At 31.3% G+C, this 61,465-nt stretch overlaps 5 protein-coding genes and 2 long non-coding RNA genes across 8 annotated transcripts; 3 read left to right on the forward strand and 4 right to left on the reverse strand.

Annotated features, from left to right (window-relative positions):
• Window positions 1–2,604: 2,604 nt before the first annotated feature.
• Window positions 2,605–3,105, reverse strand: LOC107406687 (formin-like protein 14). The gene has a single exon (XM_016013858.3). The coding sequence runs from the start codon at window positions 3,103–3,105 to the stop codon at window positions 2,605–2,607; it is 501 nt and encodes a 166-aa protein (XP_015869344.3).
• Window positions 3,106–4,832: 1,727 nt separating this feature from the next.
• On the forward strand, window positions 4,833–7,729 carry LOC107407190 (phosphopantothenoylcysteine decarboxylase subunit VHS3-like). Its single transcript, XM_016014435.4, has 3 exons — window positions 4,833–5,351; window positions 7,014–7,072; window positions 7,154–7,729. Exons 1-3 carry the CDS (start codon window positions 5,232–5,234, stop codon window positions 7,503–7,505), a joined length of 531 nt encoding a protein of 176 aa, XP_015869921.1. The 5' UTR covers window positions 4,833–5,231; the 3' UTR covers window positions 7,506–7,729.
• A 15,637-nt stretch (window positions 7,730–23,366) lies between these two features.
• Window positions 23,367–23,831, reverse strand: LOC125420273 (triphosphate tunnel metalloenzyme 3). Its single transcript, XM_048466830.2, has 2 exons — window positions 23,825–23,831; window positions 23,367–23,710 (listed from the first exon to the last, which is right to left on the reverse strand). The coding sequence occupies exons 1-2, from the start codon at window positions 23,829–23,831 to the stop codon at window positions 23,367–23,369; spliced, it is 351 nt and encodes a 116-aa protein (XP_048322787.2).
• An 8,803-nt stretch (window positions 23,832–32,634) lies between these two features.
• LOC125421212 (triphosphate tunnel metalloenzyme 3) lies at window positions 32,635–33,914 on the reverse strand. Its single transcript, XM_048469380.2, has one exon. It carries the CDS (start codon window positions 33,478–33,480, stop codon window positions 32,857–32,859), a length of 624 nt encoding a protein of 207 aa, XP_048325337.2. The 5' UTR covers window positions 33,481–33,914; the 3' UTR covers window positions 32,635–32,856.
• Window positions 33,915–36,492: 2,578 nt separating this feature from the next.
• LOC107415651 (triphosphate tunnel metalloenzyme 3) lies at window positions 36,493–37,532 on the reverse strand. The gene has a single exon (XM_016024008.4). The coding sequence runs from the start codon at window positions 37,244–37,246 to the stop codon at window positions 36,623–36,625; it is 624 nt and encodes a 207-aa protein (XP_015879494.4). The 5' UTR covers window positions 37,247–37,532; the 3' UTR covers window positions 36,493–36,622.
• Window positions 37,533–38,799: 1,267 nt separating this feature from the next.
• On the forward strand, window positions 38,800–43,310 carry LOC132801184 (uncharacterized). Its single transcript, XR_009636305.1, has 2 exons — window positions 38,800–39,861; window positions 42,676–43,310. It is a non-coding gene; the product is annotated as an uncharacterized LOC132801184 (long non-coding RNA).
• A 7,543-nt stretch (window positions 43,311–50,853) lies between these two features.
• Window positions 50,854–52,091, forward strand: LOC132800266 (uncharacterized). 2 transcript variants are annotated; one of them, XR_009635227.1, is made up of 3 exons: window positions 50,854–50,972; window positions 51,150–51,724; window positions 51,904–52,091. It is a non-coding gene; the product is annotated as an uncharacterized LOC132800266 (long non-coding RNA). The 2 variants fall into 2 exon arrangements; XR_009635237.1 differs by having other exon boundaries at window positions 50,868–50,972; window positions 51,153–51,724.
• The last annotated feature ends 9,374 nt before the right edge of the window (window positions 52,092–61,465 follow it).

Below are 61,465 nucleotides of genomic sequence, written 5' to 3' on the forward strand. Positions count from 1 at the left end.
TATATGGCAAATTTTATATTAAAATCTAACTTTTGAAATCTAAGTAAAAACATATCTTATTTCATTTAATTATGATTTTTAAATTTATCTTCTTATATCTATATCTATACTTTAAATTTATAAATTTAAAAAATGTTTATAAATTTAAATATGTAAAATAAAAAGAGAGATTCCCAAATTTATTTCATTTTTCAACTAAATTAAAAGTCCTGTATTTCATTTTTCAACTACAACAGTCTGTATATAGTTTTCATTATTATTATTTTTGGACAAATGTAGAGTTTACTGTTATTATTAGTTGCTTTTTATTTGAGATTTCAAACTGAACGCTAAAAAATTTAATGCTATATAACCTCAACTAGGTTATTTAATATATTATTTCAATTTTTGTTATTCTTTTATAATTTATATACTAAATAACATTAAATTTAAAATTCAAAATATCTCTTATTAGAATATTGAATGGAAATTGCCATAGCATTCATGACTAATATATATATATATATAAAATAGGTTTCATTTACCAAGTTTTTAGTTATTATTTTTGTTAAATTATCATGGTCACTGAAATGATATAATTTAATAGTAGATAAAAGATAAAATGTACTAAAAAATTTTAAATCCATAATTGATTTTGATTGTGATTTTTTTTATCCATTATTTGTATTAGACCGTTTAAATGATTACGATTTATCAAAAATATTGCTAAAAAGCCTCAGATTCACACACTGACCATGCTTCCAGAAAGCATAGCCAGTTTTTGAGGAAGATTCGTTTTAAGCGGTAAAAGATTCGCTTTCTTAATTAAGGCTTATTAATTAGTAATGAATAAATTAAAAAAATTACAATGCTCAACGACAAAAAGCTAAACAATATAATTTTTTTTTTTTTCTTTTGACAGTACTACACACGATAACTAGTTGAATAAAAATAGTTACACAATGTTATTGAAATGCAAAATTCACAATTCAAACTGGAAGTTAATTTTTTTAAATTAAAATAAGTTTATCATATCACATATTTTAAAATTGAATATTATATAAATGAAAAGAAATATATGTAATTTTTAATGAAAGAATTCAATGTTACTTTTTTGTCTACAAAATAAATCATATTGTATTATAATATTGAATTGTTTAATTATTAATGTTACTTTTTTCTCACTATTTTTTAATTAGTTAGAACTAATTATTTGTAATGAATAATTTGAAAAGAATGAATAAATTAACAAACTAAAAGTAAAGACTAACACATCGTTAAAGGAAAAAAAAAAAAAAAAGACTAAGGTTCGTATTGTTATTATTGTTATAATAACAATACAAACCTTAGTCTTTTTTTTTTCTTTTTCTTTTTTTGTAGATATAGTTACAAAAGTTAGTTTGCTTTTACACATAGAATGTCTAGAAATTAAATCATAAATAACAAAAATAATTACAATAAAACTTCACCATATCTCATCCGAAAACCCAACAGATTATTTGCATTTAAAAAAAAATAGTTTTTTTAAGAAAAAATTTTGTTGAGATTTAAACTTGGATATCTTATTTACTTATCATATTCCTTTTTCTTTTTGGTAAATACTTGTCATATTGCTCATGCATAAAAAATCTGTAACCCAGTTACCAAAATAATTTTAAAAAAAAATTCTGTAGCTCATCGTGTACAATGGTCCCAAAAAAAAAAAAAAAAAAAATTTGAAAAATCCAAACCAAAAAACAAATCTCCACATATAAAAAATAAATAATTAATTATATATTTCCATAGTAACAAAATTGATTTGGACAAAATAATTTGGAAAAATAGTTTTTTCTATGTTAAAGATAAAAAATACCTTAATTTATTTTTTTATATGAATCTTAAGCTTAATTTTAAGATATAAAAATAATCATTAATGTCTTAATCAATTAAGTTATTTAAAATAAAAAATATACCCTAAAAATTAAACTAATTAAAGAGAGCTTTTGCCAATCCAAAACTAAACAAGCCAACTTTAGAGTTACTTTGTTTTTCTCCAACAGATTTTTCTGGGTGCCTTAAAGATTAAACAATAGTTATAGAAACTCAAACGATGCTCTTTTTGGTTGATTGAAAATATCGAGACAGGTATCATAAGAATTTTTGATGAATTCCCTAGAAAGTAATTTTATTAATGACAGAGAAAAATTATCTTTATTATAGGAAAATATGTGATAATTCATCTATGCATATTACAATGTTGTTTTATGTTTGTATTAAAAAAAAAAAAAAAAAAGGAAAACAAAAAATTTCTTATATATGTAAAATATGGATTTCCATGGAGATAAAAAGATCAAAACAAGAAGAATATTTATTGAATATTTGGTCAATCAAGAAATTAAACCAAGCATGTTACTATATATCTAACAAACATCATAAAACAAAAGCTAATTCATAACTAATTTATTAAATGTACTAAAACAAACTACAAATTAATTAACCTCTAATATATCCTAAGAGACCAAGTCAGTCTCTAATTTTATTAATAATTCAAAAAAAAAAAAAATAATAATAATACTGAGCTCAACAAAATACTTTTCCAAGATATGGGTGGTACTGATTTTGATTTGTTGAAATAAAAAAAACTCATCATCGGTGGGTGCAATGTTCAGTAATCCTCCTATAAGGATGAGGGACAGGGCCAGAACAATCCATGCCAGCATCGAGGATGACATTGCAGCAAACTATGCTTACAGGACGATTCCTCTCCAGGAATGCCACATACTCTGGATGACATGACAATGAACTTGAATGTTCATGCCAACATTCCTTGTTCTTCCCAGATTGTTGATCATTGTTGTCGTCATCATCATCATCTTGAGGAGGTGGTGGAGGTGGGGGATTTGCTGAAGATGTTGGTAATTTGTTCGATGGCGGTGGCTCCTGCATTGGAGACCCGACCGGCGGCTGCATTTGGTAACTTGAAGGCGCGCTTGCTGGAGGCTCAGGCAGCTGCCGACGGTGGTAATTGTATGGAGAAGAAGATGGTGCGCTTGCCGGTGGATTCTCCATGTTGTTGTTGGACTTGGAATGCGGTTTGTTGGTTGTTGTTGGCGGTGAATCGTTCGAGCATGAGCAATCACAAGCCATTCCCTGTTCAACAAAGAAAATGGATGAACTTAAAATAAACAAAACAATGAAAATTGATTGAGTATTTTTCATCTTTAATACTTTTAATAATTTGATTCTCTCTTTTTACTTTTCACTCTCACTATGATAATGTGATGTTATATTGTTGGTAACTTTTATTAACTCCACTGCCATTCTTTATATATATATATATAGGCAGGTTAAGAAGATAAATATCTTGTCTTTTAAGCTTTTTAATTTTTAAATCACGTTTGGTTTTTAAAATTTAAATAATCTGTAGCTTGAGCAAAACCCAAATAAATTTTAAAATTTTAAAATTTAAATTTTTATCATCTTATCAGTGATCATTTTCTAATCTAACCTTTGCCTAATCTTTAATTACATGTGGCAATGAGCAAACCAATGGCCAATATTTCTTCTTTCGTTGAACCTCCCATTTTTAATTTTTATAAATGCTTTAAATATTATTTTATGAAGATTGATACTTTTTAAATCAATTACCCCCCCCCCCCCCCAAAAAAAAAGAGAATATTTTATAAATATTAATATTAATGTGGCTGTAAAACTATTTTTGGTTGAAAAATAATAAAGATCATTTAAAATAGTCAAGATAATAAAATATTTTTGAAATCCATAACGTTGCTAAAAATGAAGAATTTTCTTTTTAAATATTTAGAAGTGCAAAAATTTCAGTGGAAAAATATATTTTTTTAATATTAAGAATAATATAAATAATTGTACGATTACTCTACTTTCATTGATACCTGCTTGCAAAGTGATTTCTTCTGCTAACTTTTTCTCTTTATGGTTTTCATTTCGTTAATAGAAAAATAGGGTCAAATAGACATTTCTAGCTTTCGTGTTATTTCCAAAGGTAGAAATATATGGTAGGTAGCCGAATTAAGGCTAAAACTTAAAAAAGACAGAGGAATAATTGGAAATACAATTTTTCCCTGTCCTCTGGAATATGGAGTAATTGTTTTTTCCAAAAAATATTTTTAATGTTTTTACATTATTTATATCTAACTTTTCAGTTTTTTTATTGCTGTCAAAAATAATTTTCCATTTTTTTTGGTAACTTCATAATGTTTATAACTTCATTTATTATGTTTCAAAGAAATATTCATTTTCAATACTTATAAGCATTAAATTTTGGTAAACAAAATCATTTTCAGATTGAAAAATTAGATTTTGGCCATACAATATATGTTGAAAGATTCTTAAAAGATTTGGCAAAAATTAGATGTAATTCCATGATTTTATCCCCGGATGGAGGGGGTATTTTTTGATTTTACCTAAAATTTAATACAATGATTACTAAGAAATTTCCTGGCACACTAAAAAGGGTTGAACATGACCCTCAGCCTAGGATAAAGGCCTAAACTAGACATGGTCTTTAGAAGTTTGGGCCTTTAGTTCAATTGGGAAAGCCCAGCCCAAAAAAGTGTTAATAGAAAATATGATTAAATGCTTCAGAGACCAACCGATCAAATCAAATAAATCTGAGGTAAGAGAATCCGAAGGCAATATGCCAACACTTAGATTGGATTCTTTAACATATTAAAATGGTTCGAGAAGCACTAGATAACGTTCCGACTAGTAAGCACGTGTTTCTAACACTGGATCCAAAGCGTTTTTATGTCGAGAAAAATCATTTTAAAAGAAAAGTCAAATATCAAAAAAAATAATAATAATAAAATAAAAAAACAAAAATTAGAAAAAAGAAAAAAAGAAAAACAATATAGCCACTACAAATTTTACTAATTCCAGGACCACCACGCGTGCTCACAGGAGTCACAGCCAATCAGAATCCTATAAACTTTTTCTTGGGGATGAAAGAATGTGTGGTGGCATTAGCAAAATCCATACTCAAAAACCCTAACCGCACCAAATCCTGGGGTTTACCCTAACCGGACCAAACCCAATTTCCCTCAGCCTAGAGGCACTTCAATCTCTCTATCTCTCTCATCTTCTTTTTATTTTTTTCTGTAACTTTGCAATTTTTTTTTTTGTCTTTGATTTTTCTTTTTTTTTTTTTGTTTTTGTGGATTTTATTGTTGGTATTATTATTATTATTATTATTTTTTTGTGTGTGCGTGTGTGTTTTTGAGCTTGATTTTGCAGCGATGGAGGTAGCTGCGTACGGAACCGAGGAGAGGAACAAGTGGGTAGCTTCGGTTTTGGAAGCTATGGTGGTAGAGACTCTTCTTGCTACTAGGAAATCTCTTGCTTTGCTTCTCATGGCGGTATGACTTCGCATTATTATTATTATTGTGTGGGGGCAAGTAAAATTAGTTCTAGTTTGTATATATTCTCTCATTGAAGCAGAAAATAGTAATTTTAACATTAAAATTTTGGGTCTTGAGTAATTTGCTTTTATTATGCTTTTAGGTTTTAACATCTTGTTCTGTACTAAATTTTAAATCTTCTTAGTTTAGTTTATTTTATTTTATTCAGCTAATCTTTTTGAAGTTGGAGCTCTTGTTTACTATAACTGTAGTTCAACATTATTATAATTATCTTTTTTTAGATTTATATATATATACATTTTTTTTTTCTAACACATTGGTACTTCTCCCATTATGATTTTTATGGGCTTATTCAGTACTGAATTTCCGTTAGCTATGGTTTTGTAGGCTGGGTATCTTTTGGGAAGGGAAAGGCTTTCCTTTGGTTTAGTGCGCTAGTTTGTACATATTGTGGGTCATAGCCTTCCTTGTTTTATTTATTTTCCCTTTACTTTTTTGCTTGTATTGTGAACAAGACTGAGTGAAGAATCTAGCTTTCTTGGTATGTTTTTTTATTTTTTTTGTTTTTTTCCTTTTATGTTTTAAATTTGTACTTCCAATCCTTCATTCTGGCTTTAGCCACTTCCTGGATTATATTCCGACCTGAAACATTTTCTTGAATTGGGTTCCTTTTCTGCACTGCATTTGTATGTGGTTTTTGCATAATGTAGCTTTATTACAAGATGTGTTTGGTCTCGTCTTGCTTGTAGAAATTCTGTATTGATATTTTTCAACTTTTGGTCAGAGACAATATCTGTTTGCTTTTACAATATGAACTGTTGATTATAAATTCTCTGTTTTTTGCTTGAGAGGTCCTACTACTTTTGGTTTTTTGTTTGGCTTGGCACACCACATGGCTATCCTAGTAACACTTGCACATTTCTTTACACTATTTAATGCTTGCTATATGTGCTGTCCTTTTAATAAGAAAATAAAGATTAATTTTATATTTAGGAGTTTTACATTTTAAATTTATATAAGCCATTTTTTTTAAATCAATTTTTAAAAGATCTTTAAAAGCTTTTGGGAATAAAAATGGAGGGCATGATAGTGCCATCTGGTGCCAATGGAAAAGGCCTATTTCTTGGATTTTCCCCCCACATAGAGCCATACAATCAATTCTGGTGCTGCAATCAGAAATTGTGCTAGTTGTGGGCATGTACCGCAACTAGCTTTTCTCCTACTCCTACCTATCTTATTTTATTTTTACATTTCAATTTTTGTGGCGAGGTTTTGATTGACTAAACCTATTGTACATTAGTTCTGACTCTTTTTGTGATATTTACAGATGTTTCAGTTTATTCAGATTTAATGATTTATTAAAGGCCCCTTCTGTATTGGCAATAAGTTGTTGCCAATCTTTATTTTTGAGATTGGTTTCCTATTTTTGTTCCCTGCAGTTTACAGTTTAATCATCACATATATTTTGACTAATTATGCTAATATGGTTTTGACGGCAATAAATGGAAGAAATGGATAAATGTTTGAGATATATATGTAAAATCTGTTGTCATATAGATGGGGTCTCTTCAAAGTATATCAGAAAAGTAAACATGTTAATCTTATTTGTTTTGACTTGTTGTATGAGCTCTTTCACCAACATGAATAAGGTGTTTTCAGTCAGGATCACTGCTGAATGAAGTCGGCTTATTACCAAATATGACCGCAATGGATGGAAGGTAATAAGAATCTATTTGTGCCGCATCATCAATGCTTGTTTCAAGGGATGCTGAATGAAATGGTGTTTCTTCCCCTTGCAGGTTTCCTTTTGATGAACTTCAGAAATTGAAACGTCCTGTTCAAGAAAACAAAGATTCCAGCGATACAGAGGATGATGATGATGATGATGAAGAAGAAGATGAAGCTAATAACCAGGATGCTGATGAAGGCAATGAGGACTTGTCAGGTGGAGAAGGGGGAGAGGATGAAGCAGATCCCGAAGATGACCCTGAAGCCAATGGTGGAGGGAGCGACGATGAGGATGATGACGAGGATGATGATGATGGTGATGAGGATGAGGATGAGAATGGGGAAGAAGAAGAAGAGGAAGAAGATGAAGACGAAGAGGAAGAGGATGAGCTTCCCCAGCCACCAGCTAAAAGGAGGAAGTGAGAACCATTAGTACTAATGGAGTAGTGAGGGATATTTCAATTTGTCAGCCTTGTTAGGTTAGGGAAGTATCATCGCTATTCTGAATGAACTTCTAGTATTTATCATATTATTAGTTAGATATATTGTTCTCTTCTATGCCACTACGGAACCACTTGGGCCTTCTGTTTATGATATGTTAGATTCATCTTCCGTACTATTTATTTATTTATTTTTTTCCCTTGTTATTATGCGAGGATGGAAATTTATTAACTCCTGAAGCTCAAAATCAATTGCTTGTTTGCCGGGAATAATCTTGTGCCTTTGGCTAGGGATTTTCCCAGCAAAATGTTCTGAATTTCTCACATTTCAAAACATATGCTCCCGGTTGAATATTCATAATTTTTTCAACAATTTAAACTATTTAATGTTAACCTCCTTAATTTCAGATTGATATGAATCGACTTCATCAATTAAAGTAAGATTTATTTAATGTATATTATATGTTGTGTGCTTAAAAAAAATTAAAAAAAATAAATGTAAGATTATTCTAATAAAATTTCGACACGTAGAAAACAACAATGTAGCCAATTACAATTACACTTGTTTCCCTTTTTACTTTTAAATTTTTTTTTTTTTTTTTTTTGGTTGTTGTTGTTTAATGGGTATCCAATTCTTATAATAGCTTCTATTTTTAAAGTATCAACTTCCATGGTTGGCTTTTTTTTTTTTTTTATTATTTTTTTTTGATATGGGAGTCAACATCCATGGTTAACGTGATTAATAAGATTAATAAGAATAAATGATCTCTCATTGACAATTCAGTGGTAAAGCCACTACTTTTTCATGAAAGAAATATAATGATATAAAAAATAATCTCACACGTTTGATTAGAAAGTGTAATATGTTATTAAAAAAAAAAAAAAGTGAAAAAATAAAGAGGATTTTTAATTTTAGGAAAATAAGAAAATGAAGAAAATTGACTTAAAAATTTTAACATAATTTATTCGAGAAAAATCCAAACTTAGCCTAGGTTTGCGATAACTAAAAGGTATAGATTAGGTCGTGTAAAAATTCTACACGATATATTGACACAATAATGCCAAAATCATGCAAATATATGGTCGATCTCTCGTCAAAATACTTTAATAGATTTTCTATTATAATCTTTTTTTATCAGTAGTTGGATTTTTTTAAAAATTAATATTTAAGAATACATTTGGAATTTATATGGATATCAACATGCTTCACATTAGCTTTAGAATTTTAGTATTTCCAAATATATCTTTAAATTACAGCACTTACAAAATTCTAAAAGCTGATAAAAAAGATCTTAATGGATTTTGCACCGGCATTAACTGTCCAAATGCATATGTAAATTAGAAGAAATGTTAAGTTCTTATAAAAGCCGAGTTTATATTGTCAAGTTCTTTGGATAATCACACAGAGGAAGTTATTCTATTTATACAAACAAATAACACATCTCTTCCTCACCTATTCAATATCCAAAGCTCATTTGTCCTGATGATAATATATATATTAAGAGAATAAAAAATCTTGAAATTAGAAACATCAAACAAGTAACAAAATCTCTTATACTCTGGCTTCGTAATATGTGATGTGGGAGTCATTGGTTTTAGGTTCACAGGTAACACCTTTACTTGGTATCATGAAAGAGGTAGTAAAGCAAATATCTGAGAGTGGCTTGATAGAGTTGTGGCCAGCTTGAATTAGAGAATCGTGTTTAATTAAAAGCTGGAGTGCTTCATCTTTCTGCAATTTAGATCATATCCCTATTCAACTCAACTTAGCATTGGACCATCCTGCCACTCTTAAATCTTTCTGCTTTCTAGAAATTTAGGTAAGGAATCTAATATGTGAGAGGACATTGTTAGATAGGCGTGGAAGATTGGGAATGGGAGGTGGCAGGGTTATCATAGTTAGACACAAAATATACAGTTAATTTGTTGAAGGTGTGGAACAAAGATTTTTTTGGATACTGTCAAACTAGAATTTAAGAGTTGGAAGATAAACTTCGTTTGATCCAACGCCTTGATCCTAGTGAAGACATTTTAAATCATGAGCGAATTACTCAATTGGAGTTGGATGAATTGTTTCAAAGGTTGGAATTATTATGGAGACAAAAATTGTAGGAGCTATAGCTATCTTCTGATGCTTGTAATTCAAAACTTTCTTGGCTTCTACTATCGCAAATTGTAGGAGAATATTCATTGTTGCTTTGAAGGATAACTCGGGGGGTTTGAAAGGAAAGCAGAGAGGATATTTGGAATTATTTGCTAGAGGAATTTTCTTTGCTTTATAAAATTGTTAAACCTGAGCATTGCAGCTGTTTATGAGATTTTATTCAATTTGGTGTGTCAATTGAAGAGAATGGTAAATTCTGTAGTATTCCTTCTACTTTGAACAGATAGGAGGTGGTTAAAAGTACGTAACCCATCAATGCCCCAGGGTCAAATGAAATGCCTGTGCTTTTCTTCTAGTAATATTGGGCCATTATTGGACAAGATGTGGCGCGTGTGCTTCCAAATTTGTTTAGATTAGGCTTATTTCCAAGGGATTTAAATAAACCTTTGCAATTCTTATCCCTAAAATCAACTAAATTTCATTCTTAAATCATATTCGACCCATTAGTCTCTATAGCATAGTTTATGAGATTATCTACAAGCTTTTTGCTTAGAAGATCTGACCTCTTCTTGGAATCCATTTCACCTAATCAAACGAACTTTGTGTTTGATAGATGGATTGGAGAGAACACTATTCTATCTTAATGAAATTGTGCAATCTATGAAACAAAAGAAAAAGGTTAGAAGGATTGTTGGAATCAAAATTAACATGCAAAAAGTTTGGTTTTTCTTACAAGTTTGTTAATCTGGTAAATTTGTATGTTTCTACAATGTCGATGGCTTTTCTATTTAATGGTAATATGTTTGGCAAGTTAAAAATGGATGTATTAGATAAGGAAATCCATTATTTCCTTTTTCTTTTTCTTTTATTTTATTTTTCTGAGCTCCTTTTATGAATGATCTTGAAGCTTGGGGAGGTTAGAAGGATTAATGGTTTTAAAATTAATTATGCGACTCTAGCAATTGCTCATCTTTTCTTTGCTGACAACATTCCTGTTTTTTGTAGAGCTAATAAAGAAGAATTTTCCAGCGTGATTCAATGTTTTTTGAAATATTATAAATGGACTAGTAAGGCTTTTAACTTAGCCAAATCAAGCTGTTTTTTATTTGCTAATGCCTTTGGAAAGTTAAAAACAAAAGTTAAAGAGGACTTTAAAGATGAAGGAGCTGTCGAAAGATATCGAATATTTGGGGAATCCTTTGTTCCTGGGTAGGAATAAAATTGTAGCTTATGAAGACTTAAGGAATACAGTGGAAATCTAAAATTCTATCCAAAACAGGATGAGCCACGTTCATCAAACATGTCATCTATACCATCCTTATTTACTCTCTGTCTTTTTGTAGACTCCTAGAGTGGTGTGTTGAAAAGATGCCACGATCTTTTCTTTGGAACAATGGTAGCTCTTTAAGCAATTTTGTCTTCTTTGTTCCCTGGAAAAAGTTTGTTTCTCTAAGTCCTGTGGTAGTTTTAGGTTCAAAAGTCTAGGAGACTTGTATAAGGTTCTTTTCTGCAAATTTGGGTGGTCTTTAGTGCAGGAAGGTGATAAAATTTGGGTTAAGGCCCTAAAAGCAAAGTACTTTCCCTTTTTGTCTTTCAAGAACTGTAGGATAAAAAATAACTGTTTATGGTATTTGGGCTTGGATCCTTAATAAAAAATCGACTTCCAAATGTTTATATTTCAAAGTAGGTAAAAGAGTTTCTATTAAATATATATCTAGAAAGATCCTTATATTTTGAATAATCCAAATTTTCAGCCTATGCTTAAACAAGTGGAAGCTGAGGTTTGTTATGGTGGTGGAGCCTTTATGGAAGTCGGATGGTAACTGGGATGTGAAGTTATTGCTTTTGTTTTTGATTTTCAAACTGTTTCTAACATTAAAAGGATTTTCTTTATATAAACCTCAAACAATAAGCATATATGGCTTGTTGACAAAAAATAATCATAAAATTTTAGTGTTAAATCAATGTACTGGATGGATAAGTGGAATTCTTTATCCAATTCCAATTGGTGTAATTTTTTGTAGAGAAGTGAAATTCACAAAAGGCTTAAATTGTTCCCGTGGAGGATGGTGAACTTTAGCCTATCGATAAAGTCTAATTTAATGACTTGTAATATTGTAGTGGACAATCTGGAGTGTCCTCATGGCTGTAGTTGTTTTGAAGATGAAATCCATTTGTTTTTTAATTGTCATGTGTCTAAGGTGCTTTGATTTGCATCCCCATGGAGCATTATGTGGAATTCGGCTCAAGTTGTTGACTTAATGTATTCTTTATGATTGTATTTGTGATCATAAATAATTGTCATGTGGTTAAGGTGCTTTGGTTTGCTTCCTCATAGAGTATTAGCTAGAATTTGGCTTAAGTTGTTAATATGATGTATGATTTATGATTGTTTTGCAATGTTGTAGTGTTCTACCTATTCATGATAGGAATGACTAAGAATTTCCCCCCCCCCCCCCCCCCCCCCCCCCCCCTCTTTTTGCTGTTTTAATTTTGGAGCATGTTTGGAGATATAATGATGAGATGGTCCATGGTCGCCAACTTGAGAAGTTGGATCCCTATGTTCTTGTTTTGAAAAACAGGTTTGTAGAGTTCAAGTCCTCCTCTTTTAGTTTCACTATTTTGTATCTTCTCCGGGTATTGAGTTTTCCCCTATGGTATTGTTGAGAATTAAGACTAACATTGATGTTACTATTAGGAATCAGTGCAGCTATGTATCATAGAGTGGCACCTTGTTCACTAAGTTGCAGATCATTTGTTTAAGTGTATTTTGAACCATTGTTTGTTATTTAACTCAATGTTTGTCAATTGGATCCCTAGGAAATCAATAGGCCAGCTCATACTGAGTGTCAAATGGGTTGCCTACCAATATGTTGTGGGGTCCTTTGACCTTAACCAAATTTATTCTGCTTTTGTTGTTTATATTAATCAGGAGCGAGACGATTTTAGGCATTCATTTCATTTGCTTACTTGCCCTTTTTGGGTTATATATATATATATATATAGATAGGGGTGCTATAGAAAGAGAAAGTCTGCATCACATGGAGAGAGTTTTCCATGAACGTTAACGTCCATTTTCTATTTTTCTTTTAATGAAATGGTGCGTTGGCACCCCTTTTCAACCAAAAAAAAAAAAAAAAAAAAAAAAAAAAACACACACACATCCATTTCTTTTAATGAAACGGTGCGTTGGCACCCCTCTTCAAAAAACAGAAAAAAAGAAACACAAGTCCATTTCTTTTAATGAAACAGTGCGTTGGCACCCCTTTTCCCCAAAAAAAAAAAGAAGAAAACACAACCCTTGCTCTCTTTGGAAAAAAACGCAGGTCATACTCTTTTCATTCCTAAAATCTCTATACCAGTAGCTCACCCACCACTTTTCCTTCTCTGCCGCCCAACATCTCACCGCAGGCACTATAGTGCTCTCTCACTCTGCCTTCTTATGTAAGTTTCCTTCTCTCTCACTCTGAATTTTCTCTGTAATATGCGGTCCTGCATTTTTTGCTCTGCTTAGGTGGTTTTTTTTTTTTTTTTTTTTTTTTTTTTTTTTTTTTTTGGGATTATGGTTTTGATTTTCTTCTCACCATTTAAACATAGGACTTGTATATACTAATTTTCTTTTCTGCATTCATATTTTGTAAGAAGAAAGAATGAATGTAAATGCTATGGAATTGCAGTACATCACTTTATTCATTGCTCTTGACTATCTTCACAACTGTTGAATCCCGCATATTGATTCCTAATCAAAGATTCATCTTCTTTTTAAAACTTATGAAAAAAAAAAAAAAAAAAACATGAAGAGGAGAAGTTTCTGTAAGAATTTATGAAAGAAAAGGAGGATCTTATACAATTTTATTAAAGAAGAAACTTATACATCAATTTAGGGGAAATGTATATGTTTCGTGTACTATTTATGCAGATGGACTATGGTTTTCTTTTCACATTACAATACCAACTTCAAATGTGATGACCTTTACATAGATCGGTATGTACGGAAAGTGTGGTGATTTCCTCTCTGCAAGGAGAGTTTTTGAAAATATAGGATCTTTAAGTAGACCATAAGCTTGGTATGTATTGATCGGTATGTATTGAAAGTATGGAAATTGTGGGGATTTAATCACATTATAATGAAAATATAGCTTTATTGTTATAATTATTATTATAAATACTATGCTATTTTAAAATTTTAAACATCTTTAAATAGACCATAAGAAAATAGTTTCTTAAATAGTTTTTGATGCTGGGTGATATTCTAATTGTATTACAAAAGGACCAATACTTACAACAACCTGATTTGTGATTGTCATTTGCATAGCCTCAATATCAACATCCAATATAAATGAAAGTGCTTGGCAACAAAAATGTTATTGTGGTGGTTATATGAAATTACAAATATCTCATTCAGAAAAAGATTCAAATAGAAATTTTTTGAAATGCTATAATAATAAGGTAAATATACAAAATTATATATCATATTGTGTTATGAATTTTAATGGATCAATTATTTATTAACTATATGAATGTCATGTAAGATGGTAAATATTGTGGAAAGTTTGTATGGATGATAAAATACATAGTATATGTGGAAATATGAACAAAACGGAGACAAAAATGTTGATTAATGAAATGGCTAGTCTAAATAATAATGTAAAGAAGTTGAAATCCAATATCAACGGTCTACTTAAAATCTTGATAGAAAAGCAGCAGCATCAGGGGAAAAGCAACTATGATTTGAGATTACTAAGTATCATTGTTATAGCTATAATATCAATTTGTTATTTTTATAAATATATGTAGATTTATTAGAAATGATATGTACTGACTTGCACTTGAAAGTATGTTTGACAATTATTAGAGGAATTTAAAGTAATATTTTTTTGCTTATTAGACAAAGTTTGGTGTTTTGAGCAATTGTATCATGCATAAAATTGTAAATACACATCTGAAAATGTGTTCCCCATTAAAAGGTATCTAAATGTATGAGTGCATTCTTCGTCAAATGAAAGCTATAATATCAGTAATTCCTTCAAGAAATAAAGAAGCTAGCTAATTCATCACACATTACACAAAGCTCTCATACAGCAAGCTTCCAAATTCAGATTGATATTCACAATCTCCTATCAATCTCCATGGTCACAAAGCCCTTCACGATATGACAATTATGATCTTTTAGCACTATGTAAATTTGATTCTGCAAAAAAAAAAAAAAATAACATTACAAGGATTCAAAATTATGAAAATTTAATAAAAAGCTTATCTCCCGTCATATATCTTGAATATAAGAAATTACCAGCATGAAAAGTTAAATCATCATCTTCATTTGCCGAATTGGATTTGATGTCCTGATCATACATTATGGATCTATATGATAAATATATATATATATATATATATATATATATATATATATATATATATATATATATTACAAGGCTTCAAAATTATATGAATAAAATTATCTTATATGTATATAAAATTAATACTAATAAACATGATCTTTTTTACTTAATATATATTTTTAACAGAACCTTATATAAACTTATATGAAAATTAATAATTGATTATATTTACCTTTCTTGCAACCGAGGACCCTTTTATCATGTTTTTGTCTATGAAGTCCACATCCTTGACAAAGTTGTGATTTTGAATTTAACATCTCTTTTGGAGATTTAAATCTTTTCCCACATCTTTTTGATCTCACATGTGATGGATTATTAATACTTGGAAGCTCTTTTGTACTTCTTTTGCTATTTGTTTCTGGCACTAAAATTCCATCATCATTCATTTCCTTAATTTTACCACGTAGCAATTCAATCTCATTCAAAAGGAATTTGGTACCCTCAAATGTGAGAGATGCATCATCAACTAAAATAGAACAAGCTTGAGATAAACTTGCATGCTTAGTCACCAATGACATATCATGTTGGTCATTCATTCCCTGGCCATTTTTATCCCACATTTTACCAATCTTACACTTTTTGTCCATCTCCTAAGAATGTATTCGCTTGGCAAAAACATGACTTGTTCAATTCGAAAGTAAGCTAATATATGTCTATATGGAATTCCATTAAAGTCAAATAGCCTACAATTTCATGACACAAAATTTGAAAGTTTATTATATTTAAGCTGTCTACTTCTTGATGAACAACTTCTACTAGCCTTCTGCAGAATATAAAGCATAGACTCATCCTCAAATGTGCAACTTAAGAAATATGCAAAACTTTCAAATAACTCATCTTGAAAAATTATAAAATTTCTCTTTGTGTATATTTTCATCATTTGTTTCTCCATTGAGCACATAGTTTTCAACTTTAGTTGGTCATTCATATCAATATGATCTGCAACTAACTCATAATGTCTTTAATGATTAACATATCTATTAAAGCGTGTAATAAACTCCATCAATGAATTTTTGTTCGAGATGTACCTTTTGAAAAATGCATGTGAACTTTTTATTCTTTAACTGCTCAACATTCCTGCATTGAAAATACGATTAAAATAAACAGGAACCCACTTGTTGCGGATTTCATACAGTAGATGCAACCATGTATTATCTTCCACATGAATATTCTTTAACAACTACGCCCAAATAGTTTCAAACTCTTTAATAGTCTCAGAGTTAAAAATGATATTTTTGAACCAATGATAGTTGTCTAGATAAACTATTGTACTTATTATTTCTGAAAATTTATTCAAAATATGCTAGATACAATATTGATGATAAGTTGTTAGGAAAACTTAAGCAATGGCCTTAGTTATTGCAGGATCTTGATCTATAATAATCACTTGAGGTGCACCCTTTGGCATTGCATCCAATAATTAATTGAATAACCAAAATAAAAGATTCGGTTTTTTCACCACTAAACAAGGCACATAAAAAATGACAGTTTGACCATGATGGTTTACTCCTACCAATGGAGCAAATATCATATCGTATTTATTCATGTTGTAAGTTGTGTCAGACATTACTACATCATTAAAGAAATGATATGATTTCCTTGCAAAAAGATTTGCCCAAAAGAGTATAACAAGTCTGCTTTCTTCATTGAGTTCAAACTTAATGTAAAAGGCTGGATTTTTTTTCTTTCCCAGAAGAAAAAAATTCAATTAACAATTCTATATCATTATCTTTTTGATCATCTCTCACCCTTTGTTCATAGTTTCTTATATCTTTCTCAACACATTCGATATTTTGAGGACCACCAGCTTGTATTTCCAACACCTTTATTTGTTGACACATTGGAATATTTGCTTCTGATAACAGTTGGCTCAAAATTCTTTCTGCAGCTGATACAACTCTATGAAAGCTTAACAAATGTACCTTACTTGGAGTAGCAAGTGCATGGTTATGCTCTTCTATAAATTGACTAACAATCCAATTTGGTCCTGTTTAACTCTTATCCACTGTCATCTTAGCTTTGCAGCCAACTTGAACTAATTCTTGATTCCTTTCACGTGATCTTTGGATTGTATGTTTTTATTTCTTCTGAGAATGGTCATTCGTCTCTCCTTTCTTAAAACAGACAAACTATTTCCATATTAGCTCATTTGTTCCTTTTTTTCTCTTACTAGTACTCATTCTTGTACTAAATCCACATTCTCCTGCATATGCATTGTAAAATTGGAAAGCCTCTTCAATTGTTTGAAATTCTTGTTTAACCTTTAGCTTTTTTTGTTCTACAATTTGTTGAGTATACAATTGAGTTCTAGTCTCTTTTGACATGTTGCTCAAAGTAAATTTAGCTATATCATTCATATAGTTCTATGTTTATTCAGGAAATACAATGGCAGAAAAATCCAAAAAACTCAAAGCAACCAAAATAACTATTCAAGAGCTATAACATTCGCATAGAATTAGATGAACTGATATGAAATTAAAAATTTAGTATAGTAAATATCACACCAATTGTCAAATGTCATCATCTATTTCACAGAGCTATGATCTCCATAGGAAATCCGATTATGACTAGGTTTTCTAGCTTTCTCTTTTTGTTTCTACGTTTATTTTTTGAGAGGCCCTAGTTGTTAAACAGGGGCAAGCAACAAACTTATGTCTCAAAGGTAACAAATTTTAGCTGTTTGACAGTATTAACACTGCAATGAATAAAGTGATGTACTGCAATTCCATAGCATTTACATTCATTCTTTCTTCTTACAAAATATGAACGTAGAAAAGAAAATTAGTATATAAAAGTCCTGTGTTTAAATGGTGAGAAGAAAATCAAAACCATAATCCCAAAAAAGAAAAAAAAATAAAATCTAAGTAGAGCAAAAAATGCAGGACCGCATATTATAGAGAAAATGTAGAGTGAGAGAGAAGGAAACTTACATAAGATTAGAGAGAAAAAAGCATAGCGAGAGAGCACTCTAGTGCCTACGGTGAGTTGTTGGGCAGCAGAGAAGGAAAAACGGTGGGTGAGCTGCTAGTTTAGGGACTTCAGGAAGGAAAAGAGGATGACCTGCATTTTTTTTTTTTAAAGAGAGGAAGGAAGAGAGAGGACGGGCTATGTTTTCTTTTTCTTTTTCTTTTTTTTTTTTGAAAAGGGGTGCCAACGCGCCGTTTCATTAAAAGAAATGGATGTGTGTATCTTTTTTTTTTTTTTTTTTGAAGGGGGTGCCAACGCACTATTTCATTAAAAGAAAACATGAAAATGGACGTTAACGTTCATGGAAATCTCTCTCTCCATGTGGTGCGGACTTTCTCTTTTTGTAGTACCCCTGTATGTGTATATATATATATATATATATATATATATATTGACATGGTAAAAGACTGTGAGGGATAATTATCTCAAGCCATCAAAACATGAAAATTATGTAGATTTGAAGACTATTGATGCTGGATCAATTTCTCTCTATAAGTCTCTTACCATATTATTTATATGTATGTGTGAGTATAAATAAATATCTATATATATATGTATGTATGTATGTGGGTGTATATATATCTATATATGTGTATATATGGACATATAAGAGAAATAATAATACTAGATCCATCAAAATATTTGTCAGATTTATTTATCAAATTATGTGGCAGATAATGAGGAAATATTTAATTCTTTTTTATTTACTCATCTAATTAAATGTTGACTTATTTATATTAGATTGAATATGCTAACCAATGACATTAATACATATCATTTGGTAAATAAATTTAATAAATATTTTATCGTGTGTAGCATTATTAAAAGAGAAACAATATATATAGATCCATTTAATATACCAAACTTGAGGTAGCTAGTTGCCTAAATTGACAATTTATTAGCAAATATGTTTGACAAACTACTTAAATTCATGACAAACACCAAGAGTTGATAATGTTAAAATATATAATCTAAATCTACTCCACCTTTCATAAATTTGAGTTTTGGAGAACAATGTATCGAATTATAGTTTAGTATGGTATTAGACCATCAGGCCATGGGTCAATCTTTGTTATTGCAAATTTTCAAAATTAAATCCTCTCATTCAAAATAGTTGCCTCATTCTTATAATCCGATTTCTATTCAACTCTCTGATTGTATATTAATAGATAAATCTAGCTCACATATTCATACAATGATTGCGAAAAATTCAAGACAAATTTGCTTGGTGGAAAGTAAGGACAAAAAAAAAAGGAAACAAAAAAGAAGAAACTTAAAAAAAAAAAGAGAAAAGAACAATGGTACAATCACGATTCCAATTTTCAACTCCAAACCTTTAGTTGTAGCTGGGGTTTCTTTAACATAAATAGTTCTAATTAGGGTTGCAAATAGACTTGAACAGTTTGAGTTTGACTCGATTTTAGCTTGTTTAAATTCGACTAATTAAAAAATGAACGGACTTTGATATTTATGATGCATAAACAATATTTTTTATATTTTTCTTAAAAATAAATTAATTTTATAATAGATTAATAGAATAAATAAAATTTATTAATAATTAATGTTAACATTTTTATTTTAAAAAAAAAAATCAAGTTTTTAAATTTTTATGCTGTAACAAACTGAACTGAGTTAAGTTCGAGTTTTCATGAACAAGTTGAGCCGAGTTTGAGCAAATTATTTTAAAATTTTGTGAGTTTAAGCCAACTTTGGGCCAGATTTGAGAATTTATAGAATTATACGAGTCAAGTTTGAGAATGTTAATACTTAGATTAACTTAGCTTATTTACACCCCTCCTTTGTTAATACTTAGATTAACTTAGCTCATTTACACCCCTCCCTCCATTAATTTTGGATGATCTGAAAAATGATATAGTCTTTTGAATTTTTAAGTTTAACAGAGAGAATATAATGGGAAAAATATATAAAAATGATCATCATTCTCATGAAATTGTATCCATTCTTTATCAGCATATGAAAACTTATCCATAATGGGGAAAAAAAAATATTTGCATGAATAAAATAAGCAAGGATTATTAAATAATCAAACAAACAAAAAAAAAAATTGGGTTCATAAAAACTAATTTTCTATTTTAGATACATAATTTTTTTATCTTTTTTGAACAATATGTAAAAGAAAAGACTCTCCATCTTATAAAATCCTAGCAATTCGATGTATCCGTAGATTTAAAAAAAAAAAAAAAAGAAAAAAAGAAAAAAAGAAAGAAAGAAAATAGGAACATATAAAATATTCTAAAAATGCATATCGAAGCATATAAGATTGTGCTGAAACTTGAATATATGTCAGAACGTAATATATAATATGCGTGCTTTATTGGCCTACACTAGAATAGTTCTCTTTCCCTTCATCTTTTTATACAAAAGAAATATACTTTTATGAAGTTATACGAGTAGTATTTTTCTATAAATAGGCTATAGTAGAATTTAAAACAGAGCTGATGTCTACATTTTCGATCATATGATTGACCCGATGAAAAAAGAGCAATTGAACTCATAGTTCTTAATCCTAAATGCAACCAATTCAATTTTAAACCACCCTAAAAATCCAAGCACGATCCAAAATTTCATTTCTTTTCAAATCAAACTAATTCAAATTATATTCTTAATGCATTGAAAATAATTTAGGACCAGTTTAGCAATGATTCTTATCAATCATTTCCTCCTTAAGGAATGATTTATGAGTAATCACACCAACTAGGTAATTTTTCCTAAGATAAAGTCATAAAAAAATACTTATTTATTTATTTATTTTTTGTCAAAGATTATAATAAAAAGGGTTTTTTTGAAAAATAGCCATGCCACAAATCCAAACTTGAAAAATAACAATTTAAAAAAAAAAAAAAATAGCCAACTTTTAACATATCTGGACCAAAATATCCTTCACTTTATCTTTTTTCTTTACCAAAACGCAGCTTGTTTTATTTTCTTGTTTTTGGTTTTTTTTTTCTCTTTTTTCCCTTTTCCTTTCCTTTTCCAAACATAGCTGGGGCTTTCGAACACAATTAGGACTCATTGCAAGTCATTTTTAAGCTGTCGTGTTCCCATTCGATTCTTCTGCAAGAATGATGGGACTCATTGGGGTTTTGGTTTTGAAGAAGATGGGCTTTCGATTGGGACTACGTGCTCAAAGAGTTTGGATTTAGCTCTGCCCAAAAAAAAGGAAAATTGGGTCTTCTTTACTTACTGGGTTCTTATAAAGGTTTAGATTTTTTTTTTTTTCGTTTCTCAGTTTCATGTTCTTATAAATTTTTTTTTTTGGTTTTTCTTTTCCCATCTCATGTTTCTGTGTCTGTTTCTTTCTTGAGAAAGCTGAAGAAATGAGAATTTGGGTTTTTTTATTTTTATATTTTTTTGGCTGCATTATTTGTTAACATAATCGAAAATTCAGTGTGGGTTGAGGATTTTTTATTTATTTTATTTTTTGGTTCAAACAGAATAGTAGTATACAAAAGATATACCCATATCCATACTCACAAACATATCAATATACATACATACATATATATGTACATGCATGCATACATATGTGTGTATATATATGTTTTCAAACTGCTGAAGAATTTAAGTCTTGTTTAATTTTGGTTAGTCCTGTGTTTTTTTGATTACTAGAGGTCGTTTTCTGTTAATACTTTCAGTTTTTGTTACATGGGTTTGCGTATTCGTTTTTTGGTCAATGAAGTTTGGAAGAAGTAAACAAAGCATGGTAGCATAGGGGAAACTTTCTTCATTCAAAGTTTTATGTATAGCCTTTCTCTTTCCTCTCCACCATTTTGATGCCTTTTCTAGAAGAGTGGCAGAAAAAAAAAATGAAAAACCAAACCGGGTGTTTTCATATTCTGGTTTTTCTTCTAGTGAACAATTGTTCATGTTATCTTTGAATAGAATTTGTAACTTTTATTCTTCAAATGTGAAAACTAGTGTGTGGAATGATTAGATTTCTTTGTTTTATTGGCCCTGAGAAATTGTATTTATTAGTTGTAGCTGTGCAAAAAAGTTCCTTGTGGTTATATTATATATATATATATATATATATAGATATATATGTGTAATATATCCTCTTATTTGAGAAGATTTTCTGTTTTAAGGTCTCCTAAAGCTTTATCTTTCTCTGCTTCTTCTCGTTCACTGTTATGTTGACATTTTATTGTATAAAACCATAATTACAGTATCATCATCGTCCATTTTACTATAAAATTAAATAAATAATGTTAAACTAAATTAATAAATATATAAAAATATAAATAATACTGAATAAACATATTAACTATTCCAAAAAAACCGCCTCTGTTTTTTTTGGCTAAATATAACATTTTTCTACTGGTAGAAAATTAGTGGAAATCTGGTGGAAAACTAGTAGAAAAGTAGCGAAAACTAACAAACTGACGGAAAATGGCAGAAGTTCATCTTTTTCGCCAATTTTCTTCCATTTTACTTGTTTTCGCGATTTTTCAATTCTACAAAATTTTTTCTCAATTTTTATACCATATGCCATCTAACTATTTTTAAACTCAAATATAACAGCTTATAAACCAATTTATTACTATATACCCATATTAAAAAACTTTTAAAAAATACGAAAGTGAAAAAATCCAAGAATAAGAGAGTAGTTGGACAATTTTATATCATTTAGCATCAATGTTTCATCTAATAAGAAAAAAGAGAAAATTTTTATCTGAGTTTATTTTTGAAAGTGAGAAAATACAAGAAAAAGAGAGCGAGAGCAGATGAGATGAGAGAAATGTTTTTTTTTTTTTTTTTTTTTTTTTTTTTTTTTTTTAAGGTTAACGAGTTGTTTGAGAAAGGAAGAAAAAGAAAAAGATAAGAGAAAAACTATTTCATAATTTTCAATTTAATCAAGGGCATTTTTGTCCACAGTTAGCTAGATTTAAAAAAAAAATTGCTTTTTTTTCAAGAATTGATTAGTGGGGTGGCTATTTTACAAAAAAAACCTTATAAAAAGTGATTTATTTATTTATTTATTAATTTTTAGCTCGGTTGACAATTTGGATATAACCACAAGAACCCAATTAAAAACAAGTCACTAATTAATTTATTAATGTCAACACACGATTAATACGACTAGAAATGGGTATTAATAGATTAATCTACTTAATTGAAAATTGACATAAACAACTTAAATTAATTATAAAAATTAAGAATAATAAAAATTTGACAAAGTTAACACAAATTGCAACTCCTAGAGATTTTAGGGCCATGAAATAATTCCCAAGCCCATCTTAATACTCTAGTCAGGCCCAAGTGCCGGAATTACTTAAAAATGCATTTCTTTTAATTTAAATTTTTAAATATACATCTTGGCACTCACAATTTTATGAAATTCACCTGAATCAATTCACCAACTATGGAAGCTTCTTGGATAAAAAAACTGCAAACTTTGGGGCCCGTAAGTAAAAGAATATTGGATTCCATTCTCCTTCAAGAACTCCTCAAGCACCTTCTTGACTCCTTCGAGATCACTAGTTTCACACTCAATCTCATGATTAGTTCCAAACTCATATAGAATCTTATCAACCTCCAATTTCAAGTCATTCCACTCATACACATCCCTCACATTTGCCCCACAAACTTCAAAACCCCAAAATTCCTCCTTCAACCTCTTCAAGATCCCACACTCCTTTGACGAAAGATTCTCTGGTTGGGCGACACAGGCATGCCTTAGCTCCTCCTCAACTCGCACTACAAAAATTTGGGCAACCGCTATTTTATCACGTAAGAGCCATTTTTTGTCGCCTTATTGAGTTTAGGTGACAAAATCAAATTGTCTTGCGTTTGCCATGATAGACCTGTCACAAGGCATGTTCGTGATGGACACTTTAGTTTGTTACGAAAGAGCATGTAACTGCAACAAAAAAAATTTCGTCATAAATTGGAACTTTATTATGACATTAGTTTTTGTCACATAAAACATATTTTTTTGTCATTGTTCACACAAGTTTTGTCACTAATACATATGTATGAGCTGGTCAAACTTATCCGTCAATGACAATGAACACAGTTAGGTATAAAATATTATTTGTCACTTAAACCATCAGTGGCACATCTGTTTTGTCACTTAAAACATTAGTGATATATCTGATTTGTCATTGAACCCTTCTAGTGACAAGTAAACAACTGTTTGTCATTGACTTGTTACTATATGATATAAACCATGGTTAAGTTATTCAATTTGCCATTGAAACTACTTTTTTTTAATTTTATTTGGTGACAATAGTATTGTAACTAAAAATACTATATCAATTATCAAATTTTTTTTATAAAAATTATTTTTAATTAGATATTACTAATTGATTATGATATCATTAATTATCATTTACAAATTTAACATGAAACTTTTGAAATGCAATTAACATAAGAGAATAATACTTTATTAAATGGTTATCTTGTACTACAAAATTCATTAGACACCAACTAACATCAAAGGTTTCCAATATGATGCTCAAGTAAATTTTCCACAATACTCAACATCAAAGGCTATCCAAGCTAACTATTTTCCACATTTAAGAACATGAATAAAATAAAACTTAAAAAGCAAAGAGAAACCAAAAGGTTTTCCCAATGAGGCCTCCTTAAAAGTCTATCCAATCTAAAGATAGATATCAAAATACCTATCCCATAGTAGCCTGCATTGAGAAGCAAATTGGGTATACAATTGAAGAGAGCAATAAGCAATACTAATAGACCAAAAAAAAAAAAATTATATTAGAAAAAGTTGACAAGTGAAGTATAGAAAAAAAGCCAATGCCCAGATGAAACTAAAAAACTAGCAAGAAAAGTAAAACATAGAGCTACATCAAATAGATAATAAATCGGAAACAACTCACAAAAGTATAGCATGGAACAAAAGTTTAATACCCAGATCAATTATAAGGTTGCAAAACAGAGATCTACAAGGAATCAAGAAAACCCACAAAATCAACAGCTAGAAAAGCCTATATCAGTGTTAAATCCTACAAAAATCAAATTGCATCAGCAAATAATCAAAAACCAACAGACGGAACCTCATCTTAGTTAATAATCCTAGCCAAATCAGCATTCACCATCTTAGCTCCAGGCAGAACATACTGTGGTGGCAAGCAAAGCCATATTTGCTTATCAATTAAGAAAATTGACCAGTCAAAGGAGGTGCTGTAATTATTGCAAGCTTCTTCTTGCTTCTTCAAACTTCTTCATACTTTTACTAAGGTGGCAACAACTCTTTTTATCCTTAAGCCATTTTGTTTGACCAAAAAGGAACAATTAATGCAAGGAATATAGGTGGCACGGCAGCAAGCTCTCTACAGCTAGCAAAGGAATTCAATTTGAATTTTGCAAGCTCTACCACCTCTTTCTACCGCCATATTCATCTATATATATTTATGTATTTCCCTTCTTTTCAAAGTGTGATTCCATTTTGGTGTGAGAAATACACATAGAAACAAAGAAAGAGAAGGAGAGTATTAGAGAGAAAATTAAGAAAGGATTTTTCCTAAATATTCATGTCTTTCCTTTGTAAGAGAGTGTGTGGGTTTTCTCCTATTATAAAAGAGAGGGTATTGTTATTTGTACTCTCCTTATTTTAGAGAGAAATTATTTTATTCTTTTGCTTTAATAAAATCCTTCTACAATTGTCAATTATTTTGTGTATATTTTATTTGATTATTTTGCACATAAATTCTCATTTTTATCATTTCTATTTAAGCTATAATTGTGAGTTTTATACCTTAATTTCCTAACAAGTGGTATCAGAACCATGTTCATAGGTATCTGCAACAATGGCGGCGAAGTACGAAATAGAAAAATTCAATGGGAATAATTTCTCATTCTGGAAAATGAGAATAAAAGCAATTTTAAGAAAAGATAACTGCTTGGTGGCAATTGGCGAAAAGCCCGTGGAGTTCCTTGATGATGATAAGTGGAATGAGATGGATGGTAATGCTATTGCTAATCTGCATCTAGCACTAGCCGATGAAGTATTGTCAATGTGGCGGAGAAAAAGAAGGTAAAAGAAATTTGGGACACTCTCACCAAATTATACAAGGCCAAATCACTACACAACAAAATTTTCTTAAAGAGAAGGCTTTACATTCTTCGGATGATGGAGTCAACTACTGTGATAGACCACATCAACACCCTCAATACTTTATTTTCATAGCTCACAGCAATGGGGCATAACATCGATACGGGTGAACATGCTGAAATTCTACTTCAAAGTCTACTTGATTCGTATGATCAACTCATTGTCAACATAACCAACAACGTAGAAATTTTAGTCTTTGATGATATTGTAGCTGCGATTCTTGAAGAAGAAAGTCGGCGCAAAAGCAAAGAAGACAGATCGAGAAGCTCACAACAAGTTGAAGCTTTGGCGATGACGAGACTGAGATCAACGGAACGTGGCCCCAGTGGGAGTCAAAATCAGAGTAGATCAAAATCCAAAAGCAAGAAGAATGTCAAGTGTCATTACTGTGGCAAGAAAGGGCACTACAAAAGAAAGTGTTGGCATCTTAAGAAGAATGAAGAAGCCAAAAAAAAAGGTGCTGAGTCCTCAAAAGTTCAAGATTGTGTCGCGAGTACCTCGGATGATGGTGAAATTTTACATAGCGAAGCAAGAATAGTTACTGAAGGCAGAAGAAGATTTGCTGATGTCTGGCTTATAGACTTAGGAGCAACATGGCATATGACCCCTCGTAGAGAATGGTTCCACCAATATGAACCTATCTCGAGAGGATCTGTGTTCATAGATGACGATCATGCCTTGGAGATCATTGGTATTGGTACTGTCAAATTGAAGATGTATGATGGTACGGTTCGCACTATCCAGAAGGTACGACATGTGAAAGGCCTAAAGAAAAATTTATTGTCTTTGGGAGAATTAGACAATAGTGGGTGCAAAACCCATATTCAATATGGAACCATGAAAAAAGTTAAAGGTGCGCTTGTGGTGATGAAAGCGGAAAAGATAGCTGCAAATCTGTACATGCTTAAAGGAGAAACACTACAAGAAAGAGAAGCATTTACAGCGTTGGTAAGCTCTCTAGAAGAATCAGCGATGATGTGGCACCGTAAGCTTGGCCACATGTCGGAACGAGGTTTGAAGATTCTTGCTGAACAAAAGCTTCTTCCAGTGCTAAAAAAAGTTTCATTATCATTTTGTAAGCATTGTGTTATTAGTAAGCAGCATCCATTAAAGTTTAGCAATTCTAATACTAGAACCAAAGCTATCTTAGAGTTGATCCACTCCAATGTTTGGCAAGCACCATTTCTGTCCCTAGGAGATGCAAGATACTTTGTATCTTTTATTGATGATTACTCCAGGAGATGTTGGGTGTATCCAATCAAAAGGAAAGTGGATGTATTTCCAATTTTCAAAATATTAAAAGCGCGGGTGGAACTTGTATACTGGTGCAGAATTTGATAGCTTCTGTCAACAAGAAGGTATCAAGAGGCAGTTCACGGTGGCATACACTCCACAATAAAATGGAGTAACAAAATGGATGAACAGAACCTTGCTGGAATGGATAAGAGCAATGTTGAGAACTACAGGGATGGCCAAGTGATTTTGGGCAGAAGCAGTCAAGACCGCTTGCTATGTGATCAATCGGTCACCATCAACCGCAATTGATCTAAAAACGCCAAAGGATATGTGGACTGGTAAGCCAGCTAATTATTTTCACTTACATATATTTGGAAGTCCTATTTATGTTATGTACAACGCTGAAAAAACATCAAAGCTGGATCCAAAATCCAGAAAATGTATTTTCTTAAGGTATGCTGATGGAGTTAAGGGGTACCGCCTGTGGGATCCCACTGCCCACAAGGTAATAATCAGTAGAGATGTGATATTTAAAGAAAATAAAATACAAGCAAATGAAACTGATAGCACGTCGAAAGAGAAACTAGAGACTACTATAGTTCAAGTCAAAGAAAGGGAAGAACAAAATGTTCTGGATTCTTTTGAAGCAGCACCGGAGCACGAAGAACAAGAGCAAGTTGAGTTTGCAACTCTACAAGTTCAACAGTCAACTAGGGAGAGAAGAGAACCAGCTTGGCACTCAGAATGCATTATGGAGGGCAATGTTGCATACTGCCTTCTTACAGGGGATGGAGAGCCATCAACTTTCCACGAGGCTATAAAAGGTTCAAAAGCTTCTTTGTGGATGGCCATAATGCAAGAAGAAATTGAAGCTCTCCATAAAAACAAGACATGGGATCTTGTTCCACTACCACAGGGAAGGAAGGCTATCGGCAACAAATGGATCTATAAGATCAAACGAGATAGCAATGACCAAGTGGAGCGGTATTGTGCTAGATTGGTGGTGAAAGGATTTGCTCAGAAAGAAGGTATTGATTTCAATGAGATATTTTCTCCTGTTGTTCGACTTACAACAGTTCGTGTGGTCCTGGCAATATGTGCTACATTTGACTTGTATTTAGAGCAGTTGGATGTAAAAACTACATTTCTTCATGGAAAACTTGATGAAGATATTTATATGCTCCAACCCAAAGGTTTTGAGGAAAAAGAAAAAGAGAACTTGGTTTGTAGGTTGAACAAATCTCTATATGGTCTCAAACAGGCACCGAGATGTTGGTATAAGAGATTTGATTCCTTCATCATGAGCCTTGGATATAATAGACTTAGTTCAGATCCTTGTGCTTATCATAAGAGATTTAGTGATGATGATTTTATTATTTTGCTGTTGTATGTTGACGATATGTTGGTAGCAGGTCCCAACGAAGATCGTATTAAAGATGTGAAGGCACAGTTGGCTAGGGAGTTTGAAATGAAGGACTTGGGATTGGCAAACAAGATTCTAGTTATGCAAATTTACTGAGACAAAAATAATAGGAAGATATGGCTTTCTCAGAAGAATTATGTTAAGAAAATTTTGCAGCTTTTCAACATGCAAAATTATAAGCCAATTCTTACCCCTATTCCTATTAATTTCAAGTTATCCTTAAGTATGAGTCCTAGCACCAAGAAAGAGAGGATGAAAATGTCTCGAGTACCGTATGGATCAGCAGTGGATAGTTTAATGTTCGCCATGGTATGCACAAGAGCAGACATTGCACAAGCAGTGGGAACGATTAGTCGGTACATGGCGAATCCTAGTAGAGAGCATTGGAATACTGTGAAGAGGATCCTATGATATGTGAAGGGTATCTCAAATGCTGCATTATGTTATGGAGGATCAGATTTTACTGGTAGAGGCTATGTTGATTCAGATTATGCAGGTGATCTTGATAAAAGCAAGTCCACCATAAGGTATGTGTTTACTCTTGCTGGAAGAGCTGTAAGCTGGGTTTCAAAACTACAGTCTGTCATGGCTACTTCTACAATGGAGGCAGAATATATTGCAGCTTTGCAAGCTAGAAAAGAGGCAATTTGTTCGCAAATGGTACTGGAGGAGCTTGGACACAAACAAGAGAAAATAACTCTGTTTTGTGATAGTCAGAGCGCTTTGCATTTAGCAAAGAATCCAGCATACCACTCAAAAACAAGACACATCTGAGTTCTTTGTTGGCTCATTCTATTCAAACTAAACGAGGCGACAGATTTGCTGCCACCTGGTTGCACGACTTCGCGTCATGATTGAGGATGTGCTATAATAACCACCATCATCGATTATCGAATTGGATCCACCAACTAGGCTTTGATTAGGGCATTTTCAGCACACCACTGGTACTCCTCAAGGGTCTCAATCTTCTAGGCAAAGACGGTAACAGAGTCATGCTTGATGGCGTTGGCAGCGGCGGTGTGGTCCTAAGCGGAGAAGATTTTGCAGGTGCAACAACAGACCTTGGTGAGGGCTCTGATGAGTACGGCGGCCTAGATGGTCATGCGATCGTGAGAGAAGAGATCGACAGGGAGAGGGAGAGGGAGAGAAAGATGGAGAAATTTTTGAAAATTTATTAGGGTATTTTTTTCAAATCAGCATGGTGTGGTTGGGTCAATTTTCCAAACAGAACCGTTTTAAGTTAACATTATTTTAAATAATATTGTGAGAGTTTTATGTGACACATGTACCTTTGTCACCGTAAAATGAATAATGTAGTACTAATATACTTTTAGTAAATTACTTACAAATTTTTTTTTTTTTTGGTCACTAATCACTTGTACAAAATAATAAATTTTCATTTGCCACTGGTAGTTTTGTAGCCATTGTTTAAATTTGTGAGATAAAATTTTGTGACAAAAAAGAATTTGTCACATACTTGAATATGAAAGCTACATAGATGGTAATTTCTATTTTTGTTAAGTAATGTATATGTTAAGTGATAAATTTATATTTATCAGTGAGAATTTTGTAGCGGTTTCCAAATTTTTTGTAGTGTCGGTACACACTTTCGACCAGAACTGCCCTGGTTTGAGTGACGTGAAGAGCACCACTTGATGCGATGACAGCTCCTTGTTGGCACCGGCGAAGAAGAGATTCTCTTGGTGTTGTGTTGCGACATGGAATGCAGACAAGACGGCAGTGCGCCATGGCGTCTGGTATCCGAAGTGATCAGTTCTGTCCCCATACGATTTGACTCTTCCGGATTCGATCAAAATTGTGACATATTATAACTTTAATTAGTACATAATATTAAAATTATACATATATATATATATATATATATATATATATATATATATATATATATATATATAATTTTAATATTATGGCACGGCAATAAAATAAAAGAGTGGTGGCGATAGTGGTGGTGGTCATCACGGATAAGGGCAGCATATTGATAAGCTTCTTCCGGTTTCTGTTTTGTCTGTAATCTTGACTTAAGTTCCATTTTCATTGATGGAAATGGTGGCTTGTTAGTTTGTAAATTAACACGTTTCAACTATGTGTGTTACAACGTTTGGACTGGTATGGTGGGATAGGATATGAATAATCCCAAATCTCATCCCATCTCCTAAAAAACAACAAAAAAGATAACACGTGAAGAAATCCAATTCTCCACACCAAAGAAAAGATAAGAAAAAATTCTTGTCCCAAATTCTTTCTTTTGTTATATATTTCTAGACTATTCAAGATAGGTAGAGAAAGTTATAGTAAATTAGGACTCTAGTTCCTAGAGTTATCTGGAAATATTTAGACATATCTAACTTTATTTGTCCATAGGTGCTGGATGAGTATAGGTACTGCAATTCCAGCGATTTTATCTGACCAAAAGATCTGGGTTGAACTTGCAGTAGCTTTTGCTAGTGGAAAACAATTGGATATGTCCCCCCCCCCCCCCCCCCAAAAAAAAAAACTCTTTCCCTAAAATCTTATAACATATGATGGTAAGATTTATCAATTCATTTAATTTCATTAGCTTTTAAAAATAAAAATAAAATTCAAACTTTTAATCGCCTAAATAAATAAATAGATAAGCCCACTCAAAATAATTAATTGTTTATTGGAAATAGAACTGAGCAATTAATTTATAAAATTCAACTAATTTTAAAAGTAAGGAAAAAATAGAATACTTTCTGAAAAACAATGAAAAAATGCGAGGTGATTGGAAAAAAAAAAAAAAGTGTAGAGATGAAAATATTACAGAGTTCTGTTTGGAATATTTTTAACCTTATTAGAGTTCTTGATGGATTTTGCCTCGACATTTTTTTTTTAATAATATATTCTTGAAGTTGAAAAAATATTTCAACTTTCCATCACCAAAATAAATAAACAGAGAAGCCCACTCAAACTGCTTTTCCAATAGAAAATTATAAATAATTGTTTATTGGAAATAGAACTGAGCAATTATTTTGTAAAATTCAACTAATCTTAAAAGTAAGGAAGAAATAGAACACTTTCTGAAAAACAATGAAAAAAACTTCTACGTGATTAAAAAAAATGTAGAGGTGAAAATATTAGAGTTTTTGTCGGAACATGTTTAATCTTATTAGAATTCTTGTTGGATTTTACCTCTGCCATTTTTTTTTTCTAATATATTCTTCAAGTTGAGAAGAAAAAGTGCGATTTAGGCGTTGATTTAAGAGAGATCCAAGTCCATATATATTATATTAGTCTTGCTATGTTAAGCTTGCAAGCTTACTCTATAAAATGACGAAATGCATATAAACGTTTTTCCACGTCCAAAAATATATTACCGCACAAATTATACTTCTGACAAAATTCGGTAGGATGTGGAAAAACTTTATATGCGTTACATAAGGTAAGCAAAGAAAAAAAAAAAAAATTACATTATTATTATTATGTTTTTTATAGATGTTAATGACATTGAAGTTTTTGGGTTAAAAAAAAAAAAAAAAACACATCTTGATAATATTATAGGCATATAAAATTCTATGCATGTGGCATTGTGGTATGAGATTTTCCAAAGCAATAACAAAACGATGATAATCACATTGAAGTTTGATATTAAATTAAATTTTAATTTCTAATTTTTAATTCCTTAATAATCAGTTACTTTATTTACTTCTATATTCATAATTATTGTCTTTTAACACTAACCTAACGGTAATTTACAAAATAAAAGACTCCCTTTTATAAAGCTCTTCCCATTCTACACGTATCCTAGCAAAAAACAAATCAAACAAATTAAACTCTTCCCTTTCCCTTCACCGTGCATACAAAAGGAATCCACTTTTATGTTATGCGGTAAAAATTATAGAACAGTTTTCTGTAAAAAGGGCTATATATATAGTAGAATTTAAAACAGTTGGTTGGTGTCTACATTTTCCATCATTTGGAAGACTCAATGAAAAAAGAGACCGATTGAACTCATAGCTCTTAATCCTAAATGCAGCCAATTCAATTTTAAATCACAAGGACAACCCAAAAATTTCATTCCCATCAACCTAACCATTACTGCTTCCAAATTTATGAAATTCACCTAAATCAATTCAGTAACTGTGGAAGTTTCTTGGATCGAAAAACCGCAAACTTTGAAGCCTGTGAGTAAGAATATTGAATCCCATTCTCCTTCAAGAACTCCTCAAGAACCTTCTTGACTCCTTCAGGATCACTAGTTTCACACTCAATTTCATGACTAGTCCCAAACTTAAACAGAGTCTTATCAACCTCCAATTTCAAGCCTTCCCACTTGTACACATCCCTCACATTGACAAACCCTCCAAGCCCTACAAAGTTGCGAACCCCAAACTCCTCCTTCAACCTCTTCAAGATTCCACACTCCACCGACGAAAGCTTCTCCGGTTGGGCGATACAGGCGCGCCCAACCGCTGGCTCGAAACTCTCTTCCACCTCCTCATCAACCCTGTACACACCCTCGTCCAGGACTGCCCTGGCTTTGAGTGACATGAAGCATTGTGGGGTGTCATCACTGTAGAACCGAAGGAAGAGCACGACTTGTCGTGATGACAGCTCGTTGTTTGCACCGTCGAAGAAGAAATTCTCTTGGTGTTGCGTTTCGACATGGAATGCAGACAAAAGCTTGGTAAGACGGCAGTGCGCCGCGGTGTCTCGGATCCGAAGTTTCAATTCAGTCCCCATCAAATGCATTGGTGGCGATGGTGGTGGTTGTGGTCGTCATAGAGAAGGCAGCATATTTATAGGCTTCTTCCGGTTCCAATTTTGTCTCTAAGCTCCATGTCATTAATGTCAATGGTGGTCTGTTGGTGGGACATTGACATGTTTCACCTATATCATTACAAGTTTTGTACTGAGATAGGATAAGCATAATCGCAAATCCTTATCACATTGTCGTGGAAAAAAAGAAGCCAAAACACGGATAAAAAATGAATTGCATGCATGTTTTTTTTTTTTTTTATGCATCATCTTAATGTGCTTCTTCCGTATTCATTTTTGCATGTAATTTTGACTTGAGTTTCATTTTCTTTGGTGGCTATGGCGGCTTGCTGCTGGAAAACTAACACGTTTCACCTGTGTCTGTTACAAGGTTTGAACTGAGATAGGATAGGAATAGTCCCAAATTCTTGTCCAAACTCCAAAATACTATTTATCATAATTGATAAATAATTAAGATTTACATATTAAATGATAATTAAAATAATTAAAATTAAATGATTCATTTTTAAAAGACTTTATAATGAAAAATAGGGATAATTGTATTTTATTACTCTTTAAAATCACTGAAGTTTGTTTTGAAGTCTTTAAAATTAGTTTTTTTATATTAATATTTATGTTTTCAAAATCTTTATAAATTGATCCAATTATGTTAAAATTGATAAAAACAGTCAAATAGATCACATGCAGTGATCCTTAAATCTTATTTTCTAATTTATTTTTGATATTTTTCTATTTAAAAATGCAAAAAAAATTCCGAAAGTCCAAAAAAATACAAAATGTTAAAAAAAATAAAATTGGAGAGTCCAAAAAATATCAAATGGTAAAAAAAAAAAAAAAAAAAATTTCAAGGGCATGGTAAAAAAATACCAAACGTTCAAAAAAGATTATAAGAGCCTATAAAAGTATCATATGATTAAAGAAAATTTCGAGAGCCCCACAAAATTACAAGATGTTCAAAAAAAAATTCTGAAAGTTTAGAAAAAAGACTAGATGTTAAAAAATCAGAATACTACAAAAAATATCAAATATTACAAAAAAATTAAGAGCCCAAAAACCTTTTAGATGATTAAAAAAATTGTGTGTGCAAAAAAGAATATTAAATGGTAAAAAAATTCTTATAGCTAAAAAAAATATAAGGTGTTCTGACGAATTCAGAAAGTCTAAAAAAATACCAAATGGTTAAAAAAAAAATTAAATGCCTCAAAAATATCATATAGTAAAAATGCATTCGAAAAACTCAAAAAAATATCAGATGTTTAAAAAAAATTCCTAAACTTTGAAAAAATATCAAATGGTTAAAACAATTTGAGTGCCAGAAAAAATACCATATGGTTAGAAACAATTTGAGACCTAAAAAAGAAATATCTAATGTTCAAAACAATTTCGAAAAAACATAAGGTGCTTTTATTGAGCCATCGAAATTTTTTTCGCGCAATCTTTTTTTTTTTGGGGGGTGGAGCACTCAAATTTTTTTAATGATCTAGTATTTTTTTTAAGACCTTATATATATATATATATATATATATATATATGTATATGGAAATTCTATGGTGAGGACGGTCCGCATGAGGACCGCAGTATTAGTGATGATTTTTTATAGTATTAACGACAATTTTTTAGAAAATCGTCACTAATACTATGAAAAACCGTCACCAATATTGTGGTCCGCATGAGAACCGTCCACCATAGACGGACTGTATATGTATATATATATATATATATATATATACATATACAGTCCGTCTATGGTGCGGATGATCCTCATGCGGACCACATTATTGGTGATGATTTTTCATAGTATTGATGACGATTTTCTAAGAAACCGTCGTTAATACTATGAAAAACCGTCACTAATACTGTGGTCCTCATGCGAACCGTCCTCACCATAGATATTCTGAATATACATATATATATATATATATATTTTTTTTTTTTACATATGATATTCTTATCATGCTCTCAGATTTTTTTACCATCTATTTTGTTTTTTGGATTCTAATATTTCTATTAAATATCTAGTATTTTTTGGTCTCTAGAGTTTTTTTTTTGAATATTTGATTTTTTTAGGATTTTAGAAATTATTTGAACATTTGTACTTTTATTAGGCTTTCGTGCTTTTTTTTTCTTTAATATCTGGTTTTTTTTTTTTTTTTTTTTTTGTCATGCTCTCAGAATTTTATTTTATTTTACGATATGGTGCTTTTAGGATTTTAAATTTTTCTTTAACATCTAATTTTTTTGGGGCTTTCAGAATTTTTTGAACATTAGTATTTTTTTAGGCTCTTGGATTTCTTTTTAATATCTGATAAGCTTTTCAAACGTTCAAAATTTAAACATTTAGTACTTTTTTGGAGTTGTCAAAATTAATTTTACTATTTGGTATTTTTATTGTACTTTCAAAAGTTTTTTAACACCTGATTTTTTTGGGCTCTTAGATATTTTTAAACATTTTATATTTTTTAGGCTCTTAGATTTTTTTTGAATATCAGGTTTTTTTTAATGCATGTACAATTTTTTTTAACGATTTGGTATTTTTTTCTTGCTCCAGGATTTTTTTTTTAATATCCTGTATTTTTATTATGCCTCAAAATGTTTTTTACCATTCGATTTTTTGAGGGCTCTTTGTTTTTTTTGAATATCTGATCTTTTTTTTAGGCTCTTCATTTTTTTTTTTTAGTTTTTTAAATGTGAAAATATTAAAAATAAATTAACAAATTAAATTTGGGGGTCACATGCGCTGCATTGACCTTTATTTGATAGTTCTGTCAATCCAAGGGATCTAAAAAAAAAAAGGGGAAGTCAGAACTTGCTGGCTTTACTTGCTTTGCCTTAAAAAGAGCTTATGGTTACACTTTAACTGCTTATGGCTAAACACCATGGAATTGATTTGATCCTTTTGCAGCATCTTTAAAGCCCTGAAATCACTTTCAATTGCAACCTAAAAGTCTAAACCTCTTATCAGTAAGGGGCCAAGTGGCAGAATCATGACTTCAAAAAGCAAAGCTTTTAATTATTAAATAAACATCTTTTTTGTGATTACATTATTTCTTATTATTATCACTTATTATATTAAATGAACATCGTGACACACACAGTTTTATGAAATTCACCTAAATCAATTCACTGACTGTGGAAGTTTCTTGGATCGAAAAACCTCAAACTTTGAGGCCTGCGAGTAAGAGTATTGGATCCCATTCTCCTTCAAGAACTCCTCAAGCACCTTCTTGACTCCTTCAGGATCACTAGTTTCACACTCAATCTCATGATTAGTCCCAAACTCATACAGAGTCTTATCAACCTCCAATTTCAAGCCCTCCCACTTGTACACATCCCTCACATTGACAAACCCTCCAAGCCCCACAAAGTTGAGAACCCCAAACTTCTCCTTTAACATCTTCAATATCCCACACTCCACCGACGAAAGCTTCTCCGGTTGGGCGACACAGGCGCGCCCAACCGCTGGCTCGAAATTCTCTTCCACCTCCTCATCAACCCTGTACACACCCTCGTCCAGGACTGCCCTGGCTTTGAGTGACATGAAGCATTGTGGGGTGTCATCACCGTAGAACCGAAGGAAGAGCACGACTTGTTGTGATGACAGCTCGTTGTTGGCACCGTCAAAGAAGAAATTCTCTTGGTGTTGAGTTTCGACGTGAAATGCAGACAAAAGCTTGGTGAGACGGCAGTGCGCCGTGGAGTCTCGGATCCGAAGTTTCAATTCCGTCCCCATCGAATGCATTGGTGGCGTTGGTGGTGGTTGTGGTCGTCATAGAGAAGGCAGCATATTTATAGGCTTCTTCCGGTTTCAATTTTGTCTCTAAGCTCCATGTCATTAATGTCAATGGTGGTCTGTTGGTGGGACATTGACATGTTTCACCTATATCATTACAAGTTTTGTATTGAGATAGGATAAGCATAATCGCAATTCCTTATCACATTGTCGTGGAAAAAAAGAAGCCAAAACACGAATAAAAAATGAATTGCATGCATGTTCTTTTTTTTTATGCATCATCTTAATGTGCTTGAAGGTTTGGTTCGATGATAAAACATTAAGAATAATATTATTTTAGCTTTAATAAGGCTTGGATAAAGTCCTGTTGTAATCCTGATGAACCAATTAATGTTTGTGAGTTTGTATTCGGAATAACTCACAAAATCGGAGGCGCATGAAGAACAGTTCGAAATGAATTGTAACACGTTTCCTTATTTGTAATTTAGCTCATTATAAGGGAAAAATGAAAAAAGGGACAAAAGACTAGTCAATCGTTAAAATAATAAGTGGCAGTATTGCATGCATGAATTCATATAGACACATTTGTTAATAAAATTAAAGAATCCAGCACCATCTTGAATATTAGTACACTAGGGATGGTCTTAAAAATGCCAGCTGTTAACTTGTTTGCTGCGCCAACCTTCTAGCAGATTCAGTAGCTATAAATGAGACTCTTTTTCAAGGCTGTTATCTTTTGATTTTGATGTTTCTAATTTAGAATTTTGACCAAGCTGATCTTGAATTTCTACCAGCTGATGTTTCCATTTTCATCTGATCTTGAATTTTTACCAGATTTAGTTGATCAACTGGGTGGAACTCCTCCGCTGTAATCCTTCTCTTTTGGAATACTCTGTGTGCGTGACAATATTTACCAAAAAAGAAAAAAGAGTCTGCATATCTCCAAACTAATGTTTTGTTTACAATATGTCACCCTTCATCAAACCATTGAAAAAGGAATAAAGGGTTTCCATTGCTTTTGTTTGAATCTGTCAAAGGGGCCCAATGCTGATACTAATTATTTATTATTATTATTAGGAGGACAAATTGAAAACGCATTTGGGCTCTTCGCTCTCTTTCTCTCCAGCTACTGACAGATTTCAGCTTTGTTTTTTGTTCTCATGTATTTTAATTTTATTTTTTATTATATATAATTTCAATAAGAAAAGTTAGTTGTAGGTTATATGTTTCTTTTCCAGAGGGTATATTATTATTTTAAGGATTTATGATTCTAAGTAAATGCTTTATATATAGGTTACAATTTATCAAAGAAAGTTTCAGATTTTGTTAGTAAAGGTTCAGATTTTGTTAGTTTCATGCACTATGAATTCTTAGATTAGCCGGGATTAATTAAACTACCATTATGGTATTCAGTTACGGCACTTTCACTTGTATATCTCTAAGAAAATGCGTTTTTGTAGACATTTCTTTTTCTATGTTTCCTAGTGGACGAAGCCAATTTCGTTTTGAAGTCACTAGCTAAACTCATTGATGCTGATTTTTTCTTTTTTTTGGGACTTTCTGGTTTACGTGAAAAATAACAAAATTAAGAGAAAATAAAAGATAGAAAATAGGTCACCACAAAAGCTAACATTTCATATACAAAATCACCCCCCAATGTTAATTAAAGATATCACCACTCAATGGAATCTACCAAAGAGATACAGAGTTAAACAATGAAGAAATTCATCTAAAAAAACAATCAAGAGATTATAATTTCATTCATCAATCCAAAAGTTCTTTCAAATTACTACATAAAACAAATATTTATATTAGACTTGGAATATACTCCAAGCTATATTAACTACACATCATTAAATAAATAACCATTCTCTATGAAAGATAATGAAAAGTCACAAAAACTACTTATGTAACATTCTGTTTCGAAAAATACCAAAAATTTTGAAACTTTGGCCGAGTTTGACCAACTATACCATATATGGATCTTAGGTTTGACTTCTTATATGGTTGATGTTTTAATTTGATTGGTATACCATGTAGAGTATGCCTAATTTCAAGTTATAATTGAAAAGTTATCGTTTTGTTAAATTTCAAGTATCAATATTATATCAATATTATATTAATATCCAAATCAATTTCAGATTTATATATATATATATATATACATGAAGAACCATGCTTTTATTAAACAATCGTAAAAATATCCAAAAAATTTCCAAATCTTTAAAAAACCTAGTAGACCTGAGAGAGACTTTAATTGGGTTGGCCTAAACCTTGTTTGAGCACTAACCAAGTCAAGCTGGTTTTGATCATTTTAAGGCCAACCATCGTGGAAGCCCACCTCGAAATGACCTCACCCACCAATTTTCAGGTTAGTTGGCTAGCGAATGAGTCGGATCAGCAACGAAAACTCAGCGATGGCAAGTTGTGGTGTTTTCTGGTGGTTGGCCATTTGTTGACCATCTAGCTCATCTCATACCCTTATCTATTAGTTTTGCCCCCCTTAAATCTATTGGCACCCTCCGTTTGTCGAAATTCTTTATGGTTTGATAGATCCATTAACATCAGGTTTGGCCATATTTTTTGACGTGCTTTTCGATCATCGTTGACACTTCTAAAATGGGGTGAGCACACCAACATATTCCTTATCTCTTAAGCTTTCTGTTGATGTAAAGTTTGTGAATTTGGACATAGTTTGATATTTTTTTTAGTTTTTGGAGCAATTAGTTAAATATCGAGTAAAATTGAACTATGATTTGACAAAATTAAAAGTGGATTAATGTGATTAGATATTGATAGGACCCATTAGAAGGTTCAATTTTATAAAATTGGCCTTAGGATGAAAAACTCCATTTTTGGATACTAGATCCTAAGGATTTGCGGTATAATTGGACTACTTGATGCTCAATTTACATAATTTTATAGTTGTATAAATTATTGTAAGACATTAATACATACCAATGTCTGGGGTTTGATTTATCAGAGTCTGAGGAATATTTACAGATACCCATATTGAGCCAATAGGCAATCGTGTGAAAGAGCAGGAGTAAATATCAATGATATTTGTGAGTAATTATATTTTTAAATGATTTTGGACAAGCTAGCACAATATATATATTTATATATATATAGTTTGAGTATGATATATACATAATTTGATTTAAATGGTTATTATATGCATATATAAATATTATATATGTATTATCATTTCATGTGACTTTTGATAAGATTATAAATGATTTCAAATTCAAATGAGTTTATAGTGAACTTGTGAATCTTGATATTTAAATGTCTTAACAATTAAACTGATGGTTTATTCATTTTGGAAAATTATTTGATTTTTGAAAAAGTGGATTGAAAATTGTATATTTTTAAGTGTTTTACATTTTAAGGTGCTTAAAATAGTTTATGATAATATACATTTCATTGTTAGTATTTGTGTTTTGGCATAAAATGGTAATTTAGAATTTTTAGAATATTTAAATAAATGGTTGAGTTTGAATATTAAATTCTAGTTTATGATACAGTATTTGTTTATGGAAAAATGGAAAAGTATGATCTTCAAAAAATAGTTTATAAATATTATACTGTTGTTTTTAATGGATGTACTATATAATACTAGCATTTCGATTCAGTATTATATTATAGTATATAGTTTTTCCATGATGCGTATAGTACGCTAAGGATCATAAGGTGGATTCACCCCACATATTCATTATTGCCACCAAATTTCATAAGTTAGGTTCATCCTAAGGTTTTGTATTGCCATGATGCCTTTAGGACACTAAAGATTGTAAGGTGGATTCGTCCCACGGGTTTCTTTGTCTCTCTTACTATTCAATGGTGTTCCAAGACTTGGTGCACCACTTGGAAATGCTAGGTATATCGTATGGTATATTGCTTATTTTTTTGAGCATATTGTTGGCTTTCTGATCTATTTTGGTTTTACGATATTCCCCTTAATTATTTTTATGAATATATTTATATTATTTTATCTCAAATATTTAAATCATGATTGATCTGGTTTATAATATTTAAATGATTTATTTAACTATAACATTTAGGTCTCTATTTTATGATATGGATTTGGGGTGCAAATTTGGATTTTGTGAAATGATTTTAAAATTGAAACTTTTCGAAAAGTGGAATGAAAGATCTTGAGAGAACAGTTTACAGAAATAAAATGTTACTTTCTTATTGTACTATGCCACTCACTGAATATTTTTGTCTCACGTTTTATTTGTTTTTAAATTTGTTCCTCTGGATCTAGGTAGTTAATGGATAGTCTACCTCACAATTGCTTTTTGTTTCGTGTTTTTCTCAATAGCAGCAATATTTATCCTTCTTTGATTATCTCTGTTTTTTAAGACTGATTTGCAGCAATTGTATTACTTAATTTTACAAATACTTTTAGAATGCTTTAACTTAAATTATGGACACAACAGTGACTCTATTATGTATGTATAGTAATAGCCAATAGTATAATGAGCTGTAGATGTTGATTATAATTTTAAACTTGCATGCTGATATGACTTTATCTTTATATATTAAGATATTATTTTATAGTGAATGCATTGGTTGTATGCAATGCAAGTACTGTGACTCAAGTAAGGTTTCACTAGGTTTTCTCTATGGATTGCCTAGTGAGACTTCACTAGGCAGAACCATTTGGGAGTCCTAGGAGAGTTTTCAAGTTGGGTTCTCTCAATTTGACTCTAACTAACTAAGACTTAGTTTGAAACATAAATATGGATGTCAGTTGGCTTTAACTTAACTTAGATTAGTTTGAAACATAAATATGGATGCCAAATTAAAAGAAAAACAAATAAACAAGTTTTATAGCTGCCTTGTACCTTCCAAAATACTATTCATTAGTAAAATTATTGTTTACGTGCAAACCAGCACTTATATGGTAAAATGGCCATATCTTCCTCTTGTAGAATTGCTCACCATTTGTTTTGTTGGAACCTAGAAATATGTAGCTTTCCAACTATATGAATATTGAAAGCTAAAACTATGAATATACGCTACTTAGCTTAACTAAAGTACTGGATTTTCAAAATTTCAATCTTAAAGATCTAGTTTAGTCCATATTTTAAGCAGATCAATTTGAACTTGAGAACAAGTCTTTTTCAACTTAGGGAGATTGAATGAGTACTGGTTTTTGACGCATCATAATTCTTAGGAAGTTCGATCTTGTATGCATTCTTACGAATTTTTTGCAAAACTTTGAATGGGCCATAAGCTCTTGGCTTAAGTTTGGTAAATTTTCCAGTTGAAAATCTTTCTTTACGAAGATGTATCCAAACCAAGTCTCCTTCATTGAATTCCACATGTTTTCAATGCTTGTTTACTTGGCTCTTATACTTCTCATTTTTTTTTCTCAATCTTTGCTCTAACTTCTTAATGCAAGCTCTTAATTTGCTTAGCATGTTTAGCTGCAGCTCCACTAAATTGATGGGGAGTAGGCTATGGAACCAAATCCAATGAACTAGTAGGATTTTTGTGAGATCCCACATCCGAAAAGGGCAACGAAGCATGCCTTAAAAGAGGGTGTGGATACCTTTTCCTTACGACGTGTTTTGACAAAACCTTGCGGGCTGGACCCAAAGCGGACAATATCGCATGCGGGTGCACAGGGCTGTTACAGATGGTATTAGAGCCAGTACCCAGATCAGTGTGCCAGCGAGGATGCTGGGCCCCAAAGGGGAAGAATTGTGAGATCTCATATCGGTTGGAAAGGGGAACGAAGCATGCTTTAAAAGAGGGTGTGGATACCTTTCCCTTACGATGCATTTTGACAAAATTGTGCGAGCTGGGCCCAAAGAGGACAATATCACATGCGGGTGGACTGGGCTGTTACAATTTTAACCATAGACAACCTTAATGGGGTGTTTGAGAAATGTCAAAGTTGAGAGCGAAATTGATTTCCGGGATTTAGTTTCCTAAGAATTATTTTTTTCTCTTTATCTATTTGGTGAGTAATGGGAAAGTTGGAATTGATAAGTAATTAAATTTAATATTGTATAAGAAATTAAGGGTAAATATATATTTTAAAAAAATTTTAAAACTATTTTCTCTGTGATTCTCAAAATGACACCTATATAGATGTGAACAAATTTCCCACATATTTTCCTACATTGGTGGGAATCTAATTCTTTGGATCCACACTTTTTCACTTCACAATAAGTATCCAAACAAAAGAAAATTATCACTTTCCCAAGGGAATTAGATTCCCACTAACTTTACCTTTAGCCAAACATGCCGTAAAAGGACTATGACCACCAATAACAATTATAAGCAACTTACTTTGAGCAAAAACAATATTCTATTATCCAATATTCTTACCAACATAACTCCTTAAAATATTCTATTTTCAAGCTGCAATTAGTAATTTCAGTTTGCCCATTAGTTTTTGGATGGTATGAAATTAAGAGTTATAACTAGTTTCCTCCATAGAATTCTCCAAAAATGACTCAAAAACTTTGAATCACAATATGAAACAATGATTTTAAGAATGCCATGGAGTTTCATCACCTCTTTGAAGTACAAGTCAGCCATATTAGATGCATCATCTAAGGTTGCGCTGCAACGTATAAAGTGTGTCACCTTGCAGAAACGATCAACCACCGCCATGATTCAATCTTTGTTCCTTTGCATTCTTGGTAATCCAACCACAAAATCCATGCTAATATCCTCCCAAAGGCAAGTAAGAATTGGAAAAGTAATGTACAAATCAAAATTTTTTTTATGACTCTGTGCAATATGACATTTTCTACATTGTTGCACATGCCTTACATTGTTGCACATGCCTCATAAAATCTCTCTTCATCTTAAGCCAATAAAATCTCTTCTTCATAAGAGAATAAGTTTCCCACTTCCTTATGACTACAAAATGATATATTGTTTTATAGAACAATTAGGAATGCACAAACAATCATTCTTAAATAGTTACCCATCATGCAGCAAGAAATAGTTATAGGGACCTTTCTCACATTCAACAAAGAATTCACCAAAATCTGGACCATCTTTATATAACTTTTTAAGTACTTCAAATCCCACAACTTCTATACTCGTGGATGGTAACAAAGAGAGATTCTTGCTTAAGGCATCCTCTACCACATTTTGAGAACTCAATTTGTGCTTGATTGTAAAATTGCAGCATTAAAGAAATTTTTCCCAATCAACGTTTCTCTAATTAGTTTTCTTCTGACTATTGATAAACTTCAAGGCTTCATGGTTCGAATATAAAACAAATGGCTTTGGACCCTAATGGTCCAATGTTCTACAAACAACATAAAACTCCTTATCATAAGTTGAGTATTTCATCTTTGATTCATTTTACCTCTCACTAAAGAAAGCAACAGGCTTTCCTCTTTGAATAAGACAGCATAAATCTCCACATTAAAAGCATCATATTCAACCTCAAAAATGTTATCAAAATCAGGAAGTACAAGAATAAACGCTTCAATGATCTTTTTCTCTAGAAGCTTAAAACTCTTTTGTGCCTCATTGTCCACTTGAGAATATAACCTTTCAAGTATTCAATGTTGGAGCCACAATAATGCTAAACACCTTGATGAATCTCTGATAAAATGAAGCCTATCCATGAAAATTCTAAACCTTGTAAAGTGTTGTAGGTGCTGACCATGATACAATAGCTTCCACTTTGCTATGATCCCTGTTGATTCCTTCTTTAGAGACCATTTAGCCCAAGTAAATAAGGCTATCCATGAGAACGCTACATTTCTTCAAGTTGGCATATAGCTTTTATTCTCTTAAAGTGTTGAAAATTATATGCAAATGCTCTAAATGTTGCTTTTCAGTTTTGGTATAAACAAGTGTATTATCAAAATATACCACCATAAATTTTTCAATGAATGGCTTAAAAACATGATTTATAAGTTGCATGAAAGTGTTAGGAGCATTACAAAGACCAAAGGGCATCACCATCAATTCATATAGTACATCCCTTTTTTTTAATGTCGTTTTCCATTTATCTCCTAGTTTCGTTTTAATTTGATGATATGCACTACGAAGATCAATATTTGAGAAAATAGTAGCTCCATAAAGTTGATTCAATAAATAATCTAAATGAGAATTGAAAAGTGATAATCAATAGTAATTTTTCTTACTTCCTTACTATCAGTGCACATGCGCCAAGTACCATCACTTTTAGGAACAAGAAGTGCCGGTACAACACGATGACTCATACTTTCCCTTAACAATTCTTTTGCCTATAAGCTCATCAACTTGTCTTTGAAATTCTTCATGCTTTTTGGACTCATTTGATAGGCTGCTTTATTCGGTAACATAGATTCTAGGACCAAATTAATGCAGTGTTGAATATCTCACAAAGGTAGAAGACTAGGTGGTATTTCTTCTAGAATAACACATGAATTCTCAAAGAAGTCCCTTTACAACCATAGGATGTTCTGCTATTTGTATTCATTTTTTCCAAAACAGTAAGAATGTAGTTCCTCCTATTTATATATGTTTCTTTCTCAAATTAAGAGAGAGTGAAAAAATTACTTTCTTTTCTTTTGGAAGAATTAACAATGTTCCTCGACTTATCAAGACCTAAAACTACTTTAACACCATCCTTCTTAAATGAGTAGGTATTTTTGTAGCCATCATGCATAGTTCTTCTATCAAATTGGCAAGGATGTCATAAAAGTAATTAACATGCATCCATGGGAATCACATTACACGTAATTTCATCTTTATAAGTCTTTCCAATGGAAAAGGAAACAAGATAACATTTATTTACCTGGATTTCTCCTCATCTTCGTACCCAAGAGTGGTTGTAAGGACTTAGATGTGCCTTAGTTGAAAGTTTCAATTTATTTCCCATTTCAGAGGAAACAACATTCTCAAAACTAGCACCATCAATAATAGCATCAAACACCTTGCTATGAGATGTGCATCTTATATGAAAGATGTTTTTTGGCCTCCAATCAACATCATTATCTTCATCATGGATAATATTTAAAGCCTTTTAAATGATGGGAGTTTCACCTTGATCACCATAAGTAATTTCTTCTTCTTCCTTTATTTTATCATCTCCTTGAGTTTCTTTTTTACCTTCATTTTCAAACTTTCTTCAATAAAGGTAAAAACTTTGTGGTTTGGATAATTAACAGCAATATATCCAATGCCTTGGCATTTGAAACAATGATGACCATTGATGCTAGAAATTGTTCGTTGCTTGCTGTCATCTTCTTTGTAAGTAATCTTGGGTACAATTGATTTTGTTGTGGAGTTGTACCTAGTGTTTGAAGGATTTGTTTGCTTTGAACGATTGACTTGGCTAGAGGAGCCCTTTTGACGAAAAGGTTGAAAGCTCTTGCTTTACTTCTTTTGTTGTTTTCCTACCTATAAAACTCGCTTGCTCACATCGTTATAACTCCAATAATGTTGTAGTTGCAGCACATTCCCAATTTCAAGCCTTAAACCTTCAAGATATTGTGCAATGGTCTGTTTTTCAGATTCAACAATATCACACTTTATCATCAAGTTATCAAACTCAACATTACACTCCTCTGTAGTCAATCTTTTAGTCTCAAATAATGAAACTTCAAAAAAATATCTTGCCGATAACGAATAGGCAAGTATTTTCATTGCAACCCCTTTTTCATCTTTACCCAACTGACTATTCAACTCCTTCATTCATATTCTCTTTACCTCTTTGAATTTTCTCACCATAGAAAAGCATTCTTTCTTAATTTTATAGCAACCAACTTCACCCACTTATGTTTAGGAATTTCTTTGAAGTCAAAAACTCTCTCAACAATGTAAAGCAAATCAACCAAGTCATCTATGTGCATTGGCCTTTCAAAATCTGGTATGTCAAACTTAACGTCATAGTTTTAATGGTTGTTGAAGTCTCTATGAAGATGATGCTTTTGGTGAGCTTCATAGCTAGACTATTCACTTTGGTTTTGATGAAAATGATTGAAATGTTCTTCTTCACTAGATAAGTGTTTTGATGTGAGATCCCACATCGGTTGGAAATGCGAACGAAACATGCCTTATAAGAGGGTGTGGATACTTTTCCCTTGAGAGGCCTTCCCATAAGGGAACATAAAACCGTGAGGGGTAGGATTGGGCTCACCACCTAGCTGCCAAAGCAAACAATATCTCGGTTGGGCCTGGGAGGCCCAGGCCAGTAGGACTGGGAAGTGAAGGGATGAGACCCCTAACCACTGAGAGGCTTTTAAAACCGTGTGGGCTGGGCCCAAAGCGGACAATATCGCATGCGGATAGACTGGGCTGTTACAGATAATATCAGAGCTGGACCCGAATCGGTGTGCCAGCGAGGACGCTGGGCCCCAAGGGGGGGTGGATTGTGAGATCCTACATCGGTTGGAAAGGGGAACGAAACATGCCTTATAAAAGGGTGTGGATACCTTTCCCTTGAGAGGCCTTCCTATGAGGGAACGTAAAACCGTGAGGGGTAGGATTGGGCTCACCACCTAGCCGCCAAAGCGGACAATATCTCGGTTGGGCCTGGGAGGCTCGGGCCAGTGGGACTGGCAGGTGAAGGGGTGGAACCCCTAACCACTGAGAGGCATTTTAAAACCGTGCGGGCTGGGCTTAAAGCGAACAATATCTCATGCGGATGGACTGGACTGTTACATTTGATTCACTACTTGCATTGTTCTTCTTTTATGCCTTGGTGTTTATGAACTCTCGTTGAAGTTGTTACACCTATCTTCTTAAATCGTCCATCTTAATGTTATGCCAATCATGTTCTTTAAGCAGAGTTCTTTGTTCTTTTAATGCCTAGTGATGATGACCAACTAGTATCACCTTTCTTCAACGTATGTCGTTCTATCTCTAGCAATTTATGATGTATTCCCTAGCCTCTATTGTAATATCATGATCCAAGAAAATGCTAAAAACTCGAACTTTTAATCAAGTTTAATCAAAGTTGACTAGTGTGGGCTCAAAGTTAACTCTCTATTGATACGAGTTCTAAGTTTGACCTTTATATGGTTGCGAAGGGCTCGTTAATATGAGTTTTTAGGCTGGTAACATATGCATGATACAAAGTTAGGATCAAGAAGTTATGGTCAAAAAAATGTTTGATCCGGATTGACTAAAAGGGGCCCAAGATTGACTTTTTATATGATTAAGGTTTGGTTCTGACTAGTATACTATTATGTAGTGCTCATTGATACGAGTTCATAGACTAGTGACATGTTTAATTCTGAACTATGGTTAGATACTTATAATTAAAACAATGTTAAGGGCATTTTGATCATTTACCAATTTAATCCCTTTTATTTGAGTGTTGTATTATCTTACCACTAAAATATGTTTATTTGGATTAATTAAAACCTATAAATGGGTTTTTATACGTGTGTTCTTATATATATATATATATATATATATATATATATATATATATATTTTATATATTTATATTATCATTATTTTATTATTTTTTTAATTCTTTCTCTCTCCCATTTATTATCTGTCTTTCTTTCTTTTCTTTTTTTCTATTATGTTCTATTTATTTATCAATTTGTTTATATATTATTTATTTAATTTAATTTTTTAAATAATTTATTTACTTAAGTATCTATTTATTTATTTATTTACCTATTTACTTATTTATTTAATGATTTATTTATGATTGTCTGGAATTAGGCCTTGTTCAATATTTTATTATCATTATTTTGACTTTAAATTTTAATACGGCTTTTTGCCACCATGCTTATGTATACATGTGCATATATATATATATATATATACACATTCATATTTATACCTATATATATATATATATATATATATATTATTGTTGTTGTTATTATTATTAGTATATATTATTATTATATTATATTTCATTACGTTTAAAAATAAATTGGGTTTTTAATATACTTACTATAACACCCTGATCCGAGAACATATCTCGAATTTGAAATTTTAACCGGATTTGACCAAGGTTGATTGAGTTGATCAAGTAGGTTTCATGGTTGATTTTTTACTGTGAGAGGAATTTTATGTTGATCGAGGTACCATGGAAAAATACTTGTTGTCACGATTGGGTAGAAGAGTAGTAGGCCAAAATTAGAGCTAATAATAGAAAGTTATGGTCAAAAAAAGATGTTATCCGAATTGATCAAAATTCTTTCTCTCTCCCATTTATTATCTGTCTTTCTTTCTTTTCTTTTTTTCTTTTTTTCTTTCTTCTTCTTCCTCTTTTTTCCCCGATAACCTCTCTCTCTCTCTCTCTCTCCTTACATGAAAGCTATTTCAATCGAATAGTTGCTTCGATTCCAGCAAATTCAACCCACACTGCCATTGCTAACCGATAGCCCACCATGCCAGCAAGGCTATAGTGCTTTCTGCCCACTAGAACGGCCACCCACACATCAAAAAATGCCATGGAAACCGATGACAACCATTTAGTTCGATCACTGGATTCCAACCATTTAGAGCCTAGTTGTCAATCTTTTCCCCACTAATTTGGAACTTCTAAAGCTGATGGTGACCTTTGTTTGCCTAAATTCAACCTAGTGGAATTCTAATCATCGGCGGCGACATATGCTACTTTAAGTATTTTTAATCCTTGTCTCTCAAGCTTTTATTTGGTATACTATTTGTCTGTAATTGATAGGTAATTAGGATTTTGCCATTTTAAACTAATTTTTGAAATTAATGTAAAAATTGAGAATAATTATATGTATATGTGTATATATACATAGATACATGGGTGTATAAATATGGATTCGTAAGTGTTACATTTTCTTTTAAAATTATGTTTGGGTTTTATGGTCCCATTTATTATTATGTCTAGATATTTTTATATCTAAAGGTATATATAAACATGTATACATGAATATATGTGCACGTATGTTGGAAGAATTATACATATTTGTATTTAATTAATTATTTATCTACTTTATCTATTTATTTCTTGAGTTGAATTTTTTTGTGGTTTGCCATAACCATGTAGGTATATATATATATATATATATATATATATATATATATATATATATATATATATATGCATGTGTATATTTAAAAAATGTATTTACATAGACCGTCAACGTTTAAGTATTTTAGCATGTCTATTGTAGAATATTCCAAGGATGTTAAGATCAATCTGGGCCTGACACATTTGATTCTACGGTGGAGCACGAGTTAAACTTCATAAGTTCTGCACCCGAACGAGACTCGTTAAGAACCCTACCTTGAAATTGAAAAGAAGTATTATTAGTACTGTGAGGATATGTTTGGTAGGTTATATTGGGATGTGTTAAGGGAAATGTATTATGTAATACAGTGTTTGACACGGAGGGATATTGTATTATGTAATACCCCTCCGTGTTTTTTAACACAGTTGATGGTGTATTATCTAATACACCTCTTTTCCCTTGAATTATCTAATACAACGAGCCGCTGCTTTTCCGTGCTTCTCCTCCCACTTGTCTCTATCTCTATAAGTTCTCCTATTCTCTTTCTTTTTTCTTTTTTTTCTCACATCTCATCTATCAATTTCATCCAATTTTTTTTCTCGCCAATTTCACCTATTTTTTTTTTTTTTTCTATCTTCAATAAACCATCCAGTTTATGGTTTCCTTTTTTCTTTGTATTTTTTTTTTCACACTCTCATCTTCAATTTTTGCCTTATTTTTATCTGTCAGTTACAAGGAAAAAGTAGAACATTCGTGATCAATTTGTCTTCTCCCAACCTATACATGTCGATTGATCTCTGCAAGTAAGTCTTCTCAATTTTTCTTTCTTTCTTCCTGGCCAACTGGATTTTATGCTTGTATGTTTCTTTTCCTTTGATGGCCGACTGAGTTTTTTCTTCTTTTTTTTTCTTTTTTTGTCCTTTCATGTCGACTGGGTTTGTGTTTTATATCTTCCTTGTGTCTTTGTATCTGTTGGGAAGAAGAAAACCGTATAATGGTGTTAGAATGGGCATCTGGGAAACAAGCATGCCAATTGTTTGACAAATTGTCTGACAGAAGGGGTGTGTGTGAGTGAATTGGCAAAATGTGTGCGTGTGTGAGAGTGAACTGGGCATTCTGCTCTGTGTGTGTGTGTGAGAGAGAGAGAGTGTGAATTGGCAATAGTGTGTGTGTGTGTGTGTGTGAGAGAGAGAGAGAGAGAGAGTGTGTGTGAATTGGCAATAGTGTGTGTGTGTGTGTGTGATGGATTGGCCGGTCTGCTCTGTGTGTGTGTGTGTGTGTGTGTATATGAGTGAATTGGTAGATGAGAAGTGCTCCACTGGATAACACCTGGACCAGAGCTTCCATCTGCGAGACAATCTTCTCGTTTGGTTATATCCTGACGGATGAAGAATTTTACACCTGGACTAGGCTAGCACTGTTGCATTGATTTAAGGGTTTCACTTAGCAGCTGTTGGTTCCAGTGGGTTCTCTGATCTATATGTGGTGTTTACTTACAATGGGAAATCAAGAACTAGCTCAATCAAGTTCCAGAAATCCAATCCTCTATGGAATGGTGAATTTTCCTTACTTAAATCTAATCATTTTCTGCCTATATCTTTATGCCACAATAGCATCTTTTTTTTTCTTTTTTTTTTCCCCCTTGTCTCCCTTAATAGTTAGTTTAAAATCTATTTAGCCTTTGTCCTCGTGTACAAACTGATTTTGTGTCTGAACCCTGATTGGCCTTCGCAGAAATATTTGAATTCGATGCAATGGATGAGCCTCCTTCAGTGCTTGATGTGGAAGTATATGATTTTGATGGACCTTATCATGAAGCTACATCTCTGGGACATGCTGAAATCAATTTTTTAAAAACAAATATATATGATACCATTTATTTTTCAAATTTCTTTCAATATTAAACTTTTTTATTATCATGAGTTATAGTATATATAAAATGGTAATATATAAAACGAAAAGAGAAATATATGAAATAATAAATAGCAATAATTTATGAAATAATAATAATAAAAATAATACAATACAATACAATACAATACATTGTTGTACCAAACAATGTATTATTTTATACAATTCAGCATCAAATACAGCATATGTATAGTATAATATATTTCAGTACAATCCAATACAATACAATTCATACCAATACGATACAATACAATACAATTCATACCAATATGATCCAATACAATCCAATACTGCATACCAAACGGAGCCTGAGTGATTCATTCTTCTAAATGCTTGTGGAGCTATGTTAAATTATATATATACTATATGTTACACTTATATACATGTGCGCATATGTACATTTATACATGTGGTTAGATATGCCTATATATTTAGGTATATTTGGTAGAGGATTACGTATTTGTTCATATGATAATAATTAATCAATTATGACTGATTGTGGATTTACTTTCATCAAGCTGGGAAGTTATATGTGGTAAGTGTTTGTACACCCGAACCAGTTTAATAATGTCCACTTTTGAGCTATGAATAAAATCGAAAAAATGATTATGTTCTATTTATTTATCAATTTGTTTATATATTATTTATTTAATTTAATTTTTTAAATAATTTATTTACTTAAGTATCTATTTATTTATTTATTTACCTATTTACTTATTTATTTAATGATTTATTTATGATTGTCTGGAATTAGGCCTTGTTCAATATTTTATTATCATTATTTTGACTTTAAATTTTAATACGGCTTTTTGCCACCATGCTTATGTATACATGTGCATATATATATATATATATATACACATTCATATTTATACCTATATATATATATATATATATATATATATATATATATATATATTATTGTTGTTGTTATTATTATTAGTATATATTATTATTATATTATATTTCATTACGTTTAAAAATAAATTGGGTTTTTAATATACTTACTATAACACCCTGATCCGAGAACATATCTCGAATTTGAAATTTTAACCGGATTTGACCAAGGTTGATTGAGTTGATCAAGTAGGTTTCATGGTTGATTTTTTACTGTGAGAGGAATTTTATGTTGATCGAGGTACCATGGAAAAATACTTGTTGTCACGATTGGGTAGAAGAGTAGTAGGCCAAAATTAGAGCTAATAATAGAAAGTTATGGTCAAAAAAAGATGTTATCCGAATTGATCAATGAGTTTGGAGTTGACTTTTTTATCTATATGGATTTTGATGTTGACTTATGTACTATACAATAGTGCTCATCGATATAAGTTCATAGATTAGCAGTTTGCTTAATTTGAATTTACGGTTGAAAAGTTTGTAAAGTCATGCCTATCTTTTTCAAAACTGACTTTACTAGATAATGAAATATTTAAAAGGATCTCTAACTTGTGCCACATGTCACCTGTTGGAAGGTGCCACATGTCACGTTTAGAGAATACTTTGTGTGATCATTAAATAAAAAATTATTTTTTTCTTTTTCTTTTCCCCACCCCCTCTCTCTCTCCTCCCTCACGCGCAAAAAGGAAAACAACCTCCCTCTCTTTTCCTCTCTCTCGCTTGTTTCTCTCTATCCCTCTCTCTCCGTTGACCGGCTAATTGGCTACAACCACGTCACAAGGTGGTGACATTCATAGGCCAACATGAGAGCCCATGGCTAGGTGATGCCAGTGGCCGAGTTCCAGGCCGTTTGGCCTGTGGATGCCTCGGCAACCAACGAGTTCCCATTTGTACATTTTTCGGCGATCTCCGATCTTGAGCTCAGTCCCTTTTAGCTTTTAGACCTAAAAAATGGTATCTATGCATCCAAATTCCAAACCATTTTTAAGATACATTGAAGGGGAGTTTGGCCGAAACTTTCTAACCATTTTCTGGCTAATGCTGGCGAAGTTGAGCCCAATGAAGGTGGGTTAAGTGCTTCTCATCCTTTTAGCTTTTTATTGGTATCCTATTTATGAATTTTGGTGGTATATTTAGAAAATTGCCATTTTTGAGTGAATTTTTGTATTTAATGTGAAAATGGTGTGAAATTAAATATATATATATATAGGTGTGTGTGTGTGTGTGTGTGTGTGTGTGTTTAGATGTATATATGCATGTATATGTGCGTGTATGTTTGTAAATACATATGTTTTGTGTGTATATATGTGTATGTTAATATATATATATATATATATATATATATATATATATATATATATATATATATATATGTGAGTATATGGCTGTATACATGTATACATATTTGTTTAAGTATATATTTCTTGAAAGCTTTTGTATATACATATGAAAATGCATATATGTAAACATTCATACTTGTTAAAGTATTGTATGTATATATTTAAATGTATGAAAATATGTAAGTGAATATATGTATGAATATAGATGAATATATTTATACATATATATGTGTATATATATACATATATGAATATGTATATACTTGTTAAAAAGTTATGTATATATATATGTGTGAAAATATGTGTGAGTAATTGAGTATAATTAAGTTTTTATATATATAAAAGTATATTTATGATACATTTTTATTTTATGAATATATTTGTCATAAACTTTGTTATATTTATGTATCTGTTAAATGTATACATATATATGTGCTTAACTCTGCGTATATCTTTTATATATATATATATATATATATTTGTTATTTAAAATTTCAAAAATTATCGTGTTGCTTTAAAATTTAAGGAAATTGTTATTAAATTTTATTGTGTAAAACTTATGTGATATAAATATATTTGTTATCTAAATTTATATTTATGATTTAAAAGAAACTATTGTGATAATAATTAATTTTATAATATTGTTGAATTTATGTAATTATTTTAAAAGGAAATATGTAATTTATGAGTTTAACAAAAGTATATCAAAGGCGATGGTATTTTATCAAATTTTGGTATTTATGATATTATAAATTTTTATAGTTTTTAGATGCCTATGCCTATAAAAATGGAGCATTGTGTCCCGATGGACAAATCCATGCCAGAGACCCGAAACAGATGCGTTGCGCTACCCAGCGTGTAACCTTGTATCCCTTACCCCTCTTTTGGTTATGCCATTACCAATTGTGAGTAACCTAACCCCTAGGCCAGTCCAGAGAGTTAAGGGCAGTCTTGTTATCAAGTGGAAGAAAGTGTATGGCTGGGATTCTAATTACAGTAGTTGGGAAAGTATGAAGGCCAGGCTCTGATTTGGTCCACCACCGGGAAGGGTGGTGTTGTTAGGGGGTCTACTCCCAATCAATCATGATCAGAAAGAGACCCCCAAGGAAGCAAAGGATTCTTCGTCGGATTCGTTCAAGCCATTGTGAATAAACAATTGGTAGAACTCCACAACTTTCTTTTTACAAAAAATGGCGGGGCATAGAAGCTAGAAAAGGGTGTTCATGAACCTTACCTAAGGGAGGATGGGTCCCGAATGACGAAATGCTATTCCCAACATCACATCTGTACTGCATTGTTGATTAGCGTGCAAATATATCCTATGGGAGCCATGAACCTAAGGGTTGGCAAATATATTTACATAGTGAGCATCAGTCATCTCCCTCCTTGGCTGCAGGATGATTGTTTATTATATTATGGTTATCTTGTGGAAGCCATAGACTTAAGGGTTGGCAAGTATACTTCACAGTGAGCATCACTCACCCCCCTCCTCGACCGTAGGATGATTGTTTATTATGTTATGGATCAACGCGCAAGTTACATTCAAGGTCATCCTTTGTGAGCTGTGGTGAGAGAGGGTAGGTACGTAATATGCTGAGTGAGCATCAGTTGTCTCCCTTTTTGGCCGCAGGAAGGCTATCATTACGGATTAGCATGCATATAAGTATGGCCATCCTGTGGAAGTTATGGGTTTGAGGTTTGACAAGTATAGTACATAGTAAGCATGAGCCACTCTCCCTTTGGTGAAATGTTGATCATTTTAGCCATGGAAAGTTATTAACAATAGGCATTGCGGGACGCCAAAGTGAGCAATTCTTTAACTTCCCGTTAGATAGTGCTCGGGATGCCAGGTACTGCTTGACACCATTGGTATATCGTATGGTGCATTAAATATCTTTTTTATATAAATACGTATATATATATATATTATGTTATGCATGTATATACTACACCATAAATGGGCAACAATTCGATTTGGCCCATAAATAGCTTAGCCTTTTAACTTTGCTGCCTACCAGTCCAGTGGATTTGATGATTATTATAGGCAATCACCTCGAACCATATTGGTAGCAATGTACCTGCGATAGCTGGTATCATGGGATCGCATATTAACATATTATATGATATCGTATGTACCTTCGCTATGAGTGTGAACATTTCATAGTATATTTAGTGATTTTAAAATTTTATTTTAGTTTATTTTATCTACTATTGATTATGATTTTCTACTATTATCCTTATTTGTTATTATTATTATTATTATTATTATTATTATTATTATTTGTTATAAGATTATTATTATTTGTCGTTAATGATTTAATATTATTTTTATTATTATTAGTATTTATCATTGTTATTGTTATTATTATTATTATTATTATTATTATTATTATTATTGTTTCTATTTTAATTTTTATTACTATTTATTATAAGTATGGCCATCCTGTGGAAGTTATGGGTTTGAGGTATGGCAAGTATAGTGCATAGTGAGCATGAGCCACTCTCCCTTTGGTGAAATGTCGATCGTTTTAGCCATGGAAAGTTATTAACAATAGGCGCTGCGGGATGCCAAAGTGATCGATTCTTTAATTTCCCGTTAGGTAGTGCTCGGGATGTCAGGTACTGCTTGGCACCATTGGTATATCATATGGTGCATTAAATATCTTTTTCATATAAATACGTATATATATATATATATATATATATTATGTTATGCATGTATATACTACACCGTAAAGGGGCAACGATCCGATTTGGCTCATAAATAGCTTAGCCTTTTAACTTTGCTGCCTACGAGTCCAGTGAATTTGATGATTATTATAGGCAATCACCTCGAACCATATTGGTAGCAATGTACCTGCGATAGTTGGTATCATGAGATCGCTTATTAACATATTATATGATATCGTATGTACCTCCGTTATGAGTGTGAACATTTCATAGTATATTTAGTGATTTTAAAATTTTAGTTTAGTTTATTTTATCTACTATTGATTATGATTTTCTACTATTATCCTTATTTGTTATTATTATTATTATTATTATTATTATTATTATTATTATTATTATTATTATTATTATTTGTTATAAGATTATTGTTATTTGTTGTTAATGATTTAATATTATTTTTATTATTATTACTATTTATCATTGTTATTGTTATTATTATTATTATTCTTATTCTTATTCTTATTCTTATTGCTTCTATTTTCATTTTTATTACTATTTATTATTGATATTGTTGTTAATTATTATCGTAGTTGTTATTATTAATTATTATGATTATTATTATTACTATTAATATTGTTATTGTTATTATTTATTTATTTATTTTTATTATCATTATTATTTGTCATTATTCTTTTTTTATTATTATTATCATTATTGCAAATTATTATTGTATTTATTATCATTATTATTATTTATTATTATCACTTTTATTGTTATTATCATGTATTATTATTATTATTATTATTATTATTATTATAATACGGTAGCCTTTAGACAAATATTACAGCCTTTGAGTAAGTATGATGGCCTTCGAACGAGTGGTAGTACTCGATCAAGTTCTACCAATATCATTATTATTATTATTATTATTATTATTATTATTATTATCATTCTTATTATTATTATTCTTGTTGTTGTTGTTGTTGTTTTGCTATTCTTCTTTCTACATTTATGCATTTGATGTGTTCATAAAGCGATATGGAGATATAAGATTGTAGTAAGTGAGTCATGTGAGCTGACACGAATTATAAATGTATTTATGTTTTATTAAATTATTTATCGCATCTATATGTCTATGCTATTGCTATAGAAGTTCTGAAAATTTGTAAAATCTCGTATAGTAAGGTAGGAGGAATAAAGCAATGTTGTATAGGAGTGTATTTTTGTGTAGAAAATTTTTAGAACATGCTCTACTTTTAGGAGAGATGCTATCGGATTTTACATAAAACGGTCTGGTAAGGTTTCCCATGAGATCAAAGCTTATCTAGGGTACTGTTAAGGAAATCTGGATAGGTTTGAAACTTATCCAATGTGTTTATAGTATTGTAAATTGATTAGCAGAAATGGTTGTATTTAATTATTTGAGTTGGTTTTGCAATTAAGAAGTATTATTTATATAATTAATTAATTAATGATTTATAATATAATATTTCTTTATAAGGTTTAAAATGAGATTATAAAAAAGAAAAAAGAAAAAAAGGGTACTTTCATATTATTATATTTGTATTTTATTTATATATTTTAGATTATTTGGTTTTTAGATATACCATGTAGTATTGGTATTCTTAATATACATGTAATTGATTTCAATGTACAAGTTATATATAGTCATTCTTTGTGCACTGTGGTCAGCGAGAGTAAGCAGATATCTTACAATGATAACGTTAACCATTCTCCCCATAGTTAAGGGATGACAGATTATATTTAACTATCCTATGAGAGCTAAGATGAGCAAAGATAGGTAGATATTTTGTAGTGATGACATTAACCACCCTTCATTTAGCTATAGAATGACCGGTTATTTAGTAGCAGCACCTTTGGGATGCTAAAAGGGTGAGTGCATGTATCTTTTCTCCTCCTTCTGTAAAGTGGTGTTTGAAACGCCATACATCACTTGACAGTATTGTTATATCGTATAATGTATTAAGTGTCTTTTCAATACATGGATATATAGTGACCAGTTATCTCTACGAGCAGTCAAATATGGATTATGCCTAGAGGCAATTTATTAGTATATTATTCATAAGCGGTTACATGTGTTGCTTATGCTTTTTGGCGATTGATATTATGGAGCTATGCATACACCTATGATACATTAGGTGATTTTTAGTTTTATTTGATAAATATTTTTAAATGGATTTTATATAGTTTCAATGTTTTGTATTTATAAATTTAATTATGTTTTTACTCGATGTTTTTAAATTATGTTAGATGTCAAAGTTTAAATTACTTTCTTATATTGCTAATGGAATTATTTTTACTCATCGAAAGGATTTTCATTGATAGGATCCACCTCAGGAATCCTCCTAGGATCTTCCAGATGGTCTCGCCTAATAAAATCTGTGTCAAAAAATCATACCTGCCTGTCATTTCTTCTCCCACAATACATCTTTTCGTTGCAATATTTCAAGTTTCAAGCTCATAGAACTTGTGAATTTACAACTCATAAGGTTTGCAAGTGTCTTGCTCAGAAGACTGACCAGTCGGTTCTACTCGGTCATTTTATGCTACCATGACAGGCTTTGATGAGTTTAGCAGTTCAATTAGATGAGAAGATGAGAGACTTGTCACGGTCCTCCAATATATTAAAGACTCCTTAGCTTTGGTAAGAAAGAGAGAGATATGTCAGAAAGGTGTCTACTGAAGATTAAATCTCTAATATTACCTCCTCCACTACAACTCTCCAAGGTACTAATATGCTTATGTTGCTCTCAGCACTTTTACAATTAATTCCTGAAGTTCAATTTTTTATGTAACGGGGTACCAATGGGAGGATATATAGGGCACTTTTGGTAAGGATTATAATCTACATTATATTGGTATGTATTGTATTAAGTTGTACAATATTTAGTGCTGGATTGTATTGTATGAAAAATCTTTGTAACAAAATTAATTAAAAAATGCTTTTTTTATGATTATTTATAGATTTATTTTAGAAATAACTATATTATTCAATATAGATTAAACTGATTTTTAATTATTGTTTATATAATTATATTAAATAATTACTTTATGCGCAATATATTAAATAGAATTTTAATTATTATTTATGACAATAGTTACATTATCTAAAGTAGAAATTATAGGAAGTTTAACCTTATCTAAAGTATTACATTATCCATAATATATTAAATTGAGTTTCGATTATAATAATGTTAATTAATATTAAATCAGGTAAAACAATGTTACATTATTAAAGTTATATAATATTAAGATGATTAAGAAAAAATTATTGAAAACATAAAAAAAAAAAAAAGTCTTAAAAAATAATAAAAGGCCCGCCAGGCTGTCGCTCGACTCAACATAATAACCAATATAATAATCGAGTGCCAATGAAAAACAAAGTTTTCACATTGGCTCATGATATGATGCAGCACAATTATACTCCATCCCCCATGGGTCACGCCTGCACTAAATTTTTGGGCTTTTTTTTTTTTTTTTTGTAATTTTTATTTTTATTTTTTTAACTTTATCAGTTAAAGTCATATTAAAAGATAAAACATTTAAAATCTTTTTTTTTTTTTTGGTGCTTTATCTACTGATGCGTATAACATTTTCAATAATATAATTAATTTTTTTAAAACTAAAACATTATTAATTTTAGTGTTAAACTTCTTCTTAAGTAGTTTTAATGTAAATACTGTGATAAATAATAATCAACTCTATTTAACATATTATGAATGATATCATTATTTTAAAAAATATTATATGAATAGTAATAAAACGAATTTATTTCTTTAATTAATGTAGTTATTTAAGAAAATCACATGCATAATAATAAAAATTTAACTTAAATTTTTTCTTTGTTAAAATTAATTTTTTTTACAAAATTATGATATAATTTGTTACTACATCAACGCTCTACAATATTAATGCAGTACAACGTAATGTATTACAGTTCAACTGAGTAGAACAGAATTAGTACAATACTCCAGTCTCCAGTCCTGCCTTCGATTTATATAGTGCAATATAAGATGTATAAAAGGGTGTGGTCACAAAGCTTTGCACATGTTGGGGCATGTGCTTTTAACCTCTACATGGGATATCAATCGGTAATACAATGCAAAGAGGGTTAAGACAGGACACCAAATGTGGCCATAAAGCCTGTTTCTGTTTGGGATGTGGGACTGGCCTGCATCCTCTAAGCTAACACCTAATGTTTTGTTTACAACATGTCACCCTTCATCAAATTATCGAAAAAGGAATCAAAGGGTTTCCATTGCTTTTGTTTGAATCTAAGGGGCGCAATGCTGACACTAATTATTATTATTATTATTATTATTATCTGCGAGAGGAAGGAAATTTATTAACTCCTGAAGCTCAAAATAAATTGTTTGTTAGGTGGGAAATCTTGTGCCTATGGCTAGGAATTTTCCCAACAAAAGGTTCTGAATTTCCCACGCTTCAAAACGATTTAT

Source organism: Ziziphus jujuba, chromosome 1 (genome assembly GCF_031755915.1).
Source record: "Ziziphus jujuba cultivar Dongzao chromosome 1, ASM3175591v1".
NCBI classification, from domain to species: Eukaryota; Viridiplantae; Streptophyta; class Magnoliopsida; order Rosales; family Rhamnaceae; genus Ziziphus; species Ziziphus jujuba.

Excerpts from the sequence above, each read along its gene's own strand:
- LOC107406687 (XM_016013858.3), bottom strand. The coding sequence starts at position 3,105 with ATGGCTTGTGATTGCTCATGCTCGAACGATTCACCGCCAACAACAACC.
- LOC107407190 (XM_016014435.4), top strand. The coding sequence starts at position 5,232 with ATGGAGGTAGCTGCGTACGGAACCGAGGAGAGGAACAAGTGGGTAGCT. Across the intron at positions 5,352-7,013 it reads TTGCTTTGCTTCTCATGGCG|TCAGGATCACTGCTGAATGA; the intron begins GTATGACTTCGC and ends AGGTGTTTTCAG. Across the intron at positions 7,073-7,153 it reads ATGACCGCAATGGATGGAAG|GTTTCCTTTTGATGAACTTC; the intron begins GTAATAAGAATC and ends TTCCCCTTGCAG.
- LOC125421212 (XM_048469380.2), bottom strand. The coding sequence starts at position 33,480 with ATGCATTTGATGGGGACTGAATTGAAACTTCGGATCCGAGACACCGCG.
- LOC107415651 (XM_016024008.4), bottom strand. The coding sequence starts at position 37,246 with ATGCATTCGATGGGGACGGAATTGAAACTTCGGATCCGAGACTCCACG.